This window comes from Manis pentadactyla, chromosome 5 (assembly GCF_030020395.1).
Source record: "Manis pentadactyla isolate mManPen7 chromosome 5, mManPen7.hap1, whole genome shotgun sequence".
Classification (NCBI taxonomy): Eukaryota; Metazoa; Chordata; class Mammalia; order Pholidota; family Manidae; genus Manis; species Manis pentadactyla.
This window is the reverse complement of record NC_080023.1, coordinates 122,289,522-122,361,610: the sequence shown is the minus strand read 5'-3', so window position 1 is coordinate 122,361,610 and position 72,089 is coordinate 122,289,522. Positions and strand designations below refer to the sequence as shown.

The window sequence follows — 72,089 nt, the reverse complement described above, 5'->3', positions numbered from 1 at the left end:
CTCTTATCTGACCTGTGGCTGCATTTAAAAACTGTGTTTGTTTCAAGTGATGTCACCTTGACCTGGAACTCTAAAGTGTTACTTTTGTTCTTTTCACTTTGTCATTTATTTCTGAGGTATTCTTGCTTAAAAGCCTAACTCCTCCCCAAAAACCTCTTGATATTTCTAATTTTACTCACATCTCTAAAGCATTGGGCTCCTACTTTTGGTTTAGTTGTTATCAGTTGTGAGATCTAGAGATTCCTCCTTATGTAATCCTTGTCTCATTTATAGGGAAGAGAGTTCTATCAGAATATCCTTAACTGTAAAGGAGTATATAGGGGGGACCTGGTATAGGGGAGAGCCTAGTAAACAAAGTATTCGTCATGTAAGTGTAGATTAATGATAAAAAAAAAAAAAAAGCAGTTCCTGTGTGGTGACCTCCAATGAGTTCTACACAATGATATAAAGGGCATATAAAAGTATAGGCAAAGGGTCTGTTTGTGTTTATACAGAGGATCAAAGCCTAATTTGGCTACCCCAAAAATGAACTAAGATACGATATGAAAAAGAACTTCCAACATCAGCACTCTCCGGAAGACTCACGCCAGAAGATGATCAGCAAAAAAACCCCAACAAAGATCCACGCACTGCCACAGGTGTAGATGCACTCATCCCACCAATTCCTGGACTTGCCATGGGAATGATGAAGGAGATATCTAAGCTGGCCTGTGCATACAGTAAAACAACAAATTTGACTGGATCTATACTGTTGGAACTCAACCAAGAATTAGGAGAAGTGAAAATTGTAGCACCCCAAAATCTTACAACCACAGACTATTTACTGTTAAAAGAACATATGGGATGTGAACAGTCCCCAGGAATGGGTTGTTTTAATTTGTCTGAATTCTCTCAGACTGTTCAAGTTCAGTTGGACAATATCCACCATATCATAGATAAGTTTTCACAAATGCCTAAGGTGCCTAACTGGTTTTCTTGGTTTCACTGGAGATGGCTGGTAATTACAGGTATGCCTTGGTTACATAACTGTACTCCTATTATGTTAATGTGTGTGCACAATTTAATTAGTAGTTTAAAACCTATCCATGCTGAAGTTACTCTACAAGAAGATATGTCAAAGAAATAATCTTCCCAGGTTTTCTTCCGCCTGCTACTTCTATAGCTTTTCTTCTTCCTACCTAATTATAACCCTTAAATAGAATTCGTGCCACATGTCGAATTTACCGAGTATCATAATTCTTCCAAGTGGTACGGACACCTCAAGACAAATACTGGGCATAGAAGCCACAGGGCATAAATATGCAAAGAAGTAAAAAGCTAACCTTTTCAAACAATAAGGCTTCTCTCTCACTTACCAAATTAACATTTCCCTGTATGGCCCCGGAAGATGACTGGTTAGCCAGAGACAGGTAAGATTCCTCAAGGGAGGAACAACCTAAGACAGGCACAGTCGCAGGGGGGCATCAGGTGAGAAAATGGGGATCAGCAGAGGTGAGGCTTAGAACCTCCCCCCTCCTGTTCTGAGAGAAATCTTCTGCATATGTGGGTGTTTTATTGCCCGTGTCTAGCTTGGATTAACACATAGGCTACAGGCACACACCTGATCGTCTACATTTGCTCTCTTACAACACTAAACTATGTTTTCTACCTTTATCTTGTATCTACCTACCACTTCAGCATTTTATTAAAAATAATAATAATAAAGAGAGAAATGTGGTATCCACATATAAATCAAGTATAAAAATCAAATGAATATTCATATTTGAACTGTTTATAGTTCATAATGCATGAACAAAACCGAAAGCTTCTGTGATGACTGCCCTTGTACTGTTGTTCACCATGTAACTTATTCACTATGTAAGAATTTGTACTCCATGTAAGAACTTGTTCGTTATGCATCAGAAGATTGGAGACTGACGAAAATTAGGCTTGGGGTGGATTAATGATTGTGCATTGAGCATTGACCCCCCCTATACAGAATTTTATTGTTGTTAACAACCATTTGATCAATAAATATGAGAGATGCCCTCACAAAAAAAGAAAAAAAAATATATATAAACACACTTCCAATTGTAAAATAAATAAGTAACCGGGATGTAATGTATAGCATAAGGAATATAGTCAAAATATTGTAACAACTTTGTATGGTGATAGCTGGTACCTAGAATTATCATGTATATAAATGTTGAATCACTGTGTTGTACACCTGAAACTAATGTAATACTGTGTGTCAACTACCCTTCAATAAAAAATAATTATCCAGGAAAAATAAATAAATAAATAAATATACTAAAGAACAAAAAAAAAAAGAAAAAAGAATATCCTTAACTGGGCTGGAATCCCCTGCTTCCACCCAGATGGTTCTGATTTACCCAGATGTGGTGCTGGGCAGTGGGGAGAGAGAGAGAGAAATTGAGAGAGATTAATATTTGCTCTCCTTCCCCAGGAAGCATGGGAGGCGAAGGGCGGTCCATATGTGGGTGCTGTGACTTGCTCTGTTGCCTGATCTGCTTTCTTAAGTAGAGCAGAGGCCTGACGCATCACCAACTTCTTGGTTTTGAAAACCACAAGTGACGATGTTAAGTCAGGGCAGAAACTCCAATGGTTAGGTGGGATTCAGAGTTACCCTGGGTGAAACGTAAGCCAGCTTCACAAGCAGACCAACAGTGAGATTCACAGAAGCGCATTCAGAGGCCAGAAACAGTCTGGTCACCATACGGCCAACAGCTGCGCTCCTGGGGAGATGCCCGTGAGAAATAAAGACCGGCATCCACACAAACACTTCTACATGGATGTTCATAGGAACATTGTTTAATAGCCCCGAAGTGCAATAACCCAAGACCGGCATCCACACAAACACTTCTACATGGATGTTCGTAGGAACATTGTTTAATAGCCCTGAAGTGCAATAACCCAAGTGTCCATTAACTGATGAATGGATAAGCAAAATGTGCTGCACCCATACAGTAGAATATTACCTGGCAATAGAAAGGAATGAAGTACTGATGAAGGTATGCTGCAGTGTGGGTGGACCTGGAAAACATTATGTTAAGTGAAAGAATCACCAGACACAAAAGATCACATGTAATTCCATTCATATGAAACGTCGGTAACAGGCCAGTCCACAAAGACAGATTAATGGTTGCTTAGCTGGAGAGCTGGGGGAGAATGGGAAATGACTGTTAATAGGTATGAGGTTTCTTTTTTGAAAGCATTCTAAAATTAAATTGTAGTGATGTTTATACAGCTCTGTGAGTATACTCAAAAACAATTCTATACTTTAAATGGGTAAATTGTATGGTATGCAAATTATATCTCAACAAAGTTGTTTTTATTTTTAAAGAAAGAAACAGCACATTTAGAAGGAACCAGTAAATACACAACATCGGCAACAGACGTTTAGCTCTCTGTGGTAATAGGGAAGCCACACCTCAACCTCATTTCCTTCCTGGCAATGTCTTCTGCCTGCCACCCTCCAACTGATCTTCCTGAAGTCCTGTGTTCTTGCATCAGAACTATTACTTGGAACTATCACTAAGTCCCCACTGCCTAGCAGATTCTTGGTTTTGAACCCATCTTTCCAACCCTGTGTCCTGCATGAACCTGTTGTTCCAAGTTGCCTGGTCTCCTCACCTTCTGCTCCCCGCCCTGCCGCCCCCATGCAGACCTGTTCGCTCACACCATTCTGCCAGCTTGGAATACCATCCTCCTTGCCTTCATGTTTCCTATCCTTCAAAGATGTATTAGTACAAATGCCACCATCTTCTCTGAGTGACCAAGTCACCTTGAGGGTTCCTTTCTCTAACCCTCAACTTCCTCATACTGTCTGCCTCACTTTTCACTATATATACATGCTTGTTTGGACATAAAACTGTTTTCTTTTATGTGTATTCCTCTCCCCTTCTCCACTCCTTACATGTGAGGGGTGATAGAAGAGTGGATTTTGAAGGATCCCTGATGCTATTACCTCCCTCCCCAACACACCAGACAATCAAGTGATAACTTCCAGTACATTAAAGGGCTAGGGATGACAAGAGACAAAATGGTCTTTTAAAAAAATCCTGTTTTCCTTGCTAAAATAAATACATTTAAGTGTAGAACAACATTTGGGAAATAGAAGAGGGCGTGGAAAGAAAACAAAAATCGCCCTTAATTTCCCCATCCAGAGGTAGCCAACATTAGCATTTTCTTACATAACATTGTATACATACGCATACAGTGTAGCAGTTTTATGAGCAGAGATGTAATTTTTCTCATGATTGAATTTAACCTGCTTGTCAGCTCTCATTTTTGCTGATGAGGAAAAACATTGCGTTTTGGTTAAATATTCACTCAAATTTAGGACTCTTCTCACTTTTTTCTTGTCCTTGCTCTCGTCCTTACCGTGTGTCTTCGTGGTACCCCATCCAGCACACAGCTAGATTGCTACAAGTTTGGTCTTTATAAGAACCAGGCTTCACTACCGTGCTCCCTGCCTCACACCACCTTTCCCAGCTTAAAGACCTTCAGTGGCTCCCATTCCCACCAAACGAAGTCCTAATCCTTTTGCAGGCCTCAGGTCTTCCCAATCTAGCCCCAGTCTCCCTTGCATCTCATCCCTTGCAGTCTCTCACCAATGCATCCTGCCCTCTGACACCAGAGTATTTGCTTTTTCTTAAACATAGCAAACACTTTTAAGCCTTTGGCTCACTGTTTCCTCTGCATGGAACACCCTTTGCAACTTTCATCACCAAGCAAATATTCTTTTCAATTCCCAGTTTAAATGTTGCCTTCTCTGTGTAATCCTGCTTTACTCTTTTATGCTGAACGAATCCTTCCCTCAGTTTGCTCCCTTTGCACCTTGAACATATCTATTACTGAACTTATTATACTGTATTAGAATGTATGGGCCTGTTCCTTCCTTTGGAATGTGAACTTATTCAGGCTTGCTCTTATTCATTATTTTTCTTTTTTCTTTTCATAGTGAGTATTACACCCAGAATCCTGAAGATACTAAAAATAGTTGAAAATAAAGTGAAATAATTCTCTCTCAATACATATGTACTAGTTGATTAGAGACTGCAGAATAGTAAGAGATACAGAATGAAGGGTGGGATGTCCAAGTGAAGAAATGCAGACTGTGTTATTTGACAGGGGCTTATTCCCAAGCTGGCAGTGAAGATTACTGTCCCTTTATGATTCGTCATTGAACTCAGTAAGAGGAGGTCACTGGTTCCTCTCATAGAGATAATTGGCAAGGGAACACTACTGAACATTCTATAGGGACTAATTCAAAGCAAGAGCATGGCTTTCCAAAGGGTTACATTCATTTAATCTTCAAAGAAAAAATATACAAATGTCAGTTGTATTCAGCCTTAAAAAGGAAAGAAAAGCCTGTCAAGTTCTACACCATGGATGAAGCTTGATAACATTATGTTAAGTGAAACAAGCCATTCACAAAAAAGACAAGCACTAAATGACTCCACTTATATGACGTCCTAGAGTAGTCAAACTCAGAGACATAGAAACTAGAAGGGGGCTGCCAGGGCTGGGGGCAGAGGAAAATGGGAGTTACTGTTTAACAGTTCATGGAGTTTCAATTTTGCAAGATGAACAAGCTCTGGAGAACTTTTGGTTGTTGAACATGGTTATACAACAATGTAAATGTCCTTAATACTACTGAACTGTACACTTAAAAATAGTTAAGATGGCATATTTTCTGTTATGTGTGTGTGTGTGTTTACCACAAAAATTAAAAAGATTAAAAAAATGTAAGGGTACATGACCCATTGTTTTACTTGCTATAGAGGAGAATCCAGGTTTTGTGGAGCCTGAAGCTTATAGAATTTAGAGAACATTTTTATAGAAAAAAAAATTACAAATAGAAAATAAGGTAAAAAAACAAGCATTTATTTAGAATAGAGCGGGAAGGGATTCTGTAAATGAGGAGTCCTGAGGCTTAAGCTTCCTTAGCTTCAAGGAGAATCTGCTTCTGCTGATCATAAAATTTTTGTATTTTATCCTGATGCTCCTGTGTACCTTTCACATATGACAGCTATGGCTCCTCTGGCGAAGGCTTTAATATATGTAGTAGTAAAATGTGGGTTGTACGATCTACCACCTTTCTCATGCTCATTAATGGCTAGATATGAATTACATTAAAGTCAGTACAAAATTAACTTCCTTTTTGTTCCTGAGACAATTGAGCTTTCTGCCCAGTGTAGACCCATTGTATCTGTGTATGCCAAGGCACTGTGTAAGACTTCAGCAAATACAGATGGGCTGTTTTTTGTGTGTGAAGTTAATACTTTGATACATGTGCCTTTGGGTATCTTTCTAGCAAGGCTGATGTGTTTAAATTAAACTGGCTGATTGTCAGTCATTTGGCTCTGGGGTAGTGACAACAAGCACAAATGTAAAAACCAAGAATTGCCTTTCAGTTTTTCGGCTGATGCCTTTTTTTTGAAGAGAAAGGAAGCAGCATGGGCAGAGTGTGGGGTGCTGAGCTGGCTCCCTCTGGGAGTGGAGCCAGAGACTTGTCCTGTGTGCCTTTGGGTGCTATAGCTGCCTAGACCCGTGCTGCCCACCCTCTTCTCTGGACATCCCCAGGTTGATGGGCAGCCACGAACACCTTGGGAGTCAGCTCTTTCCACATCTGCTGATTTCATTTTGTTGAAAGATTGGAAAGAATTCCCTGGAAAATGACAAAGTCAAAAATGCAGAAGAGGAATTCCTCCCGGGGGAGTTTCTGGGAAAAAAAAGCATTCTTTTCCTTAGAAAGTCTGATCTGTGGAACTCCCCCTTCCTCTGACTCATGTTTAATTGTAATAGCAGAGCAGAACTTGATGGCTGTTTTTAAAAAATGTCATTCATAGGTTCCATTTATTATCAGGTTCTGTTTAAACCACAAGATATAAATAATGAGAAATTGTTTTGAAATAATAGGAAAGGTCATGATATACTTTTCATATTTAACCAAGCCACCTGGCATGGAATGAAATAGAGTGGATCAGGAGCAAGTACTACTTCAAGGATCAGATTTTCTAGATTATCTTCTGGTCTCAGCTATTGTGGGTTGTGAATGAATAAATCCCTCAACTAATGAATGACAGGGCTGGAAGGCTGGGCTCTTGAAAGGAAATTACTGTTTTATTTAATTCTAGAAGCAATGTATATATATTGGAGGAACATTTTTTTAAAGAGTTTCAGATGCATTATTTTATTGTCTCTTTATTTATTTATTTATTTATCATTGATATACATTCTTATGAAGGTTTTACATGAAAAAACATTGTGGTTACTACATTCACCCATATTATCAAGTCCCCCCCACCCTACCCCATTGCAGTCACTGTCCATCAGTGTAGTAAGATGCCACAGAGTCACTACTTGTCTTCTCTATGCTACACTGTCTTCCCCATGATCCCCCACAACATGTCTACTAAACATAATACCCCTCAATCCCCTTCTCCCTCCCTCCCTCCCCACCCGCCCTCCTCCACCCCTTCCCTTTGGTAACCGCTAGTCCCTTCTTGGAGTCTCTGAGTCTGCTGCTGTTTTGTTGCTTCAGGTTTGCTTTGTTGTTATAAGGAGGAACATTTTTATATACAGAAAAGAAAGGAAAAAGAAAAAACCCGAAATGTCCTGTAATTCTACCACTCAGAAATAATCTCTATGAATTTTTAGGTTAATGTTTAAATGTATTTTCCTTCAATGTTTGATACAGATAATAATTTTCATGTAAGAAGATGCCATTTGGAAATCTAGAGAATATGCAAAATAGTAGACTGCATTCCAGAATTTAACATCAGAGTTGTGAATATTTTTAGCCATCTGGCAGGTCTATGACATGTAGAAACAATTTTGCTAACAAGCTGGTGGGCGGGAGTGAGTCATCTGGCTGGTGAGTCACACTGTGACTGCATCTCAGTTTGGTTTTGTTGTTCTCTACAGGGGAAGAGTAACTAAGGATTTGTGGTCAATACTGCTTAGTGCCTCTCAATACATATTCACCCCTTCTTCATTGGTAGACATACTGCCACCCATCTAAAGAAGACATTTCCTTTGTACATATATGACTTAGCTTTGGTCAGTGAGAAGTGTATACAACTCGTGGGAAGTAGTCTTTTTCCATTTCTCCTGGGTGGAATATGATTGCTGTAGTTGGAGCTCAGCAGCCACATTGTACCTTGAGGATGAGTGCCACAACTTAGGGAAGGCTGACTGTGAGCTGGAAAGTATGCTGGTCTCTGACAATTTTGTGGAGTCACCATACCAGTCTTGGGTTTCCTACCCCCAGATTTCTTGTCTATGATACAGTAATGTGTTTCTTAATTAAGCCAATGTAAAAAAAATGTTATATTTTAAGTTCTTATATTCAGCTAAACTTAATCCAAATGGATACAGGCTTGTTCACTGTCATTTACCTAATGTAGGGAGTGGTTGACTAACCCGTGGGAAGCGAGGATGAAGTGATCTAATTGTGGAAGATAGAGCCAGGAGGCATGCTGGCTGTGGTTTAATGTCTGTTCATGCCCGTTCTGCCTTCTGATGCCTCCCAGGACCAGTTTCTGGGGACCCACCAGCAAGCGCTGATTTTTAAAGGTGGGCCTTGCTGTGTTTCTGGGTGGGTTGAGGCAAGAAGTCCATCCAGGCTCACAGGGAAGGCCAGTACTGGGCAGGGAAGAGTAGCAGTCAAGAGCAACTGCCAGGTGAAAGCATCCACAGAGGGTTTTTCTAAAGCAGTTATTCTTAAAGAATGTCCAGGGATACGTAGGATTCCCTGAGACCCTTTCAGAGAGTCTGTGAGGTCAAAATCGTTTTCATAGCGATATTAACATATTAGCTTTTTCAAAATCTTTGAAAATGTCGGTTTTCCTTGAAGACAGCTTGTCTCAACCACACTGACTCCCACCAAGAGCTAAGAACAGCAGGTGGAGATTGTCCTCACATGAATGGATTGTGAGGGATTCTGCCTAAAGACTTCTAGGCTCTGTAACCTTCAGGAAAGATAATTCCAAGGACCTGAGCACAGAAGAGAGAAAGCCAAGCCCAGGGAGGTAGGTGCTATGGACTGAATTGTGTCTTTGCCAAATTTGTATGTTGAATAACAACCCCTGGTACCTCAAAATGTGACCTTATTTGGGAGATAGGTGATTTTTTTTTTTTTAGGTTTTGGATTGGCAGTCTTTTTACAACTGAGGCATAATTGACATATAATATTATATTAGTTTCAGGTGTACAACATAATGAATCAATGTTGTACATGCTATGAAATGATCACCACAGTAAGTAATTAACATCTGTCAGCACACAACATTTTTTTTTCTTGTGATGAGAATGTTTATGACTTACTCTCTTGGTAACTTCCAAGTATACGATATGGCACTATTATTATTATTTTTCATGGTATCATTAATTATAGTCACCATGCTGTACATGATATCCCCATGACATATTTATTTTATAACTGGAAGTTTGTACTTTTTGACCCCCTTTGTCCATTTTTCCCACTGGGAGAGAAGGTGATTTAGGAGATCACAGAGATGATTAAGTTAAGATGAGGTTGGGCCCTAGACCTATACAACCAGCATCCTTATGTGAAGAGGAAGTTTGGACACAGACATATACTGAGGGAAGACAAAGGGAAGATGGAGGGAAAATACAGCCATCTACGAGCCAATACCTTGCCCTTGGGTTCTGGCTTTCAGGCTGTGGTGCTCTGCTGGGTAGCCCAGCCAGCTACTGCAGTGGGTCTTCTAATGCCTGCAGGAGCTGCCTGGCAGAGGAATGAGGCAGGTTTGCTCATCACAGGATTACTTTCTACCTGCTGTGGCTCTTAAACCATGCTGATGGCTATGACTCCTCATCTGAAAAATTTTAACTCAAATGAGTGTAAACTCCCTAGAGTTTGAAGAAAGTTCTGAAAAAAATGGACAGAGCTTTAAAGGAGATTTTATGTGAGAGTAAAAAGGGCCCTATGAGGAAGTCTGCAGCATCCTCATTTTACAGTAGAACCCTCTTTCTAAGGCCTTCTAGGCCCTAAGGAGGGTTTTGGGGTGTGTCTGGGTGGGAGAAAAAGCAACAGCCCTGGGTGTGCCTTTGTCTGTCCATCCCTCTGTCGCCTTTCTTGTGTCCTTAGTTCCTGAAGACTGGAGGAACCACCGTTTCCCTTATGTCTCATCCTCTTCAGGAGGACAGTACACCTCAGGGCAGAGTCAGGGTGATCGACACTCCTGGTTTGCCTGGGACTCAGGGCTTTGCTTCTGAAACCGGAACAATCCTGGGCAAACTGGCATGAGAAGGTCACCCTCAGCTGAGTTCTCAGAAGCCTCCGGGGCATAACCGCTCATACACTGCAAGGAGTCCTGCGATGAATCGCTTCAGACTTGGGCTTGTGCTGTGCTGATGACATTGAGGAAATCTCCTTAGCTCGTAGTTCTCAGCTAGGGAGTTCCCATTTCCCAAAAGGGCATTTGGAAAAGAGTGGGAGCGATTTTTATTGCCACTGTAACTGCAGTGTGCTACTGGTATTTAGTGAGCTGGGGAAATGCCCATGACAGTCCCTGAGGAATAATAGTCCTGCTTAAAATGCCAGTGGTGACCCACTGAGAACCCATGCAGGATTGCCTAACCTTGTTTTTCAAGCTCAGAGTCTTGCTAAAGAGGCCAAATCCCTCTTCTCTCCTGCTCTGGGGCCCCAAGTCTCCGTGATGGCTCCTGGGAGTGGCAGGTTTCTAGGGGGTAAAATTTAAAGGGGGAAATGACACGCAGAGGTAAAATATTTGAAAAATATTACCACCTTATAAAACAAAGGCCTTGATCTTTCTGTGATCAGTGTAAAAGGACTCTGGAGCAGGAGGCAGACATCTCACAGAGGACAAGAGTATGGGTCAAGAACAATGTAAGACACGGAGAGGTAAGACACAGGATGAAGCAGAGTGAATCTCCTAGCCATGGGTCCAAGGATCATAACCAACTGTTCTGTAAGGAGCACCTGGAGATTGAGTCCAGAAACTTCTATGTAACCTCTACAGATCATTGAATAACTATGTATGCAGTCATCATTACAGTGCAAATCCTTTTTTTATCTTAATAAAATGCCGACTTAAAGAAAATGATCAGGTATTGTAATATAAAGCTGCTTGGACAGGGCAAGTTCAGCATCAAGAAGATTCTGAAACTCAGAGTGGCAAAAATGGATGTGAATCCCCCTGTGATGGACTGCTGCCTTCATGAGGCTTCCCCCGACTGCTGGGGCTGCCATACAGTAGGGAAGCAGAAAGCCTGCTAACTCACAACAATTTCCAGTTCACACTGAGGCTCTTCCTTTGCTTATAACAACATTATGATGATACTTAGTTGATAATCTTTTTGGAATATATGTATTAATGAGCTCTCTAATATTTACTTAACACCTACTGCAACCCCATTATAGCCTGTCTTCTTTTACTACAGAGGCGGGATGCTAAAAATATTTCCCAGCCTTGCTTGCAATTAAGGTTCTAAGTTACACCACGCACAACAAATGTTTGATTTTCCTGGGGGCAGTCCAGTTCATGTCTGCTGTCCTGGCATAATCATTAAAAGTGCCTTATTCATTCTCACATTCATCACTGGGCTTGAAGTCGGTGATGATGAAGGGCTGTTCCGGCAAGTCCCTAGGCATTGGTTTTTCTAGGGCAGCTGTGGCAGTTTCTGCTGTGTTACAGATGTTGAGTGACAGCTGGACTAGCCCTGTAGAAGCTGGCTGAAACCAGCAGTGTTATGAGGTTAAATTAGCAGTGTTGTATATAGTGCTTTATAAAACAATGGTGAGCCTTACCCATGGTGTCATCTTAGTTTTAATGAAAGACAGTAATAAACATCTTATCACTTATCTGTCTGCTTGCTGGTCATAACAAAATGCCACAGACTGGGTAGCTTAAACAACAGAAGTTTGATTTCTCACAGTTCTGGAGGCTCGAAGTCCAAGATCAAGGTTACAGCTGATTTGGTTCTTGGTGAGAACTTCCTTCCGGGCTTGTAGATGGCTGCCTTGCCGTGTGCTCATATGGCCTTTCTAATATGAGTGTGCCAGAGAAAGGGAGAGGTGGAGGCCAAGCATTCCCAGTGTTCCTTTTCACAAGGACGCTAACCCTATCAGATCAGGGACCCCCTCTCTTACCTCTTTAAACCTCAGTTACTTCTTCAGAAGGCTTATCTCCAAATACAGCCACACAGTGGAATTAGAGCTTCATCATATGAAAGTTGAGAGGACACAATATTCCATCCATAACATGGCTTAAATCAAGTAAAGTAGACTATATTGTTTGTAACTGAGCACCCTGAACCATATAGAATGCAAACTAAAAGGAACTTGAGATTAGATGGCTGGAAATAAAGTAACAGAGTGCTGGGTCACTTTTTCCCTTTTTAAAAATTCCACCTGGTTTTCTAAAAGAAAAACTGTGTGAATAAGGGCTTTCTAGCAGAGAACATGGGATATTTTGTGAAGCCTGACAGCTTCTTAAAAACCTATATCACTTGTTCACTTCAAGAGTGGCCTAAGCTTTTCTCTGCCACTCACCTTCCACTCCCATATTATACCTGAATTTCTCCCCACTCCTCCCTTTCTAAATCCTAAAAGAAACATTTACAAGATGCAGTTGTTATGTAGCATTATCTGTATGTGTGCGTTTTGGGTTGTTGAACTGTTTTTCCACAATGTGGTCCAGGACCAGACAGATGTATGTAAATGAAATAATTCTGCCATATTACTATCATTGCCACCGTTATCTTAGTCAATATCACCAAGAGTATTTAAATGTGTATGTGATTACTGTGGTAATGTTTGTCATTAAGTCTTACTGTTCTTCATTCTGACATGTCTCTTGAATTTAATTCTCTCAGTTCCCACTGGCGCTATCCTGGTTGGGATCTCACGGTCTTGTAGTTGGGTAATTGCAGCTTTCTCCCTGTGTCCAACCTTGCCCTTGCCTTCTTGACTGGCTCTCCTTAAGCTGATCAGAGGTCCTCTCAGGCATCTTGGGAGCCTTGGGTCTTAGGAGTTGTGGATGAGCAGAGCAGGGACATAGGTGGTCTGGTAAAATATATATTAGACATTTTCTTTAACCAGGTATTAAGTTATATTCATTGCTTTGCTTAAGGGCTGGAAAAATTCCCACAAGAAAAAAAAAACTGACCCGGTCAGAGATTGGATTAAAGATGACGGCGGGAGAGGTGAGACAGAGACCTCCTCCTAAAACCACATATAATATGAAAATATGATTTAATACAGCTAATCCTGAAAGAGCAACAGGAAAGAAGACTGTACCAGACTGCATACACCTGGAGAAAGGAGCAGACCTCATGGAACAGGGTAACGTACCAAAGCTGTGACCCAGTGGGGCCCAAACCCTTCCCCAACCCCAACTCACTGGAGGGAGGAAGAGAAACAGAGTTGGGGGGAGTGGAGGCCTGGGACTGCTGAACACCTAGACCTGGATATCTGCTCTGGGAGCATGAACCTACACTGTATGGTGCTCTGGTGATTTAGTGGAGTTAGAAAGCTAAGACAGGAGGAATACCTAGAGAGACGGAGATTCCAGATGCTTGTGGAAAACAGGGATTCATATACAGCTGATCTGGGTGGGCAGTCTGAGAGACTTCCTAAAAGTGAGAATGCTGCTAAAGGGGCAAGGATTGCACAGAGCTTACAGCTTAGGAGAAAGGGCTGGTAAACAAAATTGTCCTGGTGTATTCTGCCCAGCAGGTTGGGAGCTTAAATGATCTTCAGGTGCTCCATCCCCCTGGCTGGCTACACAGCTCCAAGGCCCCCCACCATGATATGCAGCCTGCTGTGTCTTCCTCTGGGCTAGCCTGCACCTGGCTCAGGCTTGCAAACTGGCAACCCCTTCCCTGGCATCAGGCCAGCCAGAGGGAAGCCCCACCCTCAGTAGCTACAAACACAAAGCACAGAGGCTTACACCTGTGTGTTTGGTCCACTGGTTCTGGCAGTGAAGGCAGGCATAGCAACCGGAAGCAGGAAATAGCCCTTTCCTCCCCCCAAACACCAGTACTTCTCCCCTGCAACCCTGACATTGCTCCAGGGGCTGAGCAATTCCAGGGAGTAGAGCTTCTGGGCACTAGAGGGCACCACAGACAAATTATGAAATGTCAAAGGAACCTGGCTCAAAGCAAAACTATGAATACACCTGAGAAAGATTCAAATGAAATTGACCTCCTGGATATTCCTGAAAGAGATTTCAAAATAAAAATCATTAACATGCTCATGGAGGTACAGAAAAAATATTCAAGAACTCAGGAACGAATTTAGGGTGGAGATCTAGTCATTGAAGAACACAATGGAGGGTATTAAAAACAGATTAGATATGGTGGAGGAGACGATAAATGAAATAAAAATTAGGGAAGAGGAATACAAAGAGGGTGAGGCTCAGAGAAAAAAGGATCTCTAAGAATGAAAGAGTACTGAGAGAACTGTGTAGTCAATCCAAATGGAACAATATTCATATTATAGGGGTACCAGAAGAAGAAAGAGAAAAAGGGATAGAAAGTGCCTTTGAGGAAGTAATTGCTGAAAATTTCCCCAGTCTGGAGAAAGAGATAGTCTCTCAGGCCATGGAGGTGCACAGATCTCCCAACACAAGGGACCCAAGGGGGACAAAAACAAGACATATAATAATTAAAATGGCAAAGATCAAGGATAAGGACAGTCTCTTAAAAGCACCCAGAGAGAGAAATAAGATCACATACAAAGGAAAATCCAGCAGGCTATCACCAGATTTCTCAGCATAAACCTTACAGGCCAGAAGGGAGTGGCATGATGTATTTAATGCAATGAAGCAGAAGGACCTGGAACCAAGAATATTTTATTGTGCAAGATTATCATTTAAATTTGAAGGAGAGATTAAACAATTTCCAGATAAGCAAAAGTTGAGAAAGTTTAGCTCCCACAAACCATCACTACACTGTATTTTGGAGGGACTGCTATAGATGGAAGTGTTCTGAAGGTTAAAGAGCTGTCACCAGAGGTAATAAAAAGGGATAGACAAAAAGTACAGAATATGATACCTAATATATAAAGAATGGAGGAGGAAGAAAAGGAGGGAAAAACAAAAAAAAACCTTTAGATTGTGTTTGTAATAGCATACTAAGTGAGTTAAGTTAGACTCTTAGATGGTAAGGAAGTTACCCTTGAATCTTTGGTAACCATGAATCTAAAGCCTGCAACGGCAATAGGTATATACCTATCGATAATAACCCTCAATGTAAATGGTCTGAAGGCACCAATCAAAAGACACAGAGTCACTGAATGGATAAAAAAACAAGACCCAAGTATATACTGCCTACAAGAGACTCACCTCAAACCCCAAGACATACACAGACTAGAAGTGAAGGGGTGGAAAAAGACATTTCATGCAACTAATAGGGAGAAAAAAAGCAGGAGTTGCAGTACTTGTAAGAGACAAAATAGACTTCAAAACAAAGAAAGTCACAAGAGACAAAGAAGGACGTTACATAATGATAAAGGAGTCAATCCAACAACAGGGTATAACCGTTATAAATATCTATGCACCCAACACAGGAGCACCTACATATGTGAAACAAATACTATGAGAATTAAAAGGGGAAATAGAATGTAATGCATTCATTATAGGAGACTTCAACACTCCACTTACTCTAAAGGACAGATCAACCAGACAAAATAAGTAAGGAGACATAGGCATTGAACAACATATTAGAACAGTTGGACCTAACAGACATCTACAGAACTCTACACCCAAAAGCAGCAGGATACACATTCTTTTCAAGTGCACATGGAACATTTTCCAGAATAGACCACATACTAGGCCACAAAACGAGCCTCAGTAAATTCAAAAAGATTGAAATTGTACCAACCAGCTACTCAGATCACAACGATATAAAACTAGAAATAGATTGTACAGAGAAAACAAAAAGGCTCACAAACACAGGGAGGCTTAACAACATGCTCCTGAATAATCAATGGAACAATGACCAAATTAAAACAAAGATCAAGCAATATATGGAGACAAATGAAAACAACCTCACAAACCCCAACTTCTGTGGGACACAGTGAAGGCAGTTCTAAGAGGGAAGTATATAGCAATCCAGGCCTATTTAAAGAAGGAAGAACAATCCCAAATGAATAGTCTAAAGTCACAATTATTGAAACTGGAAAAAGAAGAACAAATGAGGCCCAAAGTCAGCAGAAGGAGGGATTTAATAAAGATCAGAGAAGAAATAAAGAAAATCAAGAAGAATAAAACAATAGAAAAAATTAATGAAACCAAGATCTGGTTCTTTGAGAAAATAAACAATACAGATAAACCCCTAGCCAGACTTACTAAGAGAAAAAGAGAATCTAGACACATAAACAGAATCAGAAATGAGGAAGGAAAAAATCACTACAGACACCACAGAAATGCAAAGAATTATTAGAGAATACTATGAAAATCTATATGCTAACAAACTGGATTACCTAGAAGACATGAACAACTTTCTAGAAAAATACAACCTTCCAAGACTGACCAAGGAAGAAACAGAAAATCTAAACAGACCAAGTACCAGCAATGAAATTGAATCAGTAATCAAAAAGCTACCCAAGAACAAAACCCCCAACCAGATGGATTCACCACTGAATTTTATGAGACATTTAGGGAAGACATAATACCCATTCTTCTTAAGGTTTTCCAAAAAATATAAGAGGATGGAATACTTCCAAGCTCATTCTATGAAGCCAGCATCACTCTAATACCAAAACCAGGCAAAGAAACCACAAAAAAAGAAAACTAGAGACCAGTATCGCTGATGAACAAAGATGCAAAAATACTCAACAAAATATCAGCAAACCGAATTCAAAAATACATCAAGAGGATCATACACCGTGATCAAGTGGGATTCATCTCAGGGATGCAAGGATGGTACAACATTCAAAAATCTATCAACATCATCTACCACATCAACAAAAAGAAGGACAAAAACCACATGATCATCTCCATAGATGCTGAAAAAGCATTCAACAAAATTTAAAATCCTTTCATAATAAAAACTCTCAAAAAATGGGTATAGAGGGCAAGTACCTCAACATAATAAAGGCCATATATGAAAAACCCATAGCCAACATCATACTTAACAGTGAGAAGCTGAAAGCTTTTTCCCTAAGATTGAGAACAAGACAAGGATGCCCACTCTCCCCACTTTCATTCAACATAGTACTGGAGGTCCTAGCCACGACAATCAGACAACACAAAGAAATAAAAGGCATCCAGATTGGTAAGGAAGAAGCCAAACTGTCACTGTTTGCAGATGACATGACATTGTACATAAAAAACTCTAAAGAATCCACTCCAAAACTATTAGAACTAATATCGGAATTCAACAAAGTTGCAGGATACAAAATTAATACACAGAAATCTGTTGCATTCCTATACATAAATGATGAACTAGCAGAAGGAGAAATCAGGAAAACAATTCCATTCACAATTGCATCAGAAATAATAAAATACCTAGGAATAAACCTAACCAAGGAAGTGAAAGACCTATACTCTGAAAACTTCAAGACAGTCCTAATAGAAATTAAAGAGGATACTAATAAATGGAAATTCATCCCATGCTCTTGGGTAGGCAGGTTTAATATTGTCAAAATGACTATCCTGACTAGAGCAATCTACAGATTCAATGCAATCCCTATCAAAATACCAACAGCATTTTTCAACAAACTGGAACAAATAGTTATACAATTCATATGGAACCACAAAAGATCCAGAATTGGCAAAGCAATCCTGAGAAGGAAGAATAAAGCAGGGGGGTTTGTGCTTCCCAACTTCAAGCTCTACTACAAAGCCACAGTAATCAAGACAATTTGGTACTGGCACAAGAACAGACCCATAGACCAGTGGAACAGAATAGCAAGTCCAGATATTAACCCAAGCATATATGGTCAATTAATATACAATAAAGGAGCCACGGAAATACAATGGGGAAATGACAGCGTCTTCAACAGCTGGTATTGGTAAAACTGGACAGCTACATGTAAGAGAATGAAACTGGATTGCTGTGTAATGCCATACACAAAAGTAAACTCAAAATGGATCAAAGCCCTGAATGTAAGTCATGAATCCATAAAACTCTTAGAAAAAACATAGGCAAAAATCTCTTGAATGAGCACCTTGTTCATGAACATATCTCCCCAGGCAAGGGAAACAAAAGCAAAAATGAAAAAGTGGGACTATATCAAACTAAAAAGCTTCTGTGCAGCAAAGAACACCATCAGTGGAACAAAAAGGCATGGTACAGTACCGAAGAATATATTTATAAATGACATATCCAATAAGGGGTTGACATTCAAAATATACAAAGAGCACATGCACCTCAACAAACAAAAAGCAAATAACCCAATTAAAAAATGGGCATAGGATCTGAACAGACACTTCTCCAAAGAAGAAATTCCAATGTCCAACAGCCACATGGAAAGATATTCCATATTGCTAATCATCAGAGAAATGCAAATTAAAACCACAATGAGATATCACCTCACACCAGTTAGGATGGCCAACATCCAAAAGACAAACAACAAGAAATGTTGGCAAGGATGTGGGGAAAGGTGCACCCTACCACACTGCTGGTGGGAATGTAAACTAGTTCAACCATTGTGGAAAGCAGTATGGAGGTTCCTCAAAATACTTAAAATAGAAATACCATTTGACCCAGGAATTCCACTTCTAGGAATTTACCCTAAGAATGCAGAAGCCCAGTTTGAAAAAGACATATGCACTCCTATGTTTATCACAGCACTATTTACAATAGCCAAGAAATGGAAGCAACCTAAGTGTCCATCAGTAGATGAATGGATAAAGAAGATGTGGTATATATACACAATGAAATATTGTTCAGTCATAAGAAGAAAACAAATCCTACCATTTGCAACAACCTGGATGGAGCTAGAGGGTATTATGCACAGTGAAATTAGCCAGGTGGAGAAAGACAAGTATCAAGTAATTTCACTCATCTGTGGAGTATAAGAACAGAGAAAAAACTGAAGGAACAAAACAGCAGCAGACTCACAGAACCCAAGAATGGATGAACAGTTACCAAAGGGAAAGGGACTGGGGAGGATGGGTGGGAATGGAGGAGTAAAGGGGAAAAGGGACATTATGATTAGCACACATAATATGGGAGGGTGGCACTGGGAAGACAGTATAGCACAGAGAAGACAAGTAGTGATTCTATAGCATTTTACTATGCTGATGGACGGTGACTATAATGGGGTATGTGGTAGGAACTTGTTAATGGGGGGGGAATCTAGTAACCACAATGTTGTTCATGTAAGTGTATGTTAGTGATATCAAAAAAAAGAAAAATAAACAAAAAAACTGAACCCTGTCCAGCCTTGTCAGGACATTCTGAAATAAGCCACATTGTAGGAGTGATAATGGTGTGTGCATGTGTGCATGCCCAGTGTAAATTAGAATTCATGATGAGAAATGTGGCACAATGAGCCAACCTGAGACCAAGAACTAAGCATTTGATGGGGATGATTATTCTACCTCCAACTTTTAGCTGCCTACATAGTTTGAATGCTGGGGGAAAGAGCTGAATGAATTATTTGTGGTAAAACAAGGACTTTGTAATAAAGAGACTCATAATAATCAAGTCGCTTAAAGAAAATGGAAGTATTTCTTAACCACAGTCCAAGGTGAGCTGTGCTCCATGAAGTCATTCAGGTACCCAGTTTTCTGTACTGTCTCCCAAATCCTGGCTTCTAATTTCATGGTGAAACTGAATCACAATCACTCAGAATTCTAGTTTGAAGGCAGATGAAAGTGCATGGAGGAACATGTGTAATATTCTAAGGCTTGGGCCTGGAAGTGGGATATATCACTTGTGCCCCTGTTCCATTGGTTAAGAGTCATGTGGCCTCATCTATGTGCAAGGAGGGCTGGGAAATGTAATCCCTAACTAGGTAGCCACATGTCGTGCTGCAACTCTATTATTATGGCAGATGGAGAGAACAGACTATGGAGGACAGCTCTGTGATATGTTGTGTGTATGTGAATATGTAATGCCTTGGGATCTGGACAATTTTAACATGGGACAACCTTGCATTGAGCTTTCTGTCTCTTTCAAAGGGACCTCCTGGTTCTAGAGTGCAGGACTGAGGTGGTGGTAGTTCCAGCAGATTTCTCCTGTTAGTGGTGGAGCCCTCCCTTAAGGGACATGCTTGGGGTCTTACACCACTAGTCATGGTGGCAGTAAGTTACCACCATGATTGACTGCAAAACTCATGTAAACAACTTTGGAGGGCTTGTGGAAATTCACAAGAGCAGCAATCCTGGAAAAAGACTGGACTTCTGTTACTCAAGCAGTGAATACTCAGAGTATTAAGTCTTGGGGTAATTATTCAAATGTGGCTTCATTTATGCTTTTAGACTGATGAAGCCTGGTATTCCAGGTAGTCATAGACTTGATTACATTATTATTATTACTCCTTGCCTAAGAAAAACCTCACTCTCTCTTCTTGCTGCCAGAATAAAATGCAAACTCTTTTGCATAACACACAGGGCTCCTCAAGGGCTGACTCTAACCAACCCTTCACATTCCAGTCTTTCCTCACCACCCACCATGCTCTGGTTACCTTGTATTAGTTACTCTCCTCCAGATGTGATAGGTATTTTCATGCCTCTGTGTCTTTGCTCTTACTGCTTCATATGCCTGGAATGCCTGGATGAATCTTACTCATCCATCATGTCTCATAGTAAGTAATAATAATGATGATGGTTAAAACTTGAGCTCATTTCATATACATGGCACTGTTCTAAGCACTTTGCTTGGCTTATCTCTTTTAATTTTCACACCAGGTATGAGACAGGTACTATTATTATCTTTATATTACCATTGAAGAAACAAGGGTGTAAGGTGGTCACTTAGGAAGTGAGTGTCAGGGTCAGAATTTGAGCCCAAGAAGTTGACTCCAGAGCTGAGTTCTGACCATTATGTTACATGAAGTTTACCCACCCCTGGCCACACCCCTGCAGCAGAATTAATCTCCCTTTCTGTGCTTCCATGATCCCAAACTGTGTTGAAGGTTGTTGTTCTCTCTCTTTGTGTCTGTTTGTTAGTGGGTTCGCTCACATTTAGCAGGTGTGTGATGGTTAGTTCTATGTGCTAACTTGTAGGCTGCAGTACCAGTTACTTAATAAAAAACTAATCTAGGTGGTGCTGTGAAGGCCTTTTGTAGAAGTGATCAACATCAACAATCAGTTGATTTTAAGTGAAGGATATTATCCTTGATACCTGGATGGGCCTAATCCAATCAAATGAAAGTCCTTAAGAGTGAAACTGAAACTTCCTGAGGACTATAGTTTCCAGCCTTCTGGCCTGGATTTCTGATTTGCTCAGCCTGTTCCCACAATTGCATAAGCCAAGTTCTTGGAATAAATCTCTCTCTGTCTTTGGTAGTACCCTGGCTGATACAGTTTGTTGTATGTAATAATACAGGCTGCTTCATAACCTGTTAATGTCCTTGTTTTTCTTGAGTTCTAAGTCTACTCCTGACCTCCTCTGGGGTACAGGACTTTCCAGAATTCCCAAACTTAATATGGTCACATTTGAACAAGCTCCAGGTTTTCTCCTGGATCACATATTCTACAAGAATCAGAAGGTTTTCTTGCATCATCCTCAAAATCCCAAACGAATTGTCATTTCAACAGGAACAGATTTACCATGAGGCCAATGAGGTTTAAAGCTTCAAAGCCATTCTCTCATATGAGAACTTCAAGGCTGTGGATGGTTCCTAACAATGTGTTCATATGGATATCTATTTATCATAAAGTTCATAAATAGTAATATATTATAAGAAGTGAATTTGGAAAGAGATTTTGCAACATTTTAGTGCTTTTGGGAAATTATCGGTTTGATTTTGACCTACATGAAGGGTATCTTCTTTAGTCATTTTTAGGTTTTTATTAAAGAAAGGAGAAAATTATGAGAACAAATAAATGGAATGTGAAACAAAAGTGATTAAGAGGAATGAAAATCACAGAAAATTTTCTGATCTCAAGAAATGAATTATAATAAAGGTTTTCAGATCATGCCTAAGGTGGAAGTCCATTGAGGGGAAGAACTAAATTTTGAATTGAAAGAATGAGTCAGGTCTTAGATTGTTTGATAACACAACTGATGAAGAGAACTGAATTGAATAAACATACTGGGAAAATACATTTCTTACTTATTTGATAAAATACTGATATTGATGAAGACAAATGAAATTCACAATATTACATTGAGGATATTGATGGCAAACTAATTAATGAAATGTCAATTAGTCAATTAGTATTTAAGATTAGTCATTGTTAAAGCAAACCTGAAATGCCCTGAAGTTTTATATTCATTTAGAAAGGAAACTTGCTAGAGGCATTTTCAAATTTAATAACCATTCTAAACATTTTATGTGGCTTCAGTAATGAGCTGTGAAGCTAAAAGAAATCTTTCTAAACTATCAATAATAAATACACATTTTGATCAGTCATAATGGAGGACTCAATTATCTTTTTATTCTTTCTAAAGAAAGTGATTTTATACAGTCTCATGATATGAAGAGGCAAAGGATCTGCAGCCAAAAAAAATGTAACAAACATTATTATAGAAGTGTTTCAGGTAGTCATTTAGTAAAATGTCAAGTTATTTTTCTCAGTTTGGTGATTTGGTTTGACAGGTTTCAAAATATTATAGTGTGTTGAGATTTCTTTTTTGATTCTAAAAGCTCTTTTCCTTCTAGAAGACTCCAAATTGTAGGATCATCAGGCTCCCCAAAACCTGGTTTTCAACTTCCACTAATGCTTTCTATCTGTTGCCTTTTTCCCTCCAAAAACTAGAGATTAGATTTCCAGGGTTCCAGGGAGTATAATGATATGTAGACAGCTACAAGGTTGAACCTCACACCAGTCTTAATTTCAGTTTATATCTCAGTAAAATGATACATTATTACCTATCATGAATCTTCGGAGCTGCTTGATCATGACATCTCAAATGTTGAATTAGCAAATTACAAGAATTCAGCAGAAAAAGCTTTTTCCTTAAGGAGAGTTACCTCGTTCCCTTTCCTTTGATTATCTGATTATCCAGTGCTAATCTTAGATTTGAGAATCTCCCAAATACTTATTTAACGATTGGAGGTCAGCTTTCAAATGTCGTCGTAGTTCACTGCCTCAAAGAAGAAAGGGCCTCCTGTCCTTTGTAACTAGAAAACACAAGGCAAATAGATTTGACAGGGTCCAGCTACTTTCCATTAATTCTCAATAATTCTTTGTTCCTCAATGTAGCCACAGATGATTTGCCAAGAACCAGGAACTGTTTTTACTGCGTAATCCTGACTTAAGCAAGCAGTTATTGTCTGGCTATTGATGTGTATCTACTAAGATGTTTGCCTCATTGGCATAACAGATAAGGTCAGAGATGTTTCTCCCCTAGGAAGAAATGCTCAAGTTCCTCCTGTGGATATCAAATTATCTTTTTCTTGAAATCTGGAGGTGGGGAGTGGGCATGGGGGGGGGGAAACATCTCTGCATGTTGCTCCCTCCCAGGGACTGGCATTCACAGGGGACGATGTCTGGGCTCTGCAATGACTCGGATAGGAATAGAGCTGCCTTACCTCTCTTAACTGTCATAGGTGATTGTACAACAGCTCGTCTGCTTTGCTTCATGTTCCCTTTTGTGGGCTGTGTGGAAGTAAGAGTCTGTTCAAGATGATACCAGTCAACATCTGTTTGTCCTCCATATTTACATCACAGGAGTCAGAAGGTATGACTTGCTGCTCAGTAAGCAGAGTAGCACTCAGAATTGCTGATGAACCATGATTTGTGCTCACAGGGTTTTTTGACCTGGAATGCCATTTACACTTCGGAGATTTTATTCGTAATTTGATGATCTCAACCAAACAGCTTCTGTTGCTTGTATAGGATTGCCTCCTCTTTTGAGTCCCTAAATTAGCACTTTATTTACATTTTGATTAAGGCCTTGCCTTGCTTTGCTCTCCACCTGTCTCTGCAGCATGGACATCGCACACGTTAGGCATCGGCATGTGTCAGTGAAATTGGAAATGGCTACTTCCTCCTGCATTAGGTCTGGGCTGTATACCTGCATAGCCTTGAAAAATTCGTATGATGACAAGCTCCTAGAGTTCAGGGGCAGCTGATCACCACTGATCCCTTTCACTTTAACTATAAAGTGAAAATTATTTTTCTGACCTCAGGGAAAAGCCATATTTCACTTTTAAGGTGTTATGACCCCTACCTTGTCCCCATACAAATTGCTTTTAGGACTGGCTTGTTTCTTTAGACAACATATGCCTTAAAACATCCCAAATTCTCTGACTATCTAAAGAGAAAAAACAATTTCATTATTTCAAACCTTACTGAAACTTCCGTGATATCAGCCTTATATTTCCATGTAGGGGTTATTCTTAGAATGGAAGCATTTAAAAGTCATGATTATAAACCTAGATGTTAGGCCCTTACCCAAATTTATATATTTCAAATTCTTTTATTATACACTAGATGTCACTCTCTACCCAGTGAATTTCAGAGTTAAGCACTGTGGTGAGTTAATTAGACAAGAAAGCTATTTGTAAGAGTTTGTAAGTGTCTGCAAAACCTATTTTCAATAACTTCCAAGTAGGACAGTCCCCCACCACCCCCACCAGTTTGCACGAGGCATTCTTTGGTCAAAAGAAACCCTTCAAAACTCATGAAAGGAATGAAGAATAAAGTTAATGGCAGTCTTCTCTTTCCAGTCCTGTGGGCATGGGAGTTTAAGACAGGTGCATAGCTGGTCTGAAATATGGCTTCCTTCTGAAATTATTTCCTCCGCAAAGTATAGAGCTGTAGCGAGGTGTTGGCATTTAAATTTGTTCCTAGAGAGCTTTGGAATTCCCACAACCATTCTTCTTAATACCACCTCAGAAACTACCATCTGAGACAGGAACCTTCATTGACTTAATGTCATTTTCTTCATGTAACTTGACATTTTCAATCATGAAATGTGTGTGTGAACCTTTTAATTGCCGTGATTAAAGAAACCTAAATAATGGACAATGCATAGAGGAAGCTTTTTATTTTCAGGTTGTTTAGGTTGAAACAAAAAGCAGTATTTCTGGGTGATTGACATGGCCCATTTTATTCCAGAAGGGCAGCTAAAGAGCAGTTGTCTCAGAATCAAAAAACAAGGCAAGTTTGTGTGCTGTTACTTCAAATTCTGACATGAGTTTTACACTACAGATGTCCCCTAAGTTACAAAACTTCTCTACAATTTCAAAACTTTAACAGGAAATTGGGAGCATCTTGGTGGTTTGCTGGTGATATTACTTTAAATGGCTCTATAAACTTGGGCATATGAATTGGCCAGGAATTCCAGAACTGCTTTTCATTTTAAGTAACTTAAGTTTTTAAATATTAATATAAAGCAACTCTCACCCCCAGCACTCCCAGAACAACAGTATTCCTCAAATGACAAAAATAGAGATGACAGTTTAAAGTACAGGCCTGAACTATGAGGTGTAAACTGGTTCCCTGTTCTCTATTCCTAGGAATCTGGGGCTCAACTACAGTTTTCACCAGAGCTCATCAAGCAAAGATTTGCCACATGTTTGAGTGATGCAGCATCATTCTGCTAGAACCTTGAGGCCTGCTTTGCACATATATGTACACACACACAAACATGCACACACACAAATTGTGAGGTTTTACAAAAATTCATGCCTATGAAATTTTAGATGTTTATGTGCATTAAATTTAATAGAATACTTAAATAGGTCCAAGTCATTGGTGAGACTGGGTCACCTGTGGCTGTCCCCAAACCATTATTCCCAAACCATAATTTGACTTCATGTGGCTGATGCTAGAATGTGACATGCTCAATTTTCATGTGTGTGATGTCATTTTGACATTTTGAGACAATTTTTGTTGTGCTTGTTCTGGTCTCAGTGAGATGGGTTTGAATTACACCTAAAGCTTTTCCTTCCCAAATTACAACTTTACATACATGGAGAGTCCTCAAAACAGGAGAAATATATAAGAATAAATTGAATTCATTCATTCTACAAGTCTTTAATAAAGAACTTTTCTCTTTGTAAAAGTAATGCATGTACATCATAGGAATTTGGAAAATATAGATAGGCACACAGAAGAATATATACTCCACCCATAATGCTACTATCCAGAGATTTCAACATTTATATTTAGGTGATTTATTAATATTTGGTATATATATTCCCAGTTTTGGCATCTATCTACTTATTTACAATTGAGATCATGTTGTGCATACTATTGTGTTAACAACTTTTCTCCCATTTTCTTTGTAATTAAACATTCAACATTATAAATTTTCATCACATGTGTTTTGTTATTTTGACAGTTTTTAAAACCAGTCCCCAATGGTTGGACAGTCTTGTAGCTATCATGTCATATATATTCATGATTAGTTCTTTACGATAAAAACTGTAAGTGAAAGTTCTAGAGTCACGGGTATGAATATTTTTAAGGCTCCTCCATGTTGCAATTCCTTCTAACCTTTTAAAAGTCAATCACATTTATTTTTATCAGCAGTATACAAACATTCCTGGGTCTTTGCACTGTTGCCTTAGACATTTTTATAGTGACTTCCAGAGCTTTCCCGTCATCTTCTTAGTAGAAAACAAACAGGTTTGTTTAACAGCAAGATAAATAAGATAAATGCCTTACAATAAATGCCTTAGCGCATTAATGAAGGAAATTTTATATTAGATTAAAGCAAGAGCAAAGAAACAATAAAAAGTAATAGTATTGCATCTCTGAGTCTGTGCATTTATTGTAACAGGAACAGTTTAGTTTTAATTCCTGGTGATAAATACTTCACAGTTTACTAATAAATTTGCAGTATATCTTGAAAAACGTGATGAACTCTCTGTTCAGGTGAGAATTCACTGTAGTTCGTGGCCTCTAAATCTCCATGTATGAGAAGGGTAAGGCTGCCGTTTGTCCTGGGGAGAATTATTGGAAAGACTGATCAGGAAGTGAGGCTTAGCAAGATTCTGAAATAATTACTGCCATCAGGATGAAACTGGGAAAATATACCTGTACATTGATGTAGCACAGACATTAGATCAGGTCAGTGCCTAAAAGAAAAAAATTAAACATTAAACAGCACTTAAGAGATAAATGAAAAGGTTAAGAATAACTTAGTTTAGAAATAAGACTATTTTAGTAGATAGCTACATTTGAAAATACATTGCTGAATGGATAGATTAGGGATGAACCTTCACTGGGCTGGGGCGGGGGGGTTTGACACACTGTTCTTAGTATAGTTGGCAAAATTGGGGCAAAATTATTCAAGTCAGAAAATACTCAGGTTCTTATCTTTATTTTTGCTGACTTTAGGGATACTCTTGGGAATTATAAAGAAATGCCTTTTTATTCATTTTGTGGAACTTTCTTACTCTGCAGTTTTTCTGAGTTCAAATAAAAAGAATTCCAAATAGCTTTTTGTTTTCTTTTGATTTACAAAAAGGGTACAACAAAGAAGAGCATAAGGGAAAGGAAAAAAAATCAGTAAAAGGACTGCTACCCAAAAAGAACTATTGCTATATGTGGTGAACATTTCTTTCTAGACAGCTGACTGTCTTCCCTCAACAGACTCAACATTTTGTACAAATGTGATTGTGCTACATATGTTGTTCAATAACCTCCTTTTCTTTTTACACAAATATATATTGTGGCCATATTTTTAGGTCAATATGGATAGATCATGCATCATTTTTAATGGCCACTTAATATTCCTTTGTAGAGATGTGCAGCAAATTTAATTTATTACTATCTTAATATTTGAATTTTTAAAGATTATAAGAAAGATTTATGCTTCTGAAATGTTTCTTTTTCTGAACATTGCAGGAGTGCATAAAGCAAAAAAGCAAGTCTGATTTACTTCCTCTCTTCTACAATTAATTCTAGCTCTGAAAGGTAACCCTAAAGTATAATCTCCAGAAAAATTTATAAGAATATGTACAATTTCACACACATTTTCTTCTCTTGAATGGGTATAATACTATGTTCTATAATTTTCTTTAAACATTTTTTTTCACAGTGACACTGTATGTTTTCCAGATGGGTACATATAAAGTTATTGAATTCTTTTTCAGCATCTGCATATACAATATGGATTTGCCATAACTGATTAAACTGATCCCTTATAGATGGATATTTAGGTTATTTTAATTTTTAGATATGCTAAACAATGCCATAGTGAACAATTTTGCATACTCATCTCTATAAATGTCCTGTATCTCTTTAGTAGATTCCTAACAATGTTATTGCTGAATCAAAAGGCCTTCGTGTGTAGTGTTTTGATCTGTGCAAACTGTCTTGCAGTAATGTTCTACTTCAGACCTATGCCAGCTGCTGCTATTTTCATTTTTTATCTTTTCTAACCTTCTTGGTGGAAACATATATATCACTGTTGTTTTTATTTGCATTTATTTTATTAGTGATTTTTAAAACATTTTACAGTGCTTATTGCTGGTTATATGAAGTTCTTTTATGATATGTTATTCGTGTCCTAACCCCATTTTTCATTGGATGTTTGTTTTTCTTCTGTTGTTTTGTAGGAGCTTTTAAAATGTTAAGAAAATTTGTTATTTTTTTATTCACGTATATTATAAATATTTTTCAGTCAGTTTGTCCACTGTCTTTATGTTTCTGGGCGCTCTTTAAGAAAACATGCAAAAGTTTTAAAAATATGATGCAATTAGGAGTGCAAATTAGTTTATTCCAGTCCATGTAAAAGTCTGCCTTGACATGACACCTTCTACCAATGCTCTCTCCCTTCTGCTTACTGAGTAAGAAAGGAAACAGAACTCAGGCTTGCCATTCTTTCTCTTTCCTTCTGTTTGCAGAGTGGTGGTACTAGGGAGGACAAGAATTCTAAACAGAATTTGGGTGAGGTAGTAACTAAGTAAAAATGTAACAAGATGTGTTAATGCAGTCTTCTGGGCTCCGAATTCCCTGTCTCTGGGAATAAGGATGCCTTCAGCAAGGGAACCTTTCCCATGAGAGATGTATTTCCTGGTTTCAGGGAGGGTCAGAGAATCTCTCTTGCACCAGCTGTTGTGTTAATTCAAAGTAATCCATAGGTCACTGCAGTACACTTTGGGGTGGCCTGTCCTTGGCCCCTACAGTGCTCATATGGGGATGTAACATGAGCACGGAAGGACATGAGAGGTCTCCTTGGTTGTTCTTGTTGCTTAGGACACTGCTGACTTCTTTCAGGCCAAGCTGGTTTGAAGGGGAAGTGTGGGCCTTTTTCAGGGGGCAAGAGTTGTTGGGCACCTCTTACCCCGTGGTGAAGAACTATCATGGAGGATTCCCCTGCACCATGGGAACACGGGATTCTGTGCACAGAGCATTGCAAATAGCACCTGCAAATGGTTGGTAAGGAAGAGTGTAACCCCATATGTACACATGCATCTCCTCTTTTTGTGCTTCATCATCAATGGACTTCACTTCTAAAATACCTGTTTAAAGATAAAATTATTAGGAATTTTAAGATGGCAGCAATGGAGCATGAAATCAAGTGTGAGGCCCTTTTGAGTGGGGGTCCTGGGTGACTGCACAGGTTGTAGCCCATGAAGCTGGTCCTTTGGGGACCTCATACTAATTTCTGCTGATAGCTGGGTCTGGGCCCTGGTTTAGGGATCCAGGCTTCTGGGGAAAAGAAAGGGATTATGATTCTGCCAGCTGGTGGTAAAAAAGGACCTGAGACCCTTATAATTAACCCATGACAGTCTCATATCTCCAAGTAACATTTCCCCTCTGCCACCCAGCTCTCCCCCCCCACATGCATACATACTTTGAACAGCTGGGACATTAAACTTAACACACTGTTACTTGTTTGAGCCATGTCTGTGGGAAAGGTGAGGGACAGCACAAGTGCCCAGCTTACTCTCATAGGAATAGTCCTGAGCCTTGTACCCATTAGGCCATTTCCACTTGTAGAACCTGAAGAATCAAAAGTTAGCATAAGCACAGCTATCTTAAAGGCTCAAACACCATTTTCTAACCTAGAAGGAGAAAAATTACTAGAACTTTGAAAAACAAGTTAGTCAGCCAGTGTTAATTGTAGTGACCTTTAGTTAGCCAACCTCAATCAGTTAAGCTTATCTTGCTAGAACCACCCTAAACATTCCAAAAGTGATTTTATCTAACCAGACCCCCAGGATGAGGCGTCAGCCGAAAATTTATGTGTCTATGAAAAAAAAACACTGTATTGTGACTGTAGAAAATACTGCCCCTTTGAAAATGCTATAAAAACTTCTGGCTTTGTGTGTTCGGGGTCCTTGTTGAGACCCGCTGCGTCGGGCTAATGCATGGACCCCAGCTAGCTGGCCTCTGAATAAATTCCTCTTGCTTGTTGCATCAAGAGACGCCTTCCGTGAGTGATTTGGGGCGGCGTCCTCCTCTGGGAGAATCCAACATTTGGGGGCTCATCTGGGATCGTGCGCTCACCCCGCTTCACTCCCGAAGCCGTTCTTGGAGGAAGAGGTAAGATTAGTGGCGCCTTGAGTTGTCTGTGTTCTGTGTTCTGTTTTTCAGTGAGACCGGTTGGAGTTCTGAAAAGGGTACCCTCTGTCTGGCAGCCATCCCGGTCCCGTAAGGGGTCGCGACTGCGGTCGGTAGATGTACTTGGAGCACCGCAGGCTGCAACCCTGGGGGACGCCCCGGGGAGTTTGGAGGGCCAGGGACGCCTGGTGGCCTCCCACCTGTTTTTCCGCAAAAGTGAACCGGATGAGATAGGGTTGGTTTTTGGGCGCCGAGAGTATCAGCCCACTGATTCCTTCCGGTTCTTGGTCAGAAATCTGAGGAAGACAAAAAGCGGCCGCTGTGTGTCTAATCTCTGTGTGTCTCTGTTTTATGTGTCCTTTACGTGTCTAATAATTGTTATACTGGCAATGGGAAAGACAGTGACGACCCCCCTTAGCCTGACAATAGGTCATTGGACAGAAGTGAGAGCAAGGGCGCATGACTTGTCGGTAGAAGTTAAAAAAGGGCTGTGGCAGACTTTCTGTACCTCCGAGTGGCCCACTTTTAACGTTGGATGGCCCCCGGAGGGGACTTTTGACCTCTCCACTCTGCTTGCAGTAAAAGCTGTTGTTTTCCAGAATTCAACTTGGGGACATCCGGATCAGCAGCCCTACATTGTGGTCTGGCAAGAATTGGTGGAAAATCCACCGCCCTGGGTAAAGCCCTGGGTGCGAAAGAAAGCAAACTCTTGAGTCTTATTGGCTCAGGCTCAACCTCAGGGAAAAGGGAAAGAGACCACCAAAATACACCCTGACACTCAAGACTTGCTCATGGTTGATGATCCCCCTCCTTACCCTCCTGCCTCTGCCCCGGCGCCTGAGGCCCCGGCGGCCGAGGCCCCAGTGCCTCCGGCCCCAGCACCTCCGATGCCTCTAGCCTCTGGTACCGAGGCATCGGGGCCAGCTCCGGGACCGGCCCAGGGAACTCGGCGGCGCCGAGGGGCCGCATTGGACCCATCAGGTATTTTTCCCCTCAGGTCTTATGGGGCCCCCATTCTCGGGGAGGAAGGAGACCCGCCTTTCCAACCTCTGCAATACTGGCCATTCTCCTCTGCTGATTTATATAATTGGAAAGCTAACCACCCTCCTTTTTCAGAGGAACCGCAGAGACTAATGGGACTGATAGAGTCCCTGATGTTCTCTCACCAGCCCACTTGGGATGATTGTCAGCAGCTCTTACAGGTACTCTTCACCACGGAAGAAAGAGAAAGGATCCTCCTGGAAGCGCGAAAGAACGTGCCTGGAGCTGACGGACGACCTTCACAACTCCCTCATGATATAGAAAGGGGGTTCCCACTGACCAGACCCAACTGGGACTTTAATTCTCCAGAAGGTAGGGAGCGACTAACCATCTATCGCCAGGCTCTGGTGGCAGGTCTTCGCGGGGCTGCAAGGCGCCCCACCAATTTGGCCAAGGTAAGAGAGGTTAGTCAGGGAGCCGCTGAGGCACCCGCAGTGTTCTTAGAATGCCTGATGGAAGCCTTCAGGCGGTATACTCCTTTTGACCCCACTTCTGAGGAACACAGTGCTTCAGTGGCTCTTGCCTTTATTGGGCAATCAGCGCCTGATATTAGAAAGAAGCTTCAGAGACTAGAAGGCTTACAGGATTTGTTGTTGAGAGATTTGGTGAAAGAAGCCGAGAAAGTTTATCATAAGAGAGAGACTGAGGAAGAGAAGGAATTAAGGAAGGAAAAGGAAAAAGAAAGTAAAGAGGAAAAGAGGGATAGGAAGCATGAGAGAAATTTAACAAAAATCTTGGCCGCAGTAGTAGAAGGTAAGGGACGCCCGCCCTCTAGTGGTAGAACTAGTAAGGCAGGGTACCTGGGCAACTGGCCTCCTTTGGATAAAGATCAATGTGCATACTGCAAAGAGAAAGGACATTGGGTGAAAGAATGCCCTAAAAAGCCACTGCAGAAGCCTCCAAAAAAGGTGTTGTCTCTGCTGGAAGACGAAGATTAGGGAAGACGGGGCTCGGAACCCCTCCCCAAGCCCAGGGTAACTCTGAAAGTGGAGGGGCAACCTGTTGAGTTCCTAGTAGACACCGGTGCTCAACATTCTGTATTAACTAAAGACAAGGGCCCTCTCTCTGGCAAAAAGTCTTGGGTGATTGGAGCTACAGGCCAGAAACAATATGCATGGACCACCCGAAGAGCAGTAGACTTAGGAGTAGGACGAGTAAGTCACTCGTTCCTCATTATACTGGAATGCCCTACGCCCCTGTTAGGAAGGGACATCTTAACCAAAGTAGGAGCCCAAATATCTTTTCAAGCTGAGAAACCTCTGGTGACTAATCAGGAAAATAAGCCTTTGAACTTGAGTATTCTGACCATAAGATTGGAAGATGAATACTGTCTTTTTATGGAACCAGAGCCCTCCCGGATTAGTCAGGAGTGGCTCGACCGATTCCCAGGAGCCTGGGCGGAGATGGCGGGCATGGGGCTCGCCAAGAACCAGCCCCCTGTAATCATAGAACTAAAAGCTTCAGCCTTGCCAGTGACTGTGAGGCAATATCCAATGAGTAAAGAAGCCAGGGATGGAATTAGGCCACATATCCAGAAGCTTATGGAACAGGAAATATTGGTAAAATGTCAATCCCCATGGAACACCCCCTTGCTCCCTGTAAAAAAGGCAGGAACGGGAGATTACCGACCAGTACAAGATTTAAGAGAAGTTAACAAAAGGACACAGGACATTCACCCCACCGTGCCAAATCCCTATAACCTACTAAGCTCCCTGGCCCCAAAAAACATCTGGCATTCAGTTTTAGATCTAAAGGATGCTTTCTTTTGTCTGCGCTTGCACCAGAACAGCCAACCGCTGTTTGCCTTTGAGTGGAAAGATCCCACCACAGGAACTACTGGGCAATTGACCTGGACTCGTTTGCCACAAGGATTCAAGAACTCGCCCACCCTCTTCGATGAGGCTTTACATCAGGACTTGGCTTTCTACCGAGCTTCAAACCCACAGGTAACTTTGCTGCAATATGTTGATGACTTATTGATAGCCGCTCCCACCCGGGAGACCTGCCAAGAGGCCACTGAAGCCCTTTTGACTGAACTTGCCAAATTAGGGTATAGAGCATCTGCTAAGAAGGCACAGATCTGCCAACAACAAGTGATTTATTTGGGATATTCCCTGAGAAAAGGGAAAAGGTGGCTTACTGAAGCCCGGAAGTAGACTGTGACGCAGATTCCGGTCCCCACTACAGCACGCCAGGTTCGCGAGTTTCTGGGGACAGCGGGGTTTTGTAGATTGTGGATACCCGGATATGCTTCCTTGGCTGCCCCTCTGTACCCCCTTACCAAGGGGACAGCCCCGTTTGTTTGGGGATCTGAGCAACAACAGGCCTTTGATGATATCAAGAAAGCCCTCCTCTCAGCACCCGCTCTAGCATTGCCAGACGTAACTAAGCCATTTGTCCTTTTCGTGGACGAACAGAGCGGAGTAGCTCGAGGAGTGTTGACCCAACAATGGGGACCTTGGAAGAGACCTGTCGCCTATCTGTCAAAAAAATTAGACCCCGTGAGTAGTGGGTGGCCTGCCTGCCTGAGAGTAGTAGCAGCTGTGGCCCTCCTAGTTAAAGATTCTGACAAACTAACACTGGGACAAAAACTCACTGTGGTTGCTTCACATGCGTTGGAGAGCATAATCCGGCAACCACCCAAAAGATGGATGTCAAATGCCAGAATGACTCACTACCAGACCTTACTCCTGAATCGTGATCGTGTGGAATTTGCCCCACCCGCCATCCTAAACCCAGCTACTCTGCTCCCCGAATTGGGAAAAGAAGTACTTCATACCTGCCAGGAAATCCTGGCTGAGGAGACGGGGACCCGCCAGGACTTACAAGATCAGCCTTTAGAAGGACCAGGACTCCTGACTTGGTATACAGACGGGAGCAGTTACATTATGGATGGTAAGAGAATGGCGGGAGCTGCAGTAGTGGATGATAACCGAATCGTGTGGGCCAGTGGACTTCCAACGGGCACTTCTGCACAGCGAGCAGAGCTCGTCGCTCTGACTCAGGCTCTAAAGATGGCAGAAGGTAAGAGACTTAACGTCTATACCGACAGCCGATACGCTTTTGCCACCGCTCACATACACGGGGCTATTTATAGACAGGGTTATTGACTTCTGCCGGGAGAGATGTTAAAAACAAACAAGAAATTTTAAATTTGTTAGAAGCCATCCATAGACCTAGAGAAGTGGCAATAATACATTGCCCTGGGCATCAAAAAAGCGACTCTCTAATAGCTCAAGGAAACAGAAGGGCGGACCAAGCTGCAAAACAAGCAGCCCAGGGAATGAATATCTTACCCCTCCAAGTGTACCCGGAGGCCACTTGTATTAAGAGCTTCCAGTATACACCTGAAGACCTCGCTTGTATAAACAAATTAGGGTTTAAAAATTTCTCACCCCATGAGATATACAAGTCTGAAAAAGGGAGAGTTGTCCTGCCCCAGAGAGAGGCAGAAGAATACTTAAGGCAATTGCATCAATTGACACATTTGGGAGCAAAAAACCTAAAGACCTTGGTTCAAGACTCCCCTTATCATGTTATTGGATTAGGAAAACTGGCTGACGAGGTTGTAAGAAATTGTGTTCCCTGCCAATTAGTAAATGTGAGTAAAAATCCAGTAACATCCGGGAAAAGACTTCGAGGGGATCGCCCAGGAGCTTACTGGGAAGTTGACTTCACTGAGATCAAGCCTGCTAAGTATGGATAGAAGTACCTTCTAGTTTTCCTAGACACATTTTCAGGATGGACAGAGGCATTCCCCACCAAAACTGAGACAGCTCAGACGGTGTCTAAAAAGATCCTTGAAGAAATATTTCCCAGGTTTGGAATCCCAAAGGTAATCGGCTCCAACAACGGCCCTGCCTTTGTTGCCCAGGTAAGTCAGGGATTGGCCAAGATTTTGGGGACGGATTGGAATTTGCATTGTGCATACAGGCCCCAGAGCTCAGGACAGGTAGAAAGGATGAATAGAACTCTAAAAGAGACCCTGACTAAATTATCCATAGAGACTGGTTTATATGATTGGTTGGTCCTCCTTCCCTTCGCCTTATTCCGAGTTAGAAACACCCCCAGCCGTTTTAGACTAACACCCTTTGAAATAATGTTTGGAGCCCCGGCTCCACTAAATGCAGCTCACCTCCACGTATCCCCTGAATCTGTGACTAATAAGTTTCTGCTTGAAAGGTTACGGGCTCTGGAAGTTGTGCAGAAAGAAGTGTGGGCCTCTATCCGAGAAGCCTATCGGCCAGAGGACATTTCAGTACCTCACCCGTTCCAAGTGGGAGACTCTGTCTACGTAAGGCGACATCGAACGGAAAATCTTGAGCCTCGGTGGAAAGGACCCTTCATCGTCCTTTTGACCACACCTACAGCTGTGAAAGTAGATGGCATCTCTTCCTGGATACATGCTTCACATCTGAAGAAAGCGCCTCAACCAGACCCGGACTAGCGAGTAATTCGAACTGATAACCCTCTTAAATTTCGCTTGTGTAAAAATAATTGTGTCACTAACAATTCTAATTCTAATGACCCAGTTACTTCCCACCTTCCAGAACCCTAACCCCCATGAACCCAGGTTGCTGACATGGCAGGTTTTCTCTCAGGAGAGGCAGTGTGGTCTGTTTCTAAGACTGCCCCCCTTAAGACCTGGTGGCCGTCCCTGCACCCTGATGTTTGCGCCCTAGTTGCTGGATTAGATACCTGGGACATACCTAATATACCTTGGAGACAGGCCCACCTAATTCGACCACCAGACCGCGATTATTCTGCAGCCCAGAGCCAGGTTTCCTATGGAGACAGCGGGTGTAGTTATCCCCGAGCACGCAATAGGATAAAAACCACTACCTTCTATGTCTGCCCCCGTGATGGACGAACCCACCAACAAGCCCGACAGTGTGGGGGCTTAGAATCCTTTTATTGTAGCTCTTGGGGCTGTGAAACTACGGGTAATGTTTATTGGAACCCCGTGTCCAGTTGGGACCTCCTTAAAGTAGTCCTGAACCACACATCCCCCAACTGTGAGCAGACAGGGCTATGCAACCCCTTAAATATCACGTTCAGTGATAAGGGGCGCCAGTATGATGGATGGGTCACTGGACGACAGTGGGGGCTCAGATACTATAAATCTGGGTATGATAAAGGCCTTATATTTACTATCAGGCTCAAAGTTGAGACCCTTCCAGCTGCCCCAGTAGGACCCAACGCTGTCTTGCGGGATCAACCGCGTCTCCCAGCCCCAGCCCCAAAACAGGCCCTAGCCCCACCTATGGACTCTGCCACCACTTACTCCACCTCCACTCTTGGCCGAGTCACCTCCTTTCCTAGCACCGGACAACGCCTTCTCAACCTCCTTGAAGGGGCTTTTCAGGTCTTAAATACCACCAACCCTAACACTACTGAATCCTGTTGGTTGTGTTTCTCTTCTGGGCAGGCTTATTATGAAGGATTGGGATTGTTAGGCAGTTTTAACAGGACAACCCGTCACGAGATCTGTAGCTGGGGAAGCCACAAGAAGCTAACTCTGACTGAAGTAACTGGAAGAGGAAAATGTTTAGGTTCAGTCCCCCCCACCCATAAAGCTTTGTGTAATGAAACCATAGCTGTGACCTCCTCAGGTGAAAATGAGTATCTAGTCCCTCCTCCCGAAGGGTGGTGGGCTTGTAACACTGGAGTGACCCCATGTGTCTCTACTTCTACCTTCAACTCCTCCCGCGATTTCTGTATCATGGTTCAGCTGGTGCCCAGGTTGATGTATCATGATGACCTCTCATTCGTAGCTGAATTTGAACTAGGCATAGATATAGGAGGGAGCCGGTCTCGCTGACCTTAGCTGTGTTGTTAGGGATAGGAGTCGCAGCCGGAGTAGGAACAGGGACAGCCGCTATTATCCAAGGGAACCAACATTATGAGGGACTAAGGACAGCTATTGATGAAGACCTAAAAACCATAGAGCAATCCATTACTAAACTTGAAGAATCTCTGACTTCCCTCTCTGAAGTAGTCTTGCAGAACAGACGAGGGCTGGATCTGCTGTTTCTAAAAGAAGGAGGATTGTGTGCAGCTTTAAAGGAAGAATGCTGCTTTTATGCAGACCATTCCGGAGTAGTAAGAGATTCAATGTCAAAGCTTAGGGAAAGGCTAGACCAGAGAAAGAGAGAACGAGAAGCCGGCCAAGGGCTATTTGAATCTTAGTTCACTAAGTCCCCGTAGTTTACGACCTTGATATCCACTCTGGCTGGGCCCTTACTCATCCTTGTGTTGCTCCTCACTTTAGGACCCTGCATATTGAATCGGCTGATAACTTTTGTTAGAGAAAGAGTGAGTGCCGTTCATGTACTAATGTTGAAGCAACAATATTATTCACTCACCCAACAAGAAGATACAAACATTCCATGATTGGAATGCCCTTAAAGAGAAGTGGGGAAATGTAGAACCTGAAGAATCAAAAGTTAGCATAAGCACAGCCATCTTAAAGGCTCAAACACCATTTTCTAACCTAGAAGGAGAAAAATTACTAGAACTTTGAAAAACAAGTTAGTCAGCCAGTGTTAATTGTAGTGACCTTTAGTTAGCCAACCTCAATCAGTTAAGCTTATCTTGCTAGAACCACCCTAAACATTCCAAAAGTGATTTTATCTAACCAGACCCCCAGGATGAGGCGTCAGCCGAAAATTTATGTGTCTATGAAAAAAAAACACTGTATTGTGACTGTAGAAAATACTGCCCCTTTGAAAATGCTATAAAAACTTCTGGCTTTGTGTGTTCGGGGTCCTTGTTGAGACCCGCTGCGTCGGGCTAATGCATGGACCCCAGCTAGCTGGCCTCTGAATAAATTCCTCTTGCTTGTTGCATCAAGAGATGCCTTCCGTGAGTGATTTGGGGCGGCGTCCTCCTCTGGGAGAATCCAACACACTCACATAGAAATGCCCTGAAAAAAAGGAAAATTAGAGAATTTTGTAAGCATACTTACAAAAGAACCTTTCTTTCTAAAAACATATTTGTTTTCCAGCAGAGTGGCTGTCTTTATTCTGTACTAGATGCAACTGCATTCCAATGACTGGTGAGGGACCCTTTACACAAGTTTGTAAAATGCTTGAGGAAGCGTCCAGAAAAAAAAGACAGTACATGAGCATAAGGCACTATTATCATTTGTTTGAAAGTCTGTGTTTTGTTACCCAACATTCTTCCCTGGTGACACATAGATCAGCATGGCTTATAATAAGCAAGGCGATATGTGGCTTCTCATATTCACCTCCTTTGCCTGTAGAGGGTTCTAGTCTTATTGACTTTCCGAATCAGAATGAAACCATCCATAAAAGTGCTAAGAAACAAACACAGAGGCAAGGGGGATTTGAGTATTCTTTTTTCCCTACCAACAGGTGAAGAATCTAATACCCTAATCCATCAGATCTCCCAGACAGAAGCCACAGATCTTTTTGGTTTGTTTCGTTCAGCATAGTGGCACAGCGACAGGTTTATATTACACTGTCTAGCATCTCTCTTGTAACCTCTCCGAGTCTCAAGAAGTTCACAGAAAGGGCTGAGACAAATACCGCTGTAAAGCGGGTGATTGTTTATGTATTTACCTTGTTACACACCAGTTTATACCCGGGGCCTTTCCAGGAGAGCTTCATAAACAGTAAGAGTAACCGACACTTACCATGCTGGGAGCCTCTCTTTCCATTTCCTGTTTCTTTAACTGATTTCTGTAGAGGGTATGAAAGGGAGCTCAGGCTATTGTCAGACAATTGCGTTACTTCTCTCTCTCCAAACTCATCAAAAATTCTTTTGCTGCGGCTTCAGTGAAACGTATTTTTGAGAAGATGACATGGGTATTGTTTGTAGATATTGAAAGGGTATCTCGCCGCGACCCTCCTTACCCAGAACAGGAGACATGGGCCCACGCAAGAGATTTTATTATCTGAAAGAGAAAGTGACTGCCCCAGAGGGGGGGAGAGAGAGAGAGAGATAGAGAGAGTGTTTCATTGTGGCGGATCTGCTTGGCCTGTTGCCTTGCAGGGAGGGTCGGGATGTTTAGAGATAAGGTGGGGGTAAGCCCAGGAAAGCCCAGGCATGATTCTCACCAGTTTATGTGCTTGGGACCATGGGGTAAATGGAGGAAAAATTACTATATTCTTACAGATATCTTTTCCAACTTTCGGCCACCATTTAACTTGACCTTACGTCGTTCTAAGCATTCCCAACATTCGTGATTCTCCTGGGAGTGCCTTAGGGATCAGGCAAGCAGCTGGGTGACACAGTGACTCCTTGCACTTAGCCTCCTTGCTCAGGACAGCTCTAAGCACTTACCGGTGTGAGCGTCCTGCATTTCCCCAATAAAAATAATGAAAAGTGCTTGGGTTATGATGGTAGCCTCTCTGAATATTCTCAGAGTGGACAGACACAGTTAGGGGAAGAAAGTTCCTCTGTATGAAGGAGCACTTCCAGTTCCTTCCTGCTGGGGGCTTGCTCAGTTTCCTCCTTTTCCCTGTCTTCCTCGTTTTCTCTTGTTTTGCTTTGAAAGTATTTTGAAATGTATCAAAATACAAAAATATTTTGAAAATAGATTATTTGAACATTCAGTCTGCTTCAGTGTGACAACAGAGTGGTCTTCAAAGTGCCTGGAAGGTCTCAATGACAAACTCTTCCCTTGAGTTTGGACATAGTCAGCATCCAGGTTCATTTATTCATTTCAAAATGGTCATACAAACAGATGGTACCCGACCTATGATCAACTTTACTATGATGTGAAGGTTTATGCATTCAGTAGAAACTGTATTTTGAATTTTGATCTTTTCCCAGGCTAGTGATTTGTCCACAGACAATGCTCTCTCATGATGCTGGGCAGCAGCCGTGAGCCACAGCTCCCAGTCAGCCTGGAGACTGTGAGGGTAAACAGCTGATACGCTAACTACCATTCTGTACCCAGACACCCATTCTGTTTTTTGCTTTTAGTACAGCATTCAATAAATTACATGAGGCATTCAACACTTTATTATAAAATAACTTTGTATTAGATGATTTTGCCCAACTGTAGGCTAATGGAAGTTGCTGAGCACATTTAAGGTGGGGTGGGTTAAGTTACTATGTTTGCTAGGTTTAGGTGTAGTAAATGCACTTTCCACTTACCATGGATTTATTGGGATGGAACCCCATTGTAAGTAGAGGCAGATCTGTATTTGTATCCAGATTCGATTGGAAAGTAGGATGGAGCTGAAGTGGGGTGAGGGGAGGCTTTAAGACTCAACTGAGTCTTCCTGGAAATCTGTCTGCCTCCCCTCCCTTATCTCCCCTCTCCCTTCCTCCAAACTGTCTTAGGGACTGTCTGTGGTGCTTGCACAACACCCTACACCCAGCTCAGTCACTGCACTTGCCACTTTGTTTGTTTGTTTGTTTGTTTTGGTAACTGGCTGTATTCCTTGGTGTTATCAGGACAATTTTTAATCATTGTTAAAGTTTAATGGAAAGACTAAAAATAAATATTTCAATTATAGTGATTTTCTAATATTAAAATAATTCAAGAGTTAAGCTTACCAACCTAGTAATAAAACTTCTTGTATTACATTTTTCATTCTATTAATTGGAACGTATAGAAATCACTATCTGCGGGGATTCCCCTGTGGGAAGCAATCTGATAAAAAAAGTGAGTGCCATTCTGAGGGCCTGCTGAGGTTGTTTAAAGTTTAGAGAGGAAATAGTTGTTCACTGCAGACATTTGGAAGCAAAGGGGGCTAATTTGAGGGAATCACTGGGTCCAGCGACTAATTTCTGATTTCTTTAGTTTGCACCCTTTAAAAATGTACTGTTAGGCTCCATTGCTATTTTTGAAGTGTTCTGTATACTGGATGGTAAGGTCAGAATTGGTCTCTCCTTTTGATTTTTCTATTTTAGGGCTTGATAATTGAGACGAATTTCAGATCTTGAACAAATATTAAGCTGAAAACAATAAATTTGGGGCTGAGTTGAAATTCTGTTTGCATTTTTTCCCCGTGGCTTGGGTGGCACGTCTCTCTAGGCACCTTAGGTGTACCCGTGGGTTCCTCCCATTGGCGTCTTCTTGCCTGGGTCTTGGCTTCTGGGCGGAGCCTGCTCTGGGCGCTCAGGGGTCTGCCTGCATCTCTTGCCCCCTGCCGCCTGGGTGACCCAGGTGGCTCTGAGTGGACACTGCCAGCTAAAGCCTGTCTCTCCTGATCAGCCTTCGTGTTTTTACCTCTTTCTGTTCAAAATGATCTATTGAGCACCTATTCTATGCCAGATTCTGGACCAAGAATTAGAGACACAACAGAAAAAAAGACTCACTCTTTTGGACACTCAAAATTCTCAAATTTCCATAGCTCTTGATGATGAGGATCTAAGATTTATTTATCTTCAAAATGACAGGTTTTTTTCCTAGCATGATTTCTTATGTGAATGCCCAGGGGAAAAAATAGGAAAATTAAAACAGACAATGGCAAAAAAATTCATGATTCTGAGCCTTCTTTACCATCCATAAAATCATGGCAATGTTCAAAATACATTGATTTAAAATGTAAACTTTTATCATACTGTGTTACTCTGAATGAAGTTATAGGATGTTATATTACTTTATATGTAAAGAAAAATAATTGTTGTTCTTTCCTACTCCTAAACTTCCTCCCTCAAAGTGGATTTCATCTATGCCACATAACCATGTGTGACTACAAGTATTTTGGTGTCAACAATAAAGAGACAAATAGAGACTAAATTTTACTATATGGATAATTAATTTATGTGTTTTTTTCCTAGAGAGTGAGGACTTTGCTTTTCATATTTGAATAGCTAAAACCTAGCATAGTACCTGGAACAGAGTAAGGATTCAATAAATGCTTGCCAGATAGATAAATGAAGGCAGGCAGGATTTAGGAAACTTAAAAATGGGAGACTCCTTTTCATGATTTTGGTGTCTGGAATGGAAAGAAGGGAATGAAAATAGAAAGCTAAGGGTTCCATTCACATATTGCATTATTATTGCACCCTTAATTGTTGTGCTAAGTACTCTACATATCTGACATGGATGAACTCTCATATTTGATTTTATGAGGGAAGAAGCATCAGTTTCATTTTACAAACAAGGAAACTGAAGCTTAGTGCGTTTATGAGACATGTTCAAGTCACACAGCTGATTACCTGGTGAAGCCATCACCTAGAACCCAGGTCAGATTCCCTTCATATTTAGTGCTCTTAATCATTAAAAGTACTGTATCTTACAGACTAACTTTCAAGAGACTAATAAAAGACAGACTAACTGTCCCAAGCTTTGGTTTATGCAAATCTGCTGGTAAGATCCCTCCCCTCTTTCCTCCACTACCCATTGGCATTTCCCACTTCCCCCACCCTCCCCACTTTAGAATGGTGAGCTTGCAAATATTAGTGTCATGAGAGGAAATATCAAGGTGTGAGTCTTCCTTGAAATTTATATTGAGTTTGAGAACAGTAAATGTATAATTTGATGAAATCTCTAATTTTATTTACTGTTAGGGTTTTTTTGTCCCATAATGTCTTTTTTGCATAAATCCCTAGTGAGTTATTTGTATATGAAACTAATGTCTTACATCAGGAGAATAAAATGGAAAGAGAAGGGTAGTTTGAAAGTTTTCTTGTGCTTATGTGTCAATTAGTATCAATCAAATTATTTAAAATGTTATATTTTAGAATAAATTCCCATTCATTTTGGGAATTTCTGCTTATTCTTTGCGTTGAGTCTTATTTATTTGTTTAGGGGTTACAGCATGTATTCCTGAAGTTCTGGATGGCAGAAATGTCTGCCCTTTTAAAAGCAGGAGCCACTCTGGGTACAGACTGATGCTTCCCTTCAAATCTGGAGTTAGAGAATTTTCTTCTTGGGGAAAGGGCCCCCTCCTACCTGGGCCCATTGCTTTTGCCTTTGAATCACTTCCTCGTGAAGGGCGGTGATTAGCATACTTAAAGCAGGTCTGGCTTTCTACCTTCTGAACGGCGGGAGCGACATTTCCTCCCTCGCCTGTTTGCGTTCGGAAGGACAGTCTAGGATGGATGTCATCTGCTTTTTGGTGTAAGGAAGGGAGACTAATAAAAGACATTAAAAACATCTTTTTCCTTATTTCACTCGACTCCTTGTGTCTGTCACAGACCCTGCCAGACTGGCAGAGCATTAACAAATAACTCTCATTCTTAAGCAGCGACGAGGCAGCAGTAGGCATTTTTTTCATTTATCTATCAACTGAGAATTGATAAAGTCATCACGAAACAACTGTAGTTTGACCCTGACCTGACAAAAGAGATCGAAAATGTCTCGTGTGGAGAAAAGTGAGGGGGCTGGAACATCATTGGCTCAGAAAAAAGCTGCAAGTCTGCTAAGGGCTGACACCCAGGCCCTCCGTCGAGTGTGTTTAATAACTGAAAAGTAAATAATGAAAGGGCAGTCAATAAACAATTGTGGTTTAGTAAATTATTCATTTTAACAATAGTTACAGTGTTTACGCAGAGAGGAGAGAATGTCTGCAGGTTTTCTCCCTATCTGCTCCTCTGGTCTGAACCTGCCTGGATGCAGAGTTGTTCACACTCTAGACAGCAGGGGGCGCTCGTGTTACACCTAAGAAGGACGGGGCTGAGCCCTCCCTGTGCCAACCCTCGTTTGTGAAAGAAAAATCGGGTAGGAAAATGTTGAGAAGAGGTAGAGAGGAAGACAGTAAACGAGTGGATAGGCACGGAAATGAAAAAAGATATTTTCCACAGGTAGATCAAATTCAACGCTGTTTCAAGCAAGGCATAACGAAATACACAGAAAACAGTTCTATGTTCCTGGGTTAAAATAATTTACTTATTTGAAAACCCTAGGATGACAGATTTGGAATAGTCAGGGCAAGAGCAAGGAGATATTTAGAAAATCCCACAGATTTATTTCCATCTTGAAAACTGTACCCTCATTTTCAGGCAATACTCTCAGGAATCAAGTGGTTCTCTTGGATGTCGCTGCCAGTGAACAATCTAAAAGGCTGCACAGCTGCTGAGGGGCCCTGGGCCTTTTGGAACAAAGACCTACCCACTTTAAAGTATGCCCTGCATGGAAATGAATTCCTAATATAAGTCAGAGCCTATGTTCGTTTTCCTTTCTCACGGCGCGCTGTCCAGCCCTATTTTATTTATGAAATGGTGTTACATGAAGCAGCACTTTGCCTGTAGGTTGGGAAGGGCCGTGGTACTCCCTGGGAGATTTACTGTATACCTAAGGCGCTGAGGTATAATCTGTCCTCTGCCATATACAGATGCAAAAACGAATGTTATTTATTTATAACAACACGTGAGGCAGCCCACAGGGAAGTGGCATCTTGTTTGTAATCAATCCCAGCGCCAGGCTGTTGTAGCACAATCGGGCTTTGCGTTTAGTGACAAATTGGTTTCGTCTTCTTACTCTGTCATTTGTCTTCAGTGGAGATCCATCATCTCCGTTACAAGGCCTTGGAGCTTAGCACTATACACAGACACACAAGGGCATACCCCGTTCTAGTGCTTGGGGAAAAGCCACCATCTCCTGAGAGCCTGCAAACAGCCCCCGCCCCCAACTTTTACCATTGCCGACAGTGAGCGCTAAGGTGTTGATAGAGGCAGGCAGAGGCAGAGAGGCTGTGCACTCGCAGTGAGGTAGGCATTTCTGAGGCCTCTGGTGAAGGCAGGTCGTTATCGAGCTAACATTGGTATTCTTTGATTTTGTCTAGGAGCTTGATGAGAGTGGATGCCTCAATGCACAAGACGAAGTTAGCTAGAATCCTTAGAAGGAGACCTCTTAATTTTAATTTTAGATCAAGTCTTCTCTGACCTTGCGGCAGACAGACTCTTGGGATGGTCTCCCTGATAACTCGCTTCCTGGGGTTTGTACCCTGTTGACTGTCTTCCCTTCAGTGTGGGCAGGACTTTGACTTGCTTCTAACAAGTAGAATATGGCAAGGTGACAGGGCACATGAGATTGTGTGTGTGTGACCACCTGTCTTGTTACAGAGGGTCGTAGCTCCCATCCTGCTGGAGTCTTTCTCCATGGTGGGCTTTGGAGAAGCAAGAGCCCTACTGGAGAGCTCCCTGGGGCAAGGAGATGCAGGCAGCTTGTAGACACACCCAGGGCTGCCTCTCACTGATATCCAGCAAAAAACTAAAGCCCGTAGTCCTACAAGCCAAGGGGCTGCATTTTGCCAATGGTCTAAGTGAGACTGATGACAGACCTTTCCTCAGCCAAGTCTCAGGTAAGACTGCAGCCCCAGTCAACAACACCTTGATGGTAGCCTTATAGGGCGCTCAACAGAAGACCCAGCAAAACTGTGCTCAGGCTCCTGACCCACATAAAGGGTGAGAAAACAAATGTATGTTTTTTTTTTAAAGCTACTAAATTTATGGTAATATTGTTGCACAGTAATAGATACCACTCAGATAATACCCCCTTTTCCTTTCATCTTTGTCCCATCATCCTGTCAAAAACTGAACTACTTCTAAAGTGAGCTGAATGAATTTTCCTGCTTAATCAATGTCAAAATAGGTTTTAAAGGCAAATTTGCCAGGCCATTTGGAATGGGAGTTGCTTTCTATTTAGAATAAATTCAGACGTTAAATACAAAGTGACAATAAATTGCAATGAAACTGAACTTAGTTATTTGTAACCAGTTTTAGGACTGGGTGTAGGGATAAATTAGATTATGATTATTTGGTTAAAAGAAGAGCTTCCCATGGAGCAGGCAAAAGCAGGGAGGATGCAGGCCGGGTGCTTCTGGCACCTTTTTGAGAGTCTGCTTCATGTTCAGTGATTGACACATTTCGAAGTTGAGGGTCTTGATTGACGCCTGAGAGAAATGCAGTCATCCATTATTTGCTGGAGAGAGAATAGCGATGATGAGAACCCAAAATAATGCAGGAGAGGAAAGAAAGAAATGGGAGGTGGTTCTAATCAGTTAAGACAGTGTGAAAAAAATATGATGAAGTGGAGCACAATGGCTCTTCCAACTGCTGGTGCATTTTGAAGGTAAGGTCTGCAAAAATGGGGGTAAAGCACTATGGACACCTGCCTTTGCTCAGATTAGTCTTCTTTCCTGGAATGTTCTCACCACCTACCTTGCCATTCAACTCCTGTGGCCTTCAGGCCCAATCAGACCCTGACACCCTCATGAACTCTTCTATATGGGTTCTTGATTTTGAACCACAGAAATTTCATCAGAATCTCCTAAATACTAAAGAAATGCTATCCGTTCATGTCACTGAGTTGTCTACAGGTGAACTGGGCTTTGTGTGATCCAAAGGTATCATCAGCATCACACAACCATCAGGAACTGGTTATCTTTTCTCATTAAAAAATTTTTAAAAATACTGTCTCCCTCTGGCTTTCCTCATGGTCACAAAAACATTAACTTCATTTCACATTTTTCAAAGGAAGAGAAAATGTCTTTATCCTACAGTTGCAAGGGAAGCCCCAAGAATAACTCTGATGGATACGCTTAGCCTACAGTGCCCATCTCTGAGCCCACCGCTCTGACCAGGTGGCTGGAGTGCTGCGGGTGTGGGCTACACCTGGGGCTCTATCCCTGGGACAGAACCAGCTCCCCTGGAACCACATGAATTCTCAAACAGAAACCAGCACCCACCCCACCTTTAGTAACTGTAGCCTGTCCATGTTTATCTACCTCTGAAATAAAAATTTAAGAAGTCAACTACCCTTCAATAAAAAATAATTATCTAAAAAAAAAAAAAAAAAAATTTAAGAAGAATGTTGCATGAGTGAACCAGTAATGTTTTGGCAATTTGCTTATTTTAGCCAAAAGTAACTAGCTAGCCAGATTAGTAACTTTATTGTTACTTATCTTAGCCAATTCCTTCATAAAGTTAGGATGTTCATTTTCAGTTTTGATCCTCCCCCATTTCATGTGTGAATCGTAAGCCTTTCTGATTAGAGTATGTGCCTCATGAGAGCAAGGGCCACAGAGGACTCCTTGAGTACTGGCCCTGAGTCGCCATGACCAAGGGGTGCAGCTTGATTGGATTGAGGCCTAATAGCCCCATCTCACGAATTCCCATCAGTCATTTCCACCATTGCTTTACATTTTTAAAAAAATGAATCTGATGGAACTCAAATATCATCTTTGCTCTTGTATGTCAAACTTACTAAGACATATTAATAGAAAACTGAAATCTTATTTTTGTACCCTTTCTGAACAACGACTCCAGTAATAGTTCCTTTGAAAAATAGGATAAGGCAGTATGGGTTGGTGGTTAAAGTCTCAGGTTCTAGAGTCAGACAAGACTGGGCTCAAATTCTGGCTTCATCACTTCATGATTTTATTTCCTACAACAAGCTTCCTGTAACACACCTCTAAGCCTCAGTGTCCTTATTCATTAAGTGGGGAAAATAATAGCAATAGAGAAAAATGGACAAAGGATATGAAAAGAGTTCTCAAAAAGGAAATGTACAGTCCCTTAAGTATATGAAAAGATCTCAACCTTAACTCATAATAAGAGAAAATGAAAGCCACGTGGAGATACCATACTTTTCACCTATCAGACTGAATGAACTCAAACCTGTGACATCTCTCTTGTTGAGACTGAAAGGCCCACAGGCTCTGTCACATATTGCTCTTACCCATTGGTGTATCTCCTCTGGAGGGCATATCGCCAATGCCTATCTAAATTGCAAACATGTGTATCCTCTAATCTAGCAATCCACTTGTGGGAATTTATCATACATACTGGCACACGTATGAAATATGTTCAAAGTTGTTCACCGTAGCATTTTTCTTAGTGCCAAAAGATTGGAAACAATCCAATTGCCCATCACCATGGAACCGGTTAAATCAGTTTTGACATGTCAGTACAGTGGAATGGTAAGCTAAACAATTCTGCAGTATAAAAGAAGAGGAAAGTCTCTGCGTATTGGTATGGAAAGATGACAAGTCTTCGGTCAACTGGAAAAATAACAAGGTGCAGAAAAGGATGGAGAGATGCATTATCTTTTGAGAAAAACAAAAAGGAAAAAATACCTATTCATATGTGGTTGTATTTGCATAAAATAACTCCGAAGGATATCCTAAAAATCCAATAAAGCAGTTACCTTTTTAGAAAGCCTGTTGGGGACAGGGTGGGAATAAAGATGTTTCACTCTGTAACTCTGAAGATTGTTTGATTTTTGAAACCTGAAAATGTTTTACCTATTCAAAAAAATTGAAAAAAATTCTGAGTATTTCCAATGCTTTTCCCTCTTGCCTGTCTGGGGAGTGGTTGTTGGAACATTTCTGGAGACTCATTTATCATTTATTAGCTTGTGTTCTGCTCTTGCCTTAGGCTGCACAGGACAACTTAATGTGATGGTAAAGTGCACACCTGGAATTTGGGGTCAGGAGAAACTGGATTCCAGTTGTGGCTGTTTTGCTTAGTAGCTGTGTGATCAAGTCAAGTTACTTTACCTCTCTGAGCTCTGTCTCTTCACTTGGAAAATGAGGATGCACCTCATTTTATGAGTGTGAAGAATAAACCAGATTTAATGTCATGCTTAGCACAGTTACTTAGCATGGCAGTTGCTAAATACTCCTTAAATGATAGCTGATATTGAACCATAAGCTCTAGGTGTCAGGACTTTTTGATCTGTGTTTTTGTTTTGTTTTCTCTCACCAAAGCAGTCTTGAGGGTGCTTTGTGCACTCAAACAGAGGACTGTTCACAGACGTGATGTGTGGATACCGACACACTTGTTTCTTGAGGAATGTAGGGAGATAAGTGTCCTTGTTTTCAACTCATAATTAAAAAGAATAAGTCCTCACAATTGCTGGAACACAAAGGCAAAAATTGCTCCCAGTTCTCCCTTTGAGGCATGACCTGCCTTGTTTCCAGCTTCAGTCAGGGGCCACAGGACAGCAGTCTGTGGACACAGGGGCTCCCAGTGGGCTGGGATTCCCATAGGACTCAGGTGGAGCTGGTCAGAGGCTGAGCAGGTGAGTCTTGGGTGAGTTAGCCATTCTGTAGATACTTCTTTTCATGTTGAGATTGAGTCCCAGGAATATCGTTAGTTCACCAAATAATCATGAGCACCTACCATGTGCCTGGCAACTAGTTATGAATCTGGAGAGACAAAGACAAATGAGATCTCTGATCATAGGTAAAACCAACCCTTAGGACAGGTGGGCTTTGTTTACTGTGCACGTGTAAACATGAGAACTTCTCCCAGCTCCTTCCATCTTGGGCCTACCCTTCTTTTCTTTTTCTTTAGACATTTTAGATTTAGCTGAGACCATACATATTATTTTCTGGCTCATCTAAATGAAGAACACTCAAGACCATAACCCAAAGGTCCAAATACCACAGATACTCAGAGACATTAATTTACACAAATGTGCATTTAGCTGGATCCACACACCAGTGAAGTAACATTATAGCAGTCACATTGTAAAACAGGGAGGATGCCTGCAGCCAATTTATTTGCATTCAAAACACTGTGTACATATAGTTCAGGGGACAAGGAATGCACCACTAGTGAGATTAAGTTTGTGGCTAGGATTCAGAGGTTTTGACTTCTCACTCTTTATCTGACATTTATGACCTTATAAAATTTAATAGAACCTCTGATTTTTGCCAATTTTGTCAGATTGGGACTATAATGCTGACAGTGAGAGCCTAAAATAATGGCTTAAAAATAGTTAAGAATTTTTAAATTAGAGAACTTTATTTTAACACTGAAAATACTGCTGAGGTGCTTTGATGTAGTCATACCAAGAAATGGCTGAACTTCCCTAGTGCTGGAGATGACTGTGCTTCCTTTTCTGGGACAGCCAGTGTGCTCTCCATCCAGTAGATTGAAACTGAAGTGAAAGAGGATGAGATGTATTTCATACTGTGTGATTCATGCAGAAGGCTGGGGCCAGTCTCCTTGCCTCCCTTTCTTAGTAGCAAATAGTGGCTGTATGTCCAACAATAATAACTCTAAATAATTTATTACCCTCTTCCACAGTCTCCCCCATGCTCCCCGGTGCAAGGGGTGGAGGAGCTGGCTCTCCTGAGCTACCAGCACACAGGCCTGGAGGGGCTTCAGAAACCTCTGTGCAGTGCTTCCTCCGTGGCTGTGCAGGGGCCAAGCGGTGCCAAGGTGGGAGAGGAGGAAAGGCTTTAAAGAATTCTGGGCCTAAGAGAACAGCAGCATCCACTCCCCTCCATCTGTCTGTACAGGGGTGCTCCCAACCTTTTGCCAGTCTTCTGAGCTGCCTGCATGCGTTTCCAATGCCCTGGGAAATGGACTAGGGAGGCCCAGGGGCCTGGCCTGGCTGGATGGCCATCCTCCACCAGGCATTGTGCTTGAAAGTGCTGTTAGTTTCCAGGCATCTCTTGAAGATCATCCTCACCTCCACCGCTGACTTACAAAGGGCAAAGTTTACCCTGAGATCCCAGGCTTGGTAATTTTGGTACTTGGGTTGTTCGTGTCATTTCCTGCAACGTTTATGCGGTCCTCTCTGTGTACTTTGCAGCCAGAACAAACTAGCGCTGCTATGGAAACTGCAGACACCAGGCAGTCCTGGCCCCTGCACTTGGCAGCCCAGCCAGGAGAGAGAATGGCTTTCGTTGTTGTCTGTTGGCTGCTGCTGCTCCGTCAGTTGTGCTCTCAGGCCCTAACTAGGGACATACTGACATGGCATCATGAGCCTCTCCTGTAAACTTCCCCGGCCTCAGGACGCAGCCTGGAGATGACCAGTGCAGCCAGGTCTGCTCCTTGTCCTGGGGACAGCCTGGGGCTTTCTGCTTGCCTGATGACTTCTGGGGTCTCCCCACTCTCAGGTGACCCCAAACCCTCCCAAACAGGCTGCTGACCTCCGTGTCAAGCCGAGGCCAGCCAATCGGCACATCGTACATCCCTTTTTCCCAAAGCTAATAAATACATTCTCCTGGGTGGGGGATGGTCATGACTCAGCTGCATCGTGATGGAGCTCCAGCCAGGCAGTAATGCTCACCCCAAGGGGAGCAGCCCGTGACACTCAGAACAGGTGGCTGGACCTCTTCCTTCCTGCAATGAATACAAATCACAGCCCTCTAAACACACATTTAATATGAAATTGCAAAGATTATTAAAACTTCTCTGTTGGCTACAACATTTAATAAGAGGTCAATTTACTAAATATGACATTAAGCCTAACAATGCTGGGACGACAGGAGTCTCAGAGATTGAATAATTGGATGTGGGAGCCTTTCACCCCTGGGTTACCAGGTTAAATCAAACACAGCCTGGCAGGGAGTAGGTGCAGACAAACACAGCTGTGTTTAGAATGCGCTGATGTCTGGGTCTGTTTTTCCAGTATTTGTGCTTTGAAAAGAGCTTTCTGCTTGAAAAGCAGCCTGTCTGCTTGGAGCTCACATGTACAGTAGGAGAATGCTATTCCATCTCTATTTCTGAGATTCTCAGGGGCTGGCTTTCTTATACTCTTAAAGTGATGCTTTTTTTCCTCCCCCACCCCAGCAACACCCATTTTCTCTGGTTTCAAACTGCTCTATTCTGCAAGAGATAATTGTGAAAAAATCTTCTGACCTGTTTGCTTGCAAATGCTTTTCTTTGGTAAGAAATGTTTGAGATTCTTAAAGCTCTTGCTACATAAACTAGGGTGATTTTCAAATTCTATTTGATCCTTCTAAAAGCTAGCTAGTCTTACTCTCAGAGAAGCTGTAGTACAGGCACACAAAAAAGTAGTTCTGATTCCTGACTGTTACTTCGCACCTGGGGGTATTTGGAGGAAAGAGGTGGGTCGGTGTGAGCTGTAATTACTAAGGTGCTCTTCCCTCCTTCCTCAGATAAGAGAGAAAGGACAGTCACTGGCTAAGAATTAAATGGAGTCCTTGCATATGGTAATTTTAAAGTTTGAGGCAGACCTTAGTGTTAGTAACGGAGCTACAGTCAATATATATAATATAACTTCTCAGTGGATTCCAGCTGGCCAGAGGGGCACAATTTGAATTTGGGGATGAGGAGGATTGGTGATGAAGGACAGTATTGCTCTGCGTAATTATGTGAGATGCTAACTTCACTGTGAGAGAGGCAGCCTTGCAACTATAGGACAGGACTTAAAATAAATCACATGGGTTTGGAAGAGGATACAAAATGGTAGTGTATATAGCGTGGCAGATAGAGCAGGCAGCTCAGTTTGGTTTGGCATGCCAAGTGTTTGTTTCTAATTTAAAGTAGCTGCCAAATTACAAAACTTTGGAGATTTTATGTGCACACCCAGATCTCTATCTCCTTTTAAGCAATTGGAAGATCTGGCCCCACTGGCCCACAGTCAGCATGGCAGCAGTTGGGAAGATTGGTAGAAGCTGCCTCCTTTGGCAAGGCATGCCTCACCCTGCTGGCCGTAGTTCCGTACCCAGCCTGCTTCACTGGCATTGCTTGTGTGGCCGTGCCAGGCACTGGAGTTTGTGGGTCTTGGTCTGAGAACATCTCATGGACTCTTCTGTGGAGCGTCAAGTACCAAATCGTCACTGACTGTTCTACTAGAGCCTCACTTCTTCCTTTGGGGCCTTCCTTGACATGAGTAATTGAAATTTAGTACAACGTACAGCATGGAGGATGGATTAAGACTAACACCTGAGGGTGAGATTTCTTGCAGGGTGAATGAAGGGTCTTAGACTGAGGATATTTCTATGGGTAATTAACACTCTGCTGTGCGAACACGTAAGTTCTGGCTTCTCAGTGGCTTAACACAGTAAGGCTCACTCCTTGGCAACCGCCACACCCTGTGTCTCCTAAATTGGGCAGCCCCCTTTCATTCTGCAGCATCCTCTAAGCATGGGGCAGCAGGAAAAGAGAGGGAGCAGCCACTCTGACGCAGGGAGTTTGTGACTAGTTCTGGAAGTGGCAAACATCACGTCTGATCATATTCTGTTGACCAGAACCCAATCACACGTCCTAACATGAACTGCAAGGTGGGCTGAGACCAGTGTTCCTGTGTGCCCAGGAAGAGGAAAATGAGTAAGACTGGCTAATGTGTAGCATTGCCTCTGCTACAGGCTGCAGAGGTTAAGGAAAGGCATGCATTGGAGAGACAAGCACCCCGAGGACAGGAGAGCAGGGTAAGGGAGTGGGATGTGTCCCTCGTCCGGGAGGAGTTAGTGTCCTGGGACCTGTCCCTGAGAGTACAGGGAATAGCGCCTTTCTCATAGAGCTTTTGTGCGCTCTTCCAATGTTGTAGTTCCCTTTAACTCCCCCAACCTTAGGGAAATCTGACACCCATCCCTGTGTGGCCTTGGGGCGCCTGATGCAGAGAATAAAGAGCCGGCACAATGAGAGGAAGTGCTGCCGGCCCCCTCCCGCTCTGCTGGTTCCCTTAGAGAAGCGGAGGGCAGCATCCATTGCAGGAGACCCAGACAGCAACCAGCACAAAGTGAGTGGTGACCTGCCCCTGAGGAGGGAGCCCTTCCCAGGAGAGAGCTCAGGAGGGAGGTGACTGAAGTCTCCTCTTCGTTCATGCCCACTGAAGAGAGCTGGCATTTGAAAGAGGGATGCTAATTGCTGGAGTTGTGCTTTCCCACAAAAATAGCACAAAGCCCGGTCTTATCAGTAGATGTTAATGATGATTAGTACTACTGATTGAGTGCCCCCACAGCTGCCTGAACACGTTGCAACCTTGTCTCATTAATCTTCATGGCAATTTGAGGAGGTAGATGGAATTCTCCCCATTTTACAGGTGAGGAAATAGAGACTGAGAGGTTATTCAACCCAGGGTCATAGAGCTGGTGCATGGTAAGGCCAAGGATTTAACCAAGTTTTCTGGAATCTTAAACCAGTCCTATATTTTCCTCATTAGCAATAGGTCAATGCCATTATATTCGTTTATGAAGGACACTGGGTTTTTTTAAGCAGTTACTACCCCTCAGGGGATCCTCAGTAAATGGGCCTCCATTCAGGATTTATTTGGATCTATAGATTATATTCCAGGATTTTAGGCAGATTTGCCATTACTCTTAGGGTTGCAATTGGGACCAAAAGTCCTGCTTTGGGAAGTATGTTAGCATTGGATGTCCTAAAATTCTGGGGGAGCTTAGATGGGAACAGGTTCCAAGCCTGTTCAGGAGTTTATACCACTCCTTCATAGTACAGACAGTGTCCTGGAGATTCTGGCTTTAAATAGATGAAAGAAAGGGAGAAAGAAAGAAGGAAGGAGGAAGGAGGGGAGGAAAGAAAGAGAAAGAATGATACAATAAACTGCAAACACACTTAAATTACCTAAACAACATGCTTCAGTTAGTATGTAAGCTTTTATGCTTGTATGTCTGGCTATGCACACACATACACATATACATGCACACACACACAGAGTCATATTTTTAATAAAAATGAAATTCAACTCTAATACTGTTTTTTAGCTGGCTTGAGTGGTCTTCCTTGAATGTGTTAGTGGAAAGGCTGGGCATCAGTGCTCAGGTGTGAGTTGAGATCAAGGTCAACAATCAGTTAGTCAAGACCTAGGCTGAGGAGCACGTGAGAGGCAGGGACAGTGGCTCTCAGCTCAGATGCCAGGACCAGCCAGATGACAGGCAGCACAGGCCTCTGTGTGGGGTGTGGTAGTGGCCCGACCTCATTTGGATTTATAGATTAAATAGTTTAACATGACGATGCCTGGGATTACTAGAGATAGCATTGGTGGTTTTCCCTCCATGAGAGCTCTTGTTCTATTGGGTCTGCTTCATTAAATAAAACCCCAGCTTTGCCTGGGTGAGAGTCCTAAGGGTGGGTGCAGAGCAGGCAGTACTCAGGTGCGTAGATGGAGGCTGAGAGATGCAGAGCAGTGTCCTTCCGTCCCTCCTTCCCTCCTGCCCGCCTTCCTTCTTCAGTTCTTGATCTGTGTCTTTGCAGGATCCAGGCTTCTAAACTCAGAAACTCGGTAGTAAAATTTGACTTTTTGGGCCTTGTATTGGAGAAGTGCCTATCAGAGTAACACACAGGCCTTAATGGTTTCTACATGAATAAAAAATCAATAAGTGGATTAAACTGACACCAGAAGTGGAAGTTCAATGAAAGTGCCAGGTTGTTCATAGTTTCCTCCAAGTACAACATTGAAATGACCTCATTTCAGGGTGTTAGTTTAGCACTTTTGCTGTTTAAATAAAGGCTTCAAGCCATTACACTAGGTAGGTTGGGCTGCATTACCTAACATAATGCTGTTTTCTGGCTGGGGGGGAAGGGAACAGAGGGTGTGTTGGAAGGCAGAGGACATCCCTGACAGTTAAAGTGGAATCAATACCCATTTCTTCTTGGGACCCAAGTGCATCTTTTAATGTCTAGGCATGGGAGATACCAGGCATTCCAATTAACAACCAGTTTTTTTTCATACCGAGTGTAATAAACAATGCACACTTGAAAAAGAGAAGAAAAAGAAAAACCATGAAATAAAATGCAAAAAGACAGAAATCCTGTTGCCCTAAGGCTGGCTAGGTGCTTTATTCAAAACAAAGGATAAGGTAATCATTATTCCCAAGTGTAAAATGAGGCTGCATTTAGAGAGTCACCAGGAATCTAGGAGGGCAATGGAAGACAGGGAAGGGAGTGGGGGTGGGGTCGCAGGCTCCCAGAACCTCTCCCCAGCGGATGGGGACCCTTCACTGAGGAGGCTGAGAGGAGGAGCTCACTGGCTCACCAGGGCTTGGTATTTAAAGACCAGTAATTCTAATTTCTTGACAGCCACTAAATGCCAGTAACCTTAGCACCCTGTAATCCTTGCATTTCTGTAAGATGATCATTGTTTTCTTCCTCTTGTAAGGATAGAAATGGAGGCTCAGAGAGGTAAAGAAACTTGCCCACTTAATTGTTAACACTAATGGAACAGTCATTATGCACCAGGTCAAGTTCTTAGAACTCTAGGTAATTTATATGTATTCACTTATTTAATCTTCCTGATATCCCTACGATGTAGGCCACTTTTATTCCATTTTACAGATGAGGAAATTGAGGTATCAGAGACGAAGGGGCTCATCCAAAATCACATTGTTTGTAAATGGGAGGGACTCACACCAATCTGATTTCATAACCTCTTTTATTTCTCCTATCTCACCATGTGGCAGCTCAGAAAGCTGAAAATTATCACAAGCATCACCAATTCAGCAAATAACATGCTGTTTTGATGAACATGTTTTCTGGGGCCCCTTCCTGTCTTCTCCCCTGCTGTCTTGGGCAGCACCCTTTGATGGCCTCTCGACATGATGGTGGTCATGTGATGTCCATTTCTACAGTGAGAATAGGAAGAGATAATTCAGTCCTTTTAAAGCATGATTGATCATAGCTTTTAAAAAAATTTTAGAGTTGAGAATACATAAGTCATGTGACGTCACACAAACTCGTTTAACACAACGATAGGATTATGGCCTATAAAAAGAGTTATGATGAGTTCTATTTTGTACAATTCTCATTAAAAAAGGAAAGGTATCTAGTGCCTTTATAATTGTATATCATACATTATTGAGTATATTTCTGACAGAAAAGAACTTTTGTTTTGACTATGCTGCAGTGAGAATTGAATCCTCCAGTTAAAATTTTACATGTCTGAATATTAAAATAAATTTTCCACAGACTAGCTTCTGGCTCTGTAGACTTCAAATCTTGTTTCTCTCTTGCTACCCCCAAACTCCCAGTGGGCACTCAGCTCCCAGCTGGGTGCTGTAGATAGAGAGCAATGCATTCTAGTTTGTCTTGCTCAGTCCCAGTTTACACATGTTGTCTTGGCATAACTATTAATGGGCCCTTTCCTTTCCCTTTCAGAAGTTCCCTGGTGGGGAGAAAGGAGTTAAGTATGTTGCCTGTGATCCATTTCTCCTCTGATTCCTGGGGGACTGCTTCTGGAGGAAAAAGGAGGTGCCTGGTGTCATCTCCCTGGAAATACGCTGTGATCTGGACCTCCTGGTAGACTAATGATATTCGATAGGACAGTCCTTAGATATAAAATGTTGTTAGCTGAGTACACCTGGTTTAGGATTGCTTATGGTCAGCAAACCTAGATGTTGTAGGCATGATCCCTGAAGATCAGGTTTCTTATGCAACTGTCTGGTATAAAATGGGGATGTTTATGTGACCCAAACACTCCGTGCTATGTAAGCTGATGCATAAAGCTCACCTAGATACCCCATATTCATTACTCTGGGCCTGAGGATATGTGTTGGATGTGGAAGGAAGGACCTGGGGAGTCGCACAGGGCAGACTTCCTCTGCTTTACCATGTCTCTTAATTGCTTGCATCCTTAAAATTACTAGTACAGTTTGGCTTTGGGGCAAATCTCTGACTTTTGTGGGTCTGACTGGACAACCTGATCCTTTAGGCTAGCTCACCTGGTTTGAACAGCAGATTACAGGGCATCCTTGCCTTTGAACACATGCACATTGGTATATGACCTCTACCCCTGCACCTTTGTGTTGTGATGCTGAACTCATTGGCACTGAAGGAGTTTTTCTGGAATTCTGCCAATGACTTGACTAGGCCCAGAAATTACTATCAACTTCCCAGGTGGAGCTGATGTGCTGTTATGGTTCCCTGTTTTGAGACCCACTAGTTCAAAACCGCTGATGGCACTCTCTGGGTCCCAGTTGCATTCCTGGGTCTTGCTCTGATAACAGGGGTCCTGGAGTCTTCGAAACCTCTCTTCCCAAATGCTGCTTATGGTTCTTCTGGGCATAAGTCTATTTTCACAGAATCATCACATTACCACATTTTCTAGTTCCAGCCTCCTTTAATGTCTTTTAGCACTATTTAAACCAGAGACATTTAATTTCCAGGGACCTTGTCAGAACATGCCCGTGACAGACCCTCAGCCAAAACATTGAGGACATAGAGGGCCCAACAAATAGCACCCTTTTCCTCCAGCCCTGTTGTTCAGCAAAGCACATCAGAGAATCCACAGGGACATTACATGATCTAAAAATAAAATGCACACAACACAGAGATACCACAAAGTTGCATATAAAGTCTTTCCCATTTTCAAATTCCTGGGAGAAATTAAAGTTCAATAATTAAATCTTGAAATTACAAGTCCAGATAGGTTAAAGTCCAAAGGATGTAAAATTAGAAATGAGTATCTTTTGCCCTTGAGTTAAACATTCTTACGTTAAACCCCGGATCACTGCCTCCAATCTGTTACTCTGCTGAGCCACTGGGACCTTCACCCACCCCAGCACACGTGTCCCATGTAACCAAGTTCAAGTTGCAGCAGCCTGTATCTCTTCTGCTGAGACCTCCCTTCTGGTCCAGGAGACTTAGCTGAAGGCCAAGTGGCCTAAACCTTTCCCTCAGGCCTCTGCCCAAATCGGGTAGTCTGTGTAAGGCACCAGTGGAGGGAGCATTTGCTGGAAGCCACCATGCATGCAGCCATCCTTCTTTGGAAGCAGTCACTTGCATGAGGACACAGACACCCTAGCATGCAGGAGAGAAGCTTTCCCCATTAACACAGACCAGTGGGATATAGAAAATAACATTCATTCACTAACAGCTGACATAACCTTAGGTCCAACAGTCCCAGTAATTATTTTCAGCTGTATTGAGGTTAATTGATAGGTAAAGTTGTACTATATTTAAAGTGTACAGTGTGATCATTTGATAGATGTGGGCCTCACATCTAAGGTTTCATTCCCAGAGATTCTGATTAAGGGTTGGGCAGGGCCTGGGAATCTGTATTTAACAAGTACCTCAGGTGATTTTGATGAAAGCTTGGTCTGCTGTATTTGACTGCAAATCCCTTGAATGTGTTCCCAGTTTATAGCACAGCAACTGGAACTTATTAAGAGTCCAAATGCACATTTGTGTACTCAATAAGTCACTTAGGATCTGAAAGGTGAGAAGGGGTGGTAGAAAATCTGAGGGAGACTTTCATGCTGTTCTTAAGTGTACTGATAGTTCTTCTGCAGCTTTGTCATGTGTAACAGAGTTTTCTTCTTAAAATGTATTCATTAGTAAGTTCTTGGGTTTAGGTTTTGATTGAGGTGGGATTGGGAAGAAGGGGAGAAGGGGGCATTATAAAGTCAAGTCCTCCTAAAATTATTGGAACTCTATACATATATCAAGTGATCACATTGTACACTTTAAATACATTACAACTTTACCTATCAATCTCAATATAGTTGAAAATAGTTACTGGGATAGTTGGACCCAAAGTTATGTCAAGCTGTTTGTGAATGAATGTCACTTTCTATAGTTACTGATGCCAATAAATAGAACCTCGTTGGATGCAGTCTAATTTATTTTCTCCATAATGCTTTATAATCATAATTTCAGGTAGCCACTTCTGATTTAGCCCCACTTTGCCTTCCAACTGTATTCTGCTAGCTCTTACCATTTACACCTTGATTTTTAAAGATGTAGGTATTATGTGCAAAATTCTTGTTCCCATGGAAATTCCTTGCATCTTGTTATTTGTTATTCTTTCTCTGTATACCTCTCCTGCACAGCTCTAAAATAGCCAAATCTCCATAGCCACTCTGACTCTAAGAAATCACTGGAAATCCTTCGATTAAGGAAGTTAGCCAACAGCAACCTGTACAGAATGAATTTTAAACTTTTTCATGCCTATACTACTATATGTTTTTCAGAAAGTCACAGATTTTGCTCAACTTGGTCTAGCAATGAGCCCTCAAACATAGGCTCAGGCACGTTTTCCTACTGGTGGGAAAGTTGTCACCAGGCTCAAGGAAATTAAGTAGTAGTTATGCAGCAAAATGTGACCTGAGTTGCTTGGTCTTGTAGTATTGTGAAGGATAACAAGGTAATCTTACCGCATGTGAGTGTGTGAGAGCAAGTGCGCCACCAGTGGCCATCTCAGGGAGATCAGGTAAGGTTCCTGAGCCACATGGCCACCGCTTTGCCTGCTCGAATACCTGCAGGTGACGCTGGCTGGCTCCACTGTAACTCGAGCCGCGGTGCAATCAATCACTCTGCTTCTTTTATTTCTGAATCACCTATTGTGAAGGGAAAGCCCAGATTCTAAGACATTTTATATACTGCATTCTTCGGTGCATATTCTAAATCTTTTGGATATTCCTTCTTCCACCTGTGAGGTAAAAACCCAGCTCTAAAAATAACTCTGGGTACTGACAGTGTCACATTATAACACAGTCTCTATCCCCTTAGTTCCAGAGTGAACAGATGCATATCTTGTACCTTGGCCAATCACAGAAACTGGATCTCAGCCACTGTACTCATCTACTATCTCTGCTGGTCTCCTACAAATCTATGCAAATCATAACCCAGGAATAGTTCATTTTCATCAAAAGATTTATCTCCCGTCTTGCATCTGCATTACTGGTTTATTTGCCCAGAAACGATTTCACTTGGTTCCTGCACTGGGGGGCCTGAAACATGACAGCATGCGTCTGAATCACTCGAAGCTTGTTGAAATGTAGCTGGTTATTCTGCACCCCTTGTGTTTCTGATTCACTAGGTTTGGAGTGGGGCCCAAGAATTTGCAGTTCTAATAAATCCCCAAGTGATCTTGATGCTATTGCTGGTCCAGGGACCACACTTTGAGAACCCTGCCCCAAACCAATTTTATTGATTCTAACTTCTGTGATAAATTTAAAATGTCATCAAGTTAATTTAAATAGCATCAGATGGAGGGGATGTTTAATTAAATTAGATTAAATAGATTAGATCAATTAAAAATGCCATTAGATAAATTTAAATACCATTGGGTAAATTTAAAATACCATCAGTTCATCATTGTTCACTAACAGGTCCTTTGGGAAGGGGCAAAAAATCCAGAGTGAGACCTTGAGAACCTCTAACACCCACAGATTCTTCAAAAATATAGGAAGAAGTTCAAGCAGTGTTTGTGCACATTTGTTTGTTGAGACAAATCCAACAGGACATAGTAATGTCATAGTGGAGCATTATTATTCAGCTCAGCTAAATTTTGGGTCAAAGTACAACTCTCACAGCCTGACACAGGTCTTGTATGCTGATAGGCAGGGTTGGTCCTATCTCTTAATTCAGAAAATGGTTATTGAGGGTCTATTTTACGTGCATGACACCAGATTAAACACAGTTGTGCAAGTTAGATAGTGTGGGTAAAGTGAAGGTTCCTGTGGCCAGGATTCTCACTTGGCCCTGGTTGGCTAGCTCACTACACATGTGTGGGCAATACATTGCTATTGACTCTATATAGAGTTCCGCACAGTGCTCTGGGTGACACAGTGGCATGGCTTCATGGCTGCAGGAAAGCAGAGACTGGAGTGGTGGCAGCACTGAGGACAGAGACTGAGACAGCAGAGAGGCCCAGAGGCAGAGATCAGCTTGCTGCATTCAGACTTGCTCTGAGTGAACAGGATTCTAGTGCTTGACCTGCCACTGTGGAAATAAAGTTGGGTATAACCCTTTCACCCCAACAGTGTTCCATTGTCATTCCTTGGTCTCATTGAATCCATAGTGATCTTGGCTGGGGTGAAACCCATTGACAAGACAATTGGCAGTAGTTAGCAGGATTCATTGTTGACCAAGGAAAAGAACAGGCTGCCCTCATGGGAGAGTGTTTCAGTGGGCTGCCCTATGGCTGGGGAGACCTTTGAGTGTCCCCCAGTGGACATGTGATCTGATGTGGCTTGCCTCCTAGAGGACTGGGCTCCACCCCAAGACTGGGAAGGGATAGAGGCCACACCTGAGGCAGTAAAGTTGGCCCTCAGCAAAATAGGGAATTCCTTAGAGAAACAGAGAGCCCATGAGGCTGTGGGAACTATGGGGAGTTTTCTTCTCAATATATTGAGAAAGGCCATAAGGGAGAAAGACACCCTCCTGCAGGAAGCATGAGAAGAGGCAGCACGAGAACGTGAGCTGTGAGGTACCGTTGAAGAGGTAAAAAATCTGTTGCTGACTGAAATGGTGTCACTACGAGGTGCTGTGGAAATGGTAAAGGATGTCGTAGTGGCCTGAGAGGAAGCAGCGTGAGAGGAAACAGTGACCCAAGAGGCAGTGGCCCAGGAAGGGGCAGCATGAGAAGAAGCGGCAAGAGAGTGCAGGCTACCAGGTGCTGTGGGGCAGGTGAAGGATGTAGTGGTGTGTCAGCCCTAGAAATGATGGAGGAGCCGAGGTTTGAGGAATGGGTGGTGGTGGAGGCCCTGCAGGTACCGGAGGCATCAGCCCCACCTCGGTTGAAACTCCACCCAGTGGGGAAAGCTGGTGGAAAGTCGGAAAGAAAATAAAGACTTGGCAAACCCAAGTTCCTCCAGCAGAGGTGCATCCCCCTCCCCAGGTCGTGGAGCACTCCATGCTCTGCTTCTGTCCTTAGGCTCAAGCAATGAAAGCACAAAAGGAGTATGGTGTGCTACTCAAAGGAAGAATTTAAAGGGCCCTGTGAAGGTCACGAGGGTTGATTTGATAACGTCAGGAGCAGACAGAGAGAAATTGGATGGAAAGTCAAATAGAATCCTACTGGAGCTGTGGCAACAATTGAGACTGGAGCAATGGTTCCGGCCACTGAGGAAGAAGCAGAAGCCAGGGACAAAGCAACGAGATCGGCCTGTGTGTCTGCAAGACTTTCTGCAGGAGAGGCTGGAGAAGGTGGGTATTTTAAGACACACCCACGATTCTTTTGGTTAACTCATTTGAATAGAACTGGTTTGAATACAGCCAGGATGGCAATGGATTTCCTCAGGCTTGAGGGCTATTATAATTTGTAGTAATTTGTTGTTTGTATTGTTATGTTATTATGGAATTTGGTTACAATGTTCCAGCTTCCTTGCAGAGGGACCATTGTACAGGATTGAGGTCACATAGATTGAGAGGTGAGAATCCTGGAGGGGTAGAGTGTGGATAAAGTGAAGGCTCCTATGGCCAGGATTCTCACCTGGCCCTGGTCACCTAGCTCACTACACACATGTGGGCAATATGTTGTTATTAACTCTGTATAAAGAGCTCTGCCCAGTGCTCTGGGTGACACAGTGGCATGGCTGCATGGTTGCAGGAGAGCAGAGCAGAGGCTGGAGCTGTGGCAGCACCGAGACAGAGACTGAGACAGCTGAGAGGCCCAGAGGCAGAGACTGGCTTGCTGCATGCAGACTTGTTCTGAGTGGATGGGATTCTAGTGCTTGACCTGCCACTGTGGGAATAAAGTTGGGTGTAACCCTTTCACCCCAAGAATGTTCCATTGTCATTCCTCAGTCTCATTGAATCCATAGTGAACTTGCTTGGGGCTGAAACCCATTGGTAAGACAGCAAGATAGGATTCTAAGAGCTTAGAATCCAGTATATGAGAATAGTTAGAACTACAATACAAGGCATAGAATAGGTGATGAGAGAAGCACAGATATATTATTTTGGGTGTTTAGAGGAAGAAAGGATCATGTGGAGCTAGGGATATAGAATGAAGAATGAAAAAAAGTATAAAAGAAGAAGGTTCTTTTTTGAGGGGACAGTGAACTTCCTGAGATAGGGATGGTGAGCTGTTTATGCATTTTAGGATATTGATAAGGTACCTGGGTGGGTAGGTGGTGCTTGAATAGTTGTGGATACATGTCTTGAAGGGTAAGTGTGACTTAGATAGGGGGGAAAGAGTAAAGGCCTTTAGTATATGGAATTTTGAGGGGAAGAATGAGAAAGATGAAAGGCATAACAGGACAGATGTGAAAAGCATAAAGGCCAACCTGCAGAATTTATTTTCAAAGGCTCTGGGGGAACTTCTTGGTGTTTTTTTTTGAACTGTAGAAATAACCTGGTAAATAAGAAGGATTGATTGTGGTCAGCAGACTATAATAGGTTACATTCAATGAACATTGGCTAATGTGCTAGGCTCTGTGCTCAATGCGGAATATCCATTTTAATCCTTGTAACAACTCTAACAGATAACATTACTATTCCCATGTTATAGATGAGGAAACAGGGGCATAGACCCATGAAGGAAGTTGCCAAGTTCTCATAAGGAGGAAATGGTGGACATGGCTGAGAGCCTGAGGATGATGGTGGCGTGAGACCTGAGCAGGGGTTGTGCTCTGGGGGCAGCACAGTACGCAGAGATAGTACCCACAGGGCCAGGTAAGGACCAGTTGTGTGGGGAAAGGAGTGGGACTTGTCAGATTTGACTCAGAAGTTTGAGGATGGACACTGTGGGGAGTTGAGTTACCATCACCATAATCTCCAGTCCTGATTATATTAGCCTCATAAAGAGGCTTCCTTGTTTTTTTTCTTTTCTTAATTTTTTATTAAGGTATAATTGATATACACTCTTATGAAGGTTTCACATGAAAAAACAATGTGGTTACTACATTCACCCATATTATCAAGTCCCCACCCATACCCCAAAGCAGTCACTGTGCATCAGTGCAGCAAGTTACCAGAGTCCCTTACCCCTCAGTCCCCTTCTTCCTCCCTCCCCGCCCACCCTCCCACACCCCTCCCCTTTGGTAACCACTAGTTCATTCTTGGAGTCTGTGAGTCTGCTGCCATTTTGTTCCTTTAGTTTTGCTTCACTGTTATACTCCACAAATGAGGGACATCACTTGGTATTTGTCTTTCTCCACCTGGCTTATTTCACTGAGCATAATGTCCTCCAGCTTCATCCATGTTGTTGCAAAGGGTGGGATTTGTTTCTTTCTTTCTTTTTATTTATTTTATTTTGGTATCATTAATCTACAATTACATGAGGAACATTATGTTTACTAGGCTCCCCCACAACAAACCCCATTACAGTCACTGTCCATTAGCATAGTAAGATGCTATAGAGTCACCACTTGTCTACTCTGGGTTGCACATCCCTCCCCGTGAACCCCCCACATTATACATGCTAATCATAATACCCCCTTTCTTCCACCCCCCCTTATCCCTCCCTTCCCACCCATCCTCCCCAGTCACTTACCCTTTGGTAACTGTTAGTCCATTCTTGGGTTCTGTGACTGCTGCTGTTTTGTTCCTTCAGTTTTCCTTTGTTCTTACACTCCACATATGAGTGAAATCATTTGGTACTTGTCCTTCTCCACTTGGCTTATTTCACTGAGCATAATACCCTCTAGCTCCAACCATGTTGTTGCAAATGGTAGGATCTGTTTTCTTCTTACGGCTGAATAATATTCCATTGTGTATATGTACCACATCTTCTTTATCCATTCATCTATTGATGGACACTTAGGTTGCTTCCATATCTTGGCTATTGTAAATAGTGCTGCGATAAACATAGGGGTGCATCTGTCTTTATCAAACTGGGCTGCTGTATTCTTAGGGTAAATTCTTAGAAGTGAAATTGCTGCGTCAAATGGTATTTCTATTTTGAGCTTTTTGAGGAACCTCCATACTGCTTTCCACAATGGTTGAACTAATTTACATTCCCACCAGCAGTGTAGGAGGGTTCCCCTTTCTCCACAACCTTGCCAACATTTGTTGTTGTTTGTCTTTTGGACGGTAGCCATCCTTACTGGTGTGAGGTGATATCTCATTGTGGTTTTAATTTGCATTTCTCTGATGATTAGCGATGTGGAGCATCTTTTCATGTGCCCGTTGGCCATCTAAATTTCTTCTTTGGAGAACTGGCTGTTCAGCTCCTCTGCCTATTTTTTAATTGGATTATTTGCTTTTTGTTTGTTGAGGTGCATGAGCTCTTTATATATTTTGGATGTCAACCCTTTATTGGATCTATCATTTATGAATATATTCTCCCATACTGTAGGATACCTTTTTGTTCTATTGATGGTGTCCTTTGCTGCGCAGAAGGTTTTCAGCTTGATAGAGTCCCACTTGTTCATTTTTGCTTTCTTTCCCTTGCCCGGGGAGATATGTTCATGAAGAAGTCACTCATGTTTATGTCCAAGAGATTTTTGCCTATGTTTTTTTCTAAGAGTTTTATGGTTTCATGACTTACATTCAGGTCTTTGATCTATTTTGAATTTACTTTTGTGTATGGGGTTAGACAGTGTATTCTCTTACATGTAGCTGTCCAGTTTTGCCAACACCATCTGTTGAAGAGGCTGTCATTTCCCTGTTGTATGTCCATGGCTCTTTTATCATATATTAATTGACCATATATGTTTGGGTTAATGTCTGGAGTCTCTATTCTGTTCCACTGGTCTGTGGCTCTGTTCTTGTGCCAGTACCAAACTGTCTTGATTACTGTGGCTTTGTAATAGTGCTTGAAGTTGGGGAGCGAGATCCCCCCAACTTTATTCTTCCTTCTCGGGATGACTTTGGCTATTTGGGGTCTGGTGGTTCCATATGAATTTTTTAACTATTTGTTCCAGTTCGTTGAAGAATGCTGTTGGTAGTTTGATAGGGATTGCATTGAATCTGTAGACTGCTTTGGGCAGGATGGCCATTTTGATGATATTAATTCTTCCTAGCCAAGAGCATGGGATGAGTTTCCATTTGTTAGTGTCCTCTTTAATTTATCTTAAGAGTGTCTTGAGTTTTCAGGGTATAGGTCTTTCACTTCCTTGGTTAGGTTTATTCCTAGGTATTTTATTCTTTTTGATGCAATTGTGAATGGAATTGTTTTCCTGATTTCACTTTCTGCTAGTTCATTGTTAGTGTATAGGAAAGCCACAGATTTCTGTATATTAATTTGGTATCCTGCAACTTTGCTGCATTCTAATATTAGTTCTAGTAGTTTTGGAGTGGAGTCTTTTAGGGTTTTTTATGTACAATATCATGTCATCTGCAAATAGTGACAGTTTGACTTCTTCTTTACCAATCTGGATTCCTTGTATTTCTTTGTTTGGTCTAATAGCCATGGCTAGGACCTCCAGTACTATGTTGAATAACAGTGGGGAGAGTGGGCATCCCTGTCTTGTTCCCGATGTCAGAGGAAAAACTTTCAGCTTCTTGCTGTTCAGTATCATGTTGGCTGTGGGTTTATCATGTATGGCCTTTATAGTGTTGAGGTACTTGCCCTCTATACCCATTTTGTTGAGAGTTTTTATTATGAATTGATGTTGAATTTTGTCATATGCTTTTTCAGAATCCATGGAGATGATCATGTGGTTTTTTTCCTTTTTGTTGATGTGGTAGGTGTTGATGATGGATTTTCGATTGTTGTACCATCCTTGCATCCCTGAGATGAAACCCATTTGATCATGGTGCATGATCCTCTTGATGTATTTTTGAATTTCTTTTGCTAATATTTTGTTGAGTATTTTTGCATCTATGTTCATCAGGGATGTTGGTGTGTAATTTTCTTTTTTGGAGGGGTCTTTGCCTGGTTTTGGTGTTAAGGTGATGCTGGCTTCATAGGATGAGTTTGGGAGTATTCCCTCCTCTTCTATTTTTTGGAAAACTTTAAGGAGAATGGGTATTATGTCTTCTCTGTATGTCTGATAAAATTCCGACGTAAAGCCATCTGGCCCAGTGGTTTTGTTCCTGGGTAGTTTTTTGATTACTGCTTCAATTTTGTTGCTGTTAATTGGTCTGTTTAGATTTTATGTTTCTTCCTTGGTCAGTCTTGGAAGGTTGTCTTTTTCAAGGAAGTTGTCCATTTCTCCTAGGTTTCCCAGCTTGTTAGCATATAGGTTTTCATAGTATTCTCTAATAATTCTTTGTATTTCTGTGGGGTCCGTCATGAATTTTCCTTTCTTGTTTCTGATTCTGTTGATGTGTGTTGATTCTCTTTTTCTCTTAATCAGTCTGGCTAGAGACTTATCTATTCTGTTTATTTTCTCAAAGAACCAGCTCTTGGTTTCATTGATTTTTTCTATTGTTTATTTCTTCTCAATTTTATTTATTTCTTCTCTGATCTTTATTATGTTCCTCCTTCTGCTGACTTGGGGCCTCATTTGTTCTTCTTTATCCAATTTCAATAATTGTGACTTTAGACTATTCATTTGGGATTGTTTCTCCTTCTTTAAATATGCCTGGTTTGCTATATACTTTCCTCTTAAAACTGCTTTCGCTGCATCCCACAGAAGTTGGGGCCTTGTGTTGTTGTTGTCATTTGTTTCCATATATTGCTTGTTCTCTATTTTAATTTGGTCATTGATCCATTGTTTATTTAGGAGCATGCTGTTAAGCCTCCACATGTTTGTGAGCATTTTAATTTCTTTGTACAATTTATTTCTAGTTTTATATGTTTGTGGTCTGAGTAGTCGGCTGGTAGAATTTCAATCTTTTTGAATTTATGGAGGCTCTTTTGGTGGCCTAGTATGTGATCTATTCTGGAGAATGTTCCATGTACACTTGAGAAAAATGTGTAACCTGCTGCTTTTGGATGTAGAGTTCTATAGATGTCTATTAGGTCCACCTTTTCTAGTATACTGTTCAGTGCCTCTGTGTCCTTACTTATTTTCTATCTGGTGGATCTGTCCTTTGGGGTGAGTGGTATGTTGGAGTCCCCCAAAATGAATGCATTGCATTCTGTTTCCTCCTTTAATTCTGTTAGTATTTGTTTCACATATGTTGGTACTCCTGTATTGGGTGCATATATATTTATAATGGTTATATCCTCTTTTTGGACTGAGCCCTTTATCATTATTTAATGTCCTTTATCTCTTCTTACTTTCTTCGTTTTGAAGTCCATTTTGTCTGATACTAGTACTACAACACCTGCTTTTTTCTCCCCGTTGTTTGCATGAAATATCTTTTTCCATTCCTTGAGTTTTAGTCTGTGCATGTCTTTGGGTTTGAGGTGAGTCTCTTGTAAGCAGCATATAGATGGATCTTGCTTTTTCATCCATTCTATTCCTCTGTGTCTTTTGATTGGTGCATTCAGTCCATTTACATTTAGCTCATGGTCATTGCAGGCTTTAGATTCGTGGTTACCAAAGGTTCAAGGTTAGCTTCTTTACTATCTTACCATTTAACTTAGCTCCCTTATTGAGCTATTATAAACACAGTCTGATGATTCTTTATTTCTCTCCCTTCTTATTCCTCCTCCTCCATTCTTTATATGTTAGGTGTTTTATTTTGTGCTCTTTTATGTTTCCTTTGACTGTTTTTGTGGGTAGTTGATTTTATTTTTGCCTTTAATTAGTATTTGGTTGGTCTGCTTTCTTTGCTGTGATTTTATTTTCTCTGGTGATGTCTATTTAGCCTTAAGAGTGTTTCCATCTAGAGCAGTCCCTCTAAAATACCCTGTAGAAGTGGTTTGTGGGATGCAAATTCCCTCAACTTTTGCTTGTCTGGGAATGTTTAATCCCTCCTTCATATTTAAATGATAATCGTGCTGGATACAGTATTCTTGGTTCAAGGCCCTTCTGTTTCATTGCATTAAATATATCATGCCATTCTCTTCTGGCCTCTAAGGTTTCTGTTGAGAAGTCTGATGATAGCCTGATGGGTTTTCCTTTGTAGATGACCTTTTTCCTCTTCTAGCTGCCTTTAAAACTCTTTCTTTGTCCTTGATCTTTGCCATTTTAATTATTATGTGTCTTGGCGTTGTCCTCCTTGGTTCCTTTCTGTTGGGATTTCTGTGTACTTCTGTGGTCTGAGTGACTATTTTCTTCCATGGTTTGGGGATTTTTTTTCAGCCATTATTTCTTCAAGGACACTTTGTGTACCCTATTCTCTCTCTTCTTCTTTTGGTACCCCTATAATGTGGATATTGTTCCTTTTGGATTGGTCACACAGTTCTCTTAATATTGTTTCATTCCTTGAGATCCTTTTATCGCTCTCTGCATCAGCTTCTATGCATTCCTGTTCTCTGGTTTCTATTGCTTCAATGGTCTCTTGCATCTTAACCATTCTGCTTATAAATCCTTCCAGAGATAGTTTCATTTCTGTAATCTCTCTCTGGACGTCATCCCTTAGCTCTTGCATGTTTCTCTGCAGCTCCATCAGTGTAGTTATGACCTTTATTTTGAATTCTTTTTCAGGAAGACTGGTTAGTTCTATCTCCTCAGGGGTTGACTCTGTGATTTTGGTTTGTATCAAATTCTTCTGCCTTTTCATGGCGATAGAGGTTGTTGTGCGAAGCTGGTGCATGTGTTGGCTGGGAGAACGTCCCTTCTTGCTGGTTTATGGCCTTCCTCTCCCGAAAGAACAGCGGCTTCTAGCAGCTCATGCTGGGCAGCTGTGCGCAGATGGGGCCTGTGATTCTTGCCCGGCCACTGTGGAGTTAAGCTCTATGGTTGCTGTTGGCGTGGCTTGCCTCAGTCTGCTGCTCAAATATGGTGGAGCTGCATTGGAGGGGAAATGGCCGGGAGACTGTTTATTGCTGTCAAGAGCCTCGGAGCTGCACTGCCGCCCAAGGGGTTAGGGTGCCCAGAGTTTCCTGTGATTCCCAGCTGCTGGGCTAATTGTCTCAGGATGCTTCTGTCCAGCTGTGGGGTCCCTTTCCCTTTAAGACTTTCAAAAAGCACTTGCTTTTCTTTTCCCAGTGGCGCCAGCTGTGGGGACTGCTCACAGGTCTTACTGTCCTGTTTCCCTAGTATCCACCACACCACACACTGTATGTCTGTGGTCTGGTGCAGATGGCTAGGGCTGGCTATTTAGCAGTCCTGGGCTCCCTCTCCATCCCTGCTCCGACTCCTCTCCTCCTGCTGGGCACTGGGGTGAGGGGCGCTCGGGTCCCACTGGTCTGCTGATTGTATCTTACCCCCTTCATGAGGTGCTGGGTTCTCACAGGTGTAGATGTAGTCTGGCTGTTGTCCTGTGTCTTCTGGTCTCTCTTTTAGGAATAGTTGTATTTGTTGTATTTTCAAAAATATATATGATTTTGGGAGGAGATTTCTGCTGCTCTACTCATGCTGCCATCTTGGCCAGTGCATATGTCTTTTTGAATCTGAGAAGTTGTATTCTTTGGGTGTATTCCAAGGAGTGGGATTCCGGGTCAAATGGTATTTCTATTTTTAGTTTTTTTGAGGAACCTCCATATTGCTTTCCACAATGATTGAACTAGCTTACATTCTCAGCAGCAGTGTAGGAGGGTTCCCCTTTCTTCGCATCCTTGCCAGCATTTGTTGTTCTCAGTCTTTTTGATGCTGGCCATCTTTACCGGTGTGGCATGATATCTCATTGTGGTTTTAATTTGCATTTCCCTGATGATTAGTGATGTGGAGCATCTTTTCATGTGTCTGTTGGCCACCTGAATTCCTTCTTTGGAGAACTGTCTCTTCATATCCTTTGCCCACTTGTTAATCGGGTTATTTGCTTTTTGGGTGTTGAGGTGTGTAAGTTCTTTACATATTTTGGATGTTAACCCTTTGTCAGATATATCATTTACAAATATATTCTCCCATACTGTAGGATGCCTTTTTGTTTTGTTGATGATGTCCTTTGCCATACAAAAACTTTTTAGTTTGATGTAGTTCCATGAGTTCATTTTTGCTTTGGTTTCCCATTCTCAAGGAGATGGGTTCAGGAAGAAGTTGCTCATGCTTATATTCAGGAGATGTTTGCCTGTGTTGTCTTCTAAGAGTTTTATGGTTTCATGACTTACATTCAAGTCTTTAATCCATTTCAAATTTACTTTGTTTATGGGGTTAAACAATAATCCAGTTTCACTCTCTTGCATGTAGTTGTCCAGTTTTGCCAACACCAGCTGTTGAAGAGGCTGTCATTTCCCCAGTGTGGATCCATGGCTCCTTTATCATATATTAA

At 41.9% G+C, this 72,089-nt stretch overlaps 1 protein-coding gene across 1 annotated transcript; it reads left to right on the top strand.

Annotated features, from left to right (window-relative positions):
- The first annotated feature begins 29,246 nt into the window (after positions 1-29,246).
- LOC130683982 (uncharacterized) lies at positions 29,247-54,060 on the top strand. Its single transcript, XM_057503273.1, is given in 6 exon segments — positions 29,247-34,721; positions 34,724-36,105; positions 50,589-50,723; positions 51,407-51,475; positions 53,624-53,686; positions 53,806-54,060. Coding segments are annotated over 6 exon segments (5,652 nt in total). The 5' UTR covers positions 29,247-30,973.
- The last annotated feature ends 18,029 nt before the right edge of the window (positions 54,061-72,089 follow it).